We start from the raw sequence: 72089 nt of genomic DNA, 5'->3' as shown, positions 1-72089 counted from the left end.
TTACTGTTTTGTTTGCTTGTTTTTTTCCTCCTTTGTTTTTGGATGTTTTCAACAACTGCTCGTCACCATTTGGAGGCGACTCAATAGCAAAATACTTTCCCCAGATCATAACTGACCCAGGTACTCCACAACTCAGAAGTTTTGTTGAATCAAGCCTGGATCCCTCACCTTCTAGTCCAACGCTCAACCACTCGTACTGGGCTACTACTGAGAATTTGTATTCGGACTTTTCACTAACGCACAATACTCTTACTGTATAAGGATTATGGTTAGATTTCTACTATGCCTTAATATGGTCATGCTGTTTATCCGAATGGCCAATCCTGTGTTGAAAGAAAACAGCATACCGTCATTGTAAGAAAGAATTCAATCTAAACAAAATGAATAAATGAATAAATACATTTTTAATTTTTCAATTACAAAACTGGATTTACAAATATGAATTACAAGAATGAATACATAAGCTTTATAAAGTAACATTTTTCATGAGTATGTACAGCAATATTATAGTTAATAAACGCAATGCTGCGATTTACATTACAGTGAGAATGCTCATAGTCTGGTAGGATGGGTAATATCACCACAAACTCGAGCTTCTTGTTGCTTGACTCTGTAAAAAGAAAAGAAAAGAAAAAAGACGGAGCAGTGATTCAACCCTCAAAAGCAATAAAAACAGGGGAATATTTGACTATAATATCTTCAATTTCAGCCAAAAATGGCAGTCAATCGTAAACAGTTTGATACAATTAGATAATCTGCTGATGAAGTGAATAAGTGGATTATGTATTGCAACAAAGCGGAGAGTATGAAAGTTTGGTGATTGCCATCCCATTTATTTCTCTCTGAGCAAGAATCTTAGCCCTATTACTTACTGCGTGGCTCTGCTCCGCAGCTAACGCCGGTTTTCAGAAGGAGAGTTAGATGAAAGATTAGATATTCTTATGGAATAAACAATGGTAATTTCATTTATTTTTTGAAACTGTATTCACTTATTCAAAAGACTCAACTACAAATCTCGGAGTGATCCAGGAGCAGTAATGGAAAATTACCAACAACAAAAAATACCCAGCAAATCCGACAAGGATTTACCTCCCATATTTGGCAAAGGGCGATAATCATGGGATTAGGGCACCAGCAGCAGGTTGTCAAGATTGGCGCGGGGATAGATAATACACACAAGGGCTGGATTAGCCTTGCGATAAGCTGTGGATAGGTGTGACTGCGTCCGTGTGTGTGTTTGGTGTGTGTGTGTGTGTGTGTGTGTGTGTGGTGTGGAAAGGGGGGGGGGGGGGGGAGAGTCTTTCCATTATCAACACATGTGTTTTATGAAAATTGATAAATCACTATCAATAATATGTTCAACAATGCCTGCCCTACCCGCGAGGTAATAGAAACACAGACACAGCAAATTATTCAAATACAAACATACACACAAACGTGTTTCTATATTTGTATTACCACCGGTAAGATAGACAGCAGAGTCACAGTTTTAATAAGCAGGTTTTGACTGCGCAAATAAACTCATCATGTCCGTTTCTAATGCATCAAAATCGATTACTATTTACTATCATAATATCCTAGATATGACCTAACTGACAGGCACATATCTGCGGGTCTGATAACCAAAAACAATTATAAGCTTGCTTTAATATTAATATAAAGCAGAATATTTTGCGTTGATTTGAGATAATTTCGATTAAAACAATGAGCCCATAACAATAGGGTTCAACTGTCGTGGTGTCACTTCCCTCGTAATGACGCATAGCAACTGGTTCTAAACTATCGGAACAATGGCGGACGCCAGTATTTCCATCACTGCCCTTATGAAATACTTCTAGACAAGCAAAAAAGTGTATCCAGAGGAGAAAATCATTATAAATCTAATCATGTTTTGACTTTTATACATTCTGATCACATGACATGTGAAAAAGTCCAAGCCAGCATGAAGAATAAAAAGTACAGATTTTCTTTGTTTAGAACCAAGCTGCTGGTTGCTGGGCGGACGTGACATCAGACTATTGAACCCTATTCGGGTTATCAGACTTGCAAATAAATACACGTCGGACCTTACCCAATGTGTGAGCATAAAACAGCACCTGACCACGAGAGGTGATCAAAGATGTCTTTTGCCTGACTGTGAAGGAATCAAGACAGAATTTTGTATCTTAGCAAACATACTCTGACAATTCTGACTAGCGACATTTATTTGCAGGTCTGATAACCCAAATTGTTTTCGGCTCATTGTTGCAATGGAAATATTTCCAAACCAACGATGTCAAATCAGTCGCATAGCTGTGTTCGGTTATCAGACCTGCAAATACGTGAACGTAGTTCCCCAGTAATCCTGCTAAGCAACACATTCCATCAACCTCTCTTTCATCTTCAAAAGTTCTTGTGAGATATTTTAATATGACCCCAAATTTGTTAAAAGCCCATAAAAATTCTACAACAGCTTCAAAGACGTGCTCTGCGTCATAGAAAATATGTCTTTTACTTTTTCAGTGATTCATAAGACAAGACAACAGATTGAAGTCTAAGTCTGTTGAATACGCTGGCTCTGACAGGAGGGGCTGCGTGGCCCAGCGGTCTGGTCTTTGCTTCATATCCGAAAGGTACCGAGTTCGACTAATTGTGGCCTTGAGCAAGTCACCTGGCCCCTAACTCACTTTGTGGCGCTGCACTGCCGTTGACACCTAGGTTATTCCAGTCTTCTTTGGAATTGACCCTAAAGACAAATTCCCCATTGGGGATGAATGTAAAAAAAAAAAACTAGTTCCAATTCATTGGAAGTGTAAAACCACTCTTCCAGAGGACTAGATATATAATAGAGCTTGTGTAATTGATCTTCTGGTTTCAGAGTGATGGCATTTTATTTTCTAATCTAAATATAAAAAAGACCATCCAACCTCGTTCTTGTACGTCCGGTAATCCTAAAAATCTGCCTAAGGATCCTACTACTATAATTATAATAGTTATGCCACCTTATGATCCAATAACACCTTCGTTATTAGCCCTTCGAGGAACAGGTTACATACACACTTCCATTGAGTTTGGAACTGGAAGACTATAATGTGTGATGTCACGACTTCTCTGCCCAATTGCGTTCGGTTTTATCAGTTCCTCCTATTAAATAAATGTAAACCTTGATAGAAAGGGATTTCTTCTGAACGATTTGGTCACTCTGTGTTGTAAGGGACGTAATTCAATATTTTAGATTCTACAGTGGGTCGATAAAATTTACGCCCCTTTCATTTATAAAGATAGGAAAGTGAAAGGGAATAGAGGACATGGAATCATGAAGGTGATGACGGTGATGATGATGATGATGATGATGATGATGATGATGATGATGACGACGACTACGACGATGATGATGATGATGATGATGATGATGATGATGATGATGATGACGACGACGACGACGATGGTGATGATGATGATGATGATGATTGTCATGGTCTCAAGTGAGTAAAGAGCTACTCGACTATGCATAAAGATCTATGTAGAATGAGGCCCCAGAATTTACTAGTTACTATAAATGAAAAACAATTAACGATTTGTTTACAATGAAATAAAAATAATGATGAAATTTAATTAAAAGAGATAAACAGTGATCGTGGCAGTTACAAATAGAGATATGAATATTTTACGTAACTTATGATAATATGTCAGGTTCATAAGTTTACGTTTCCAGGCAGTTGATGGGCTTGGATGATCTATTCCTCTGATAACAGGATTGGACTCGTAAAATTTCACTTCCAGGCAATTGGTAAGAAGTTATTGTGTAGTCCTTGACAGCGGGCTTGGGTTTGATCCTTGAAGATTATACAATCAAAGTTAAAAGCTCCGGCGTCTTAATGGTGTAGATATAATATCTACAAAGTCCCAAAAGATAAAAATCTTCCAGTATATATATAGGAATAGAGCGACTGGCCGTCCGGCATAGATTGTGGAGAGAAAGTGAGTGTCAAATGTTAGACCTATCAGCTTTTATAATAAGTCGCTACGTGACAGAATGTAGAACGAAAAGTATTCACTAATTAGAAATTAATTCGAGGGAAGCTATAAAAGGAAAGACGATCTAATATTAGAAGGTAAAGTTTATCTAAGCCTACCGAAATATAACTGGAGTGAGATGAATTCAGTTCTTAATAAAATAAAATTTAATAAGATAATTGTGAACAACCTTTACTGTGACACCCCCCACCCACGTTTAAAATATACTCTTTAACCATTATGGGAAAGATAGATTTTACAAACGGAAGTAAATTTACTATCATGATACTCTAGCATTAATCCATTGTTATGATTTGTGCTACAATTAAATTATTTATTAACTAGACATGGAAATGTTTATATTAACGTAGGTATATGAATGGGTGACAATAACAATGAAAGATTGTGATTACAAATCATTGTGATGAACAACATGATGGCAATGTGATTACAAATCATTGTGATAAACAATAGTGATGGCAATGAAGCATGATTTAAGTCGATGATATGAAGGTAATTTACTAAATGAAATGAATGAAAATGTAAATGAAATATTGACATTTCAATTATTAATCATAAATGAGTGAAAATTCATAACAATAATAGATAAAGAGAAGATTTCCCAAATCATGAATGGGTATGGTATATATATCCAAACAATACTCAATGTTACATTAAGTTGGGTCATCATGTTTACAAATAAAATTATCGAAATTGTGCGTTCTGATTTGGCATAGTTTGCGAGGTAACTAACAGTATGCATGGGAGGTTAAGTTATACCCTTCTCACGTGTTTATACTAATCGAGAAAGTAGGTCGGCGTGAATATTTTCACAGCCTGGTATGTGAGAGATACTGAAAGTGTAATTTTGCAAAAATAGACTCCACCTTAGTACTCTACTATTATTCATTTTGTTATTTCTTATGTACGTGAGTGGTTTATGGTCCGTTTCGACCACAAACTCTTTTAGCAGTAGATATCTGCTGAATGTCTTTAAAGCAAAGACGATGGCCAGTCCTTCACGCTCTATTACAGAGTATCGTGATTCTCTGTCCAATAATTTTCTGCTTGCATATAAGCAAGGCATTAGAGTCCCCTCATGTTCCTGTAATAGTACACCTGCGATGCCCTTATCAGACGCGTCAGTTCTTACAACAATTCTTTTGATATGTCGGGTAATTTAAGAATTGGTTCTGAACAGAGTAATGCCTTTAATTGGTTAAAGCTATTCTGACACGCTTCTGTCCAAACAATTTTGTTCGGTGACCCATTCTTTGTCAGATTTGTTAGCGGTGTCGCAATGTGCGCGAAGTTGTAAATGTATTTCCTGTAAAAATTTAGGAGCCCAAGTACTTTGCGTACTTCTTTTTTTGTCTTAGGTGGTTGCAATTGTGCGATTTTTGTTTGTTTTTCTGTCTCGGTTGTCTGTGTCCCATGACCAACGGTATGACCGAGAAAATCAATTTTGTAAAATGCAATGCTTGTTTTTGACGGTTTTGTTGTTAAAGAATTACGTTTTAATGCTTCAAGCACTAATTCTAAGGTTGTCATGTGATCAGTCCATGAGTTTGAGAAAATACATGCGTCGTCGAAGTATGAGAGTGTAGACGGGATGTCTTTTAATAACATACGCATCATTCTTTGGAATGTCGATGCGGCTGTCGATAATCCAAATGGCATATAGTTAAATTCTAACAATCCTAATGGTGATTGAAATGCTGTGTATTTCTTACATGATTCTTTCAGTGGAATCTGCCAGTAACCTCTAGAAAGATCACATTTTGTCATGTATTTTGCTTGAGATAAGGCAGCAAATAAATTCTCTTGATTTGGTATTGGTTCTGCATCAAACACTGTTGCTTCATTTAATTTGCGAAAGTCGATACATAGCCTTATCGATCCGTCTTTCTTTTTCACTACTACTATTGGTGATGAGTATGGGCTTGAAGAATATCTAACTATTCCTGTATCTAGCATATCCTTAACTTCCTTTTCAACTTGTTCTCGTGCGTGAAATGGAATAGGATAGTTTTTCACGTTGATAGGGGTAGATGTGGTTAACTTTATGTCGTGTTCCACTAATGTTGTATGTCCGGGTGCGTCTGTAAAGACTGACTGGTACTTTTCTAATAATGACCTGATTTCTCGTTTCTGACATTCGTTTAGTTGAGGATTGATTGTGACGTCATTAATTGTACTATTTTTAGAGTTACCGTGTTGGGGGTGTGTTGTAGTTCGACATCATCGCTGTGAGTTTCGATGATTAATCCTACATTTGCAGCTTCCACATGGTTAAATATTGGTTGTGATAATCCGTCTCTATCGAAATATTTTTTTAGCATGTTTGCATGGAATGTCTTTGTTGTGTTGTTAATTTGAATCTCGTAATTAACACCAGATCGTACTGCTAATACCTTGAATGGTCCTTTCCATGTAGCTAAAAGTTTACTCGAGTCATCGGGTAAGAGTATTAGTACTTTGTCACCAATCTCAAATTTTCTTGACTTGCTTTTTCGATCGGAGTATTCCTTGTATTTCTCTGCTTTTTTAGTGACGGATTCCTGTGCTAGCTTACATGTGTCCTCTATTCTGTCTTTCAGGTTTCTTACATATTCGTAAGCAAACATAATTTCGTTATTGTCCTCCTCATTCCCTTTACAAATGTCGGCTACTATATTGATCGGGCCGCGAGGTGATCGTCCATACATCAACTCAAATGGGGAGTAGCCTGTAGATTCTTGGGGTATTTCTCTATATGCAAATAAGATTGCTGGTAAGTATCTGTCCCAATCATCTGGTTTTTCTGCTGACACTTTTCTTAACATATTCTTTAGAGTGCCATTAAATCTTTCACAAAGACCATTTGCTTGGGGGTGGTAGGGGGTTGTGAATGAGTGTTGGATTCCCATGAGTTTCATGGTTTCATGCATCATATGTGATGTAAATTGGGGTCCATTGTCCGACAGTATCTCATTTGGTATGCCTATTCTAGTAAAAATTGTCATCAATGCTTCAGCTATGTGATCCGATGTAGTTGATTTCAATGCTATCGCTTCTGGCCACCTGGTTGCGTAATCGACTAGTGTTAGTATGTGTGTATGGTTTCTATCTGATTTTGTTAAAGGGCCTATAATGTCGATTGCAACTTTTTGAAAAACTTTTTCAATAACTGGGGTTGTCTCTAATGGCAATCTCGGTATTCTGCCTTTTGCGACTCTTCTTTGGCATGTGTCACACGATTTCACATATTCTCGGACGTCTTTAGTAATTCCAGGCCATGTGAAATTCTCGGATATTCTCTTCAATGTGGAAGAGCTCCCAAGATGTCCAGAAGTTATTGAATCGTGCGCTATTCCAAGGATTTTGTTTCTGTAAATACCCGGCGTGACCAGTTGTTTAGCTATTTTGTTTCTTTTCCTATGTAACCTGAACAGAATATCTTTTTCAATGATGTATTCAACTTTTGATTTCGTCCCTTTGTTTGCGATATTGAAATATGAAGTTAAAGTCGGGTCCTTTTTCTGTTCTTCAATGAACGTGTTCCTGTCAAATTGTTGTGGTTCTAGAGAAATAGTCATTGGCTTCTCTGTTGTCTTAGTCATCTTTCTTGTTTCTGCTAGACAAGCTGTTTCTTGGGTTAATGACCATTCTTTTACATATGTTGGGTTGTCTTTAAGACTTTTTATATTGCCAACAATAACATCAGCGACGGGGTTGGGAAGTATACAGCATTCCACTATTCCTGTATAGTATGGGGTTTCTATGTACACGTTAGCTGTTTCAAAGGTTTCGACTGTGCCACTGAATGTGATGCATTGTACCGTTTTTCCAGTTTTGTCTTCGTCATTGATCAAAGATGCTTTTATTCCTACTGTACTGCATCCTGTGTCTCTCAATATTTTGCAATCAGTTCCATTAGCTTTGCCTTCACAAAAAAATAGCGATCCTGACTTGTGAGTTTGTGTTAAAAGTGACATACCTTTCACGCAATACACATTTATATTTTCTCCTGACATTACTCGTGTCTGATTATTTACACTGGTTTGGAGTGATGCATTTGCAGTTTCTTTCGGATATCCGACGATTTTGTAACATTTGTCTGCTGTGTGGCCTTTCATTCCACAATATTGACATTTAATTATAGGTTTGTTGGTTTTCTTATACTCAGTATTATTGTCAGTGCTATTTCTTGTTTTGTTTTGATAGGGTCGGCTATGGTCTCTATTGAACTGTTTGTTCCATGGTTTGTTACTATGGTCATCCTGTTTCACTTGCGTGTTCCGAGTGATTGATCGGCTCGTTCTATTTGAGTACTGAACTTTAGGTGTACCTGGACTCTGAGCAGCAGCAGCGTAGTATGGTTCCTTCAATGTTCTGCTAAGGGGTGTCAATGGATGTGCGCTGTTAAAGTTTTCTGCGTAGATTTTTAATTTGTCCAAGTTTTCTGGCTTTCTCTCTTTAAAGAATGCGACTAAATCTGGGTTGCAAGCTTGATAGATTCGATTCTTCAGCGTGAGATAGTAAAGGCCTGCAAAGTCGTCTTGTTTTACGTTTGCCAACTCAAGCCACCGATTTAGAAATTGAGTAATTCGGTTCACGAATGTATTAAAGTCTTCTCCACTTTCCGGTTTTGCAGTGTGAAACCTTTCCTGGTAACCATCTTCCGTTAATCTAAATCTTTTTAGTAGAGCGTCTTTAATTTTTCCATAGTCATCTGCATCTTCAGTTGTTAAGGTATAGAAAACTTTTAGCGGTTCTCCAGATAAGCAGTTAATCAAGGCTGTGGCCCATTTGCTTTCTGGCCAACGATAACCTTTAGCCTGAACTTCGAATCGGTGTAAGAAGGATTCTAAACAGTCTGAGCGTTCATCGTATGTTGGCATGCGTGGAAGTTTCACGAAAAATTCATCACTATTATTATGTTTTCTTTCATGACCGGTTTTTGTTTTTTTCAATTTCCAGCATCATTTGGGTCCTTTTGGTTTCTTCTTCTGCTAAAGCTATTTGTCTTTTTAGTTCCCTTTCTTGGACTCTTTCTTCTCGTTTCTTCTCTACGTATTCTTTCTTCATTTTCTTCTCTACGAATTCTTTCTTCTTTTTCTTCTTTACGAATTCTTTCTTCATTTTCTTCTCTACGAATTCTTTCTTCTTTTTCTTCTTTTATTTTCTCTTCGCACCATGAAAATATTCTTTCCTGGGGTATTTCTAAGTCCTTTGCGAGACTTAAGTATCTTTTATATGCTTCCATGTTGCACTAAATTAGTTACGATATATATTATATTGACAGGATACTGTTACTGACTGTTTTATTTATTTACACTTACTGGAATGAACTGTTCTATTTTTAGAAATCTCTCTCTCTTATTTCAACTTATGATGTATGTTGAATTTGATGCCTTTTATCGTTATATCTTATAAAGCAATGTGTCAATACAATGCGGAGTTATTATGACTTGTGTCAATAACAATGTGTCAATCGCGTGTACTCTAAACTATGTTACTACGAAAAATGTATCACCAATGTGTGTGACTCGTCGTTAGTTTGTGTACAATTATTCGCAATGACGCTAATATACTAGAGTGTGATAACAATAATAGGATGCCAAAATAATCCCAAGTTATCTATCACTAAATATAACACGACGGCTAGTAGACTCCTTTTATTATTATTTAGTTTTTAAAGACTCACTTTTCAGAACATAATATATAAGTGGTTTTCGGTAACAGTAATATGCCAAAAATGCATTTAAAACAAATCACTATGCAAAACAAATCACGATGTCTATAGTTACTATGTGATGCCCAACTCATGTAAAAGAGAATAATGAAGGATATATCTACCAACTCAGTTCGTGGCTGGGACCTCTCTCTTGTTCAATGGTTGTTCAACAATTGTAATTAGGCATTGAAGAGTGTTTAACAGTGATGTCTGAAATACAAAACAATAAAATATCGTAAGATTTACAATAGTTACAAAATGTGTTCACAACACTGAGTGATTGGATGATAGGTGAATGAATCGTTATGGAATGTAAACATATTGAAAACAATTCATGAATGAGGCAAACAACAAAATGAAATGAGTGATGTAATAACAAAGTGGACAAGGAATGAATGAATGAATGAAAAACTGAGTGAATAGATGAATGAATGAATGGATAATGTATGAATGAAAGAATGAAGGGAGGAATTAATGTATGAATGATTGGATAAATGAGTGAATAAACGAATGAATGGATGAATGAAAGAATGAATAAATAAATGAATGAACAATGAATGAATGAATAAATAAATGAATGAACAATGAATGAATGAATAATTTATAAATGAATGAAGGAATGAATCAATAAAATGCTATTCAATTTGAATGAAAGAATGAATGGATAAATTGCTATTCCATTTAAATGAAGAAATGAAAAAGAAAAAAAAAATAATCCTGTAAATAGGGAGTTCAATTAAAATATGATCAAGTGGGGCAATTAAGAGTTTTACAATTTAAACTTTAAAGTTAGATGAAATAGATATAAGTAACTAAATAAATTCAATTCTTTATATGTGTCCCCTCCAAAATGTCATGGTCTCAAGTGAGTAAAGAGCTACTCGACTATGCATAAAGATCTATGTAGAATGAGGCCCCAGAATTTACTAGTTACTATAAATGAAAAACAATTAACGATTTGTTTACAATGAAATAAAAATAATGATGAAATTTAATTAAAAGAGATAAACAGTGATCGTGGCAGTTACAAATAGAGATATGAATATTTTACGTAACTTATGATAATATGTCAGGTTCATAAGTTTACGTTTCCAGGCAGTTGATGGGCTTGGATGATCTATTCCTCTGATAACAGGATTGGACTCGTAAAATTTCACTTCCAGGCAATTGGTAAGAAGTTATTGTGTAGTCCTTGACAGCGGGCTTGGGTTTGATCCTTGAAGATTATACAATCAAAGTTAAAAGCTCCGGCGTCTTAATGGTGTAGATATAATATCTACAAAGTCCCAAAAGATAAAAATCTTCCAGTATATATATAGGAATAGAGCGACTGGCCGTCCGGCATAGATTGTGGAGAGAAAGTGAGTGTCAAATGTTAGACCTATCAGCTTTTATAATAAGTGGCTACGTGACAGAATGTAGAACGAAAAGTATTCACTAATTAGAAATTAATTCGAGGGAAGGCTATAAAAGGAAAGACGATCTAATATTAGAAGGTAAAGTTTATCTAAGCCTACCGAAATATAACTGGAGTGAGATGAATTCAGTTCTTAATAAAATAAAATTTAATAAGATAATTGTGAACAACCTTTACTGTGACAATGATGATGATGATGATGATGATGATGATGATGATGATGATGATGATGATGATGATGATGATGATGATGATGATGATGATGATCTTTGTCGGATCCTCAAAAGCATGGAACACATTAGAAAAAGAAATCAAAAACGCCAGACGATCAGTACTTTTAGGAAACTTCCGAAAACATTTCTTTTCAGGCGGGCTTTTGAGTATTACGTTACATCTTTCAGACATGCCTAATATTACGAAAAGTTCGTAATTGACGAATTTTTGGCTTCGGCTGCAGAGCTTTAAATGTGCCTTTGACTCATTATATCTTGCTGAAAAAGGAAAGTGTCATTCTGGAGAAACTATATTTAGGACTTTGTAGCATTTGTTTTTTATCATGCTGAGGGCAAATTATGATTTAAAGCTGTTTGAGGGGGGGGGGGGGGGGGGGGGGGGGGTGATTTTAAAAAAAAATTTTTAATTTTTTTTTTATTGTGGAGGGGGTGGACTATGGAATTTCTGAAATTTCAAGTAGACAGCTCTGCGTCTTTGTATTTATGTGTAGCGCATTTGAGCACAGTGGGATTTTCGCGCTTTATAATTTAATTAATACATCGCATATTACATTAGACACTCTACAAAAATCACAATAAGGCAATGTCATAGCTGTTAGTTTTAGATGACACAATCAAACTTACAACACATATTAATATTAATATTAGACTTAAAAATAACCCCTCCCCCCCCCCCCCCCCCCCCCCAAAAAAAATTAAAATTAAAATTTAAAAAAAAATTAATAATAATAATAATAATAATAATAATAATGATATGATAATAATAATAATAATAATAATAATAATAATAATAATAATAATAATAATAATAATAATAATAATAATAATAATAATAATAATAATAATAATAATAATAATGAAGAAGGAGAAGAAAAAGAATATTCAAGTGAAAACAAAGAAAAAAAAAATTGGTCGCCCAATAAGGGACTCGAACCCTTGACCCTCAGATTAAAAGTCTGATGCTCTACCGACTGAGCTAACCGGGCGCTCTGTAACTTGTGACAATATTGTGTATATATATAAAATAACATTTCTTATTTCATAGCATGGTGATCGTTGTTTTCATAGGAATAACTTATGGACGAAATTTTTCATTATTTGTTTTTGAATGGTTTTTACAAATGTTGGTAGCATTGTTGTAGTAATTCCTTTGCCTTTTGCCAATGTTCGGTGAATGTCGGTTGGCTTTCCAAGATTCAGGTAATGTATTCAATGTCGGCTTATCATCCTATCTATATTATTGTTTTAAAAAAAAAAAGCTATGGATCTGGACTTGGGTCTGCAATCTTTTTTTTTTTTTGGTAAATGTTGTTAACCTTTTAATGCGCTACATAACAGTATCTGTCATTCTTTTCTTCTTTTTTTTTTTTAACGTTTGCTAGATTTTGTTATTATGCTTAGATTAGAACGAACAGCTGACACGGTTTCCGTTGTTATCGATGATCGGGAATTTTGCTAAAACGAAAGCGAAAGTAAGGAAATAGATGAAATCATAGCACTACACGAGATTATGATTATGGATTGGAGCAAAAGCAACAACTTTAGGATATTCTCATTGCAGCTTAAACCTTTTTAAAGTTTGGAGTCAACATTTGTAAGACTTTTTTCGTCATTGTCTTTACAACCTTAAACGATATTGATGAGAAAACGTATAAAAAAAGTTAGGAAGTGTCAATTGCCAAGGAGTGAGTCCTTGGTAGGTAGTTGCATGAAAATTTGAGATTGCAGCAATTGTTTTCAAAATAGTCTCATGCTATTCTGCAAGAAATACACTTTTCAATGGTACCAAAATTATGACAATGTGACAATTAGAACCAAAGTTACGGGATTATTAGTCCGCAAAAGTGGACCAAAATACTTAATATAATTTAAGAGGAAAAAAGAAACTAAAACTGTGACCAGAGAGCAACCGAAAAGCGGGGGAAATGGAAAATCACGGTTATTTGGGATGGAATACATATAAAACCATATATCAAAATGATCGCAAAGGAAAGACGAAGCAAATTAAAAAAAATTAAATGATTATTATGCAATATTATGCAACGTCATGCAATTACATAACCCTAGAAAATGAAAAAAAAGACGCGAGGAACGGATAATAACTTTAAAAACAGATTTGAGGGTGGTCTTCTTCCAGAGCATGCTTACAATACTATGGCTATGATTAATTTTGAACACAAAAATTGTTAAAACAAGAGGAAAGGAGCGTAAACGTATGAATTTAGACACTAAAGTTGTGTCCTTGGGGAAGGCACTTAATATTTGGCATTGGCAAATGAGCAACAGACGAAAGATGACTGGTATTCGGAGAGAAGAAAAAAAAAACAAAAAAACAATGAACAGGGCTAGAAATAAAGTTGAACAAGTGTCAGTAAATGCAACTTGCAAATGTACTGCCCAATGTTTTTGCATCCTTGGACAAGACATTTGGGCACCAACAGTACTCGGGAGAAACAAGCTTGCCGCTTTATATATGCAAACATGGTCAGTGATAAAAATGCAAAATTAAAAACAAGAACTACATAAGAGTGGTAGAGAAAACTTAACCTGAAAATGCAAAATTGAATATTACGTAACATATTACATAACAAACAATAAGCCGATAAATACCGACACTTTGCAAACTTTCTGCAACATAGGCATGTCATATATCAAACTGAACATCTCGAAGAGATGTATCATATGACTAACTATTAAACTACATTAAAATTGAAATGAACTTTAGAAAATTTGATAATTGCTTTGCATTCAACATCACTAAGAGAACAGATTAAAGGGTACTCACGTACTGACTCGCTTAAATCCATAAGATGGCTGATATGTGGCAAAAGACAGAAGACAACAAAATCTAGGCACTCTGGGTTGTTGGCTGCATGGAATGTAGACACAGGCAATATCCAGGTAATGATACTGAATAAATACATCGAAGTCCAAGCAATGATACAGAAGTAGTTGGGGGAGACTGACGATCGAATTCATGTTGTTACTTCAATTTCATATTTAAAATACAAGGCAGATTATTGGAGCTGGAGGAGGCAGTCGACGGGAGTTGGAGGTGGCAGACAATCAAATTCATGTCGTTATTTCAGTCTCATATTTAAAAATACAAGACAGACGACTGGAGTTAGAGGCGGCAGACGACTGGAGTTGGAGGTGGCAGACAATCAAATTCATGTTGTTATTTCAATTTCATATTTAAAAATACAAGGCGGATTATTGGAGCTGGAGGAGGCAGATGACGGGAGTTGGAGGTAGCAGACAATCAAATTCATGTTGTTATTTCAATCTCATATTTAGAAATACAAGGCAGATTATTGGAGCTGGAGGCGGCAGACGACGGGAGTTGGAGGTGGCAGACAATCAAATTCATGTTGTTATTACAATTTCATATATTCAAAAATACAAGGCAGATTATAGGAGCTGGAGGTGGTAGACAATCAAATTCATGTTGTTATTTCAATCTCATATTTAGAAATACAAGACAGACGACTGGAGTTCGAGACGGCAGACGACTGGAGTTGGAGGTGGCAGACAATCAAATTCATGTTGTTATTTCAATCTCATATTTAAAAATACAAGACAGACGACTGGAGTTCGAGGCGGCAGACGACTGGAGTTGGAGGTGGCAGACAATCAAATTCATGTTGTTATGTCAATTTCATATTTAAAAATACAAGGCAGATTATTGGAGCTGGAGGAGGCAGACAATCAAATTCATGTTGTTATTTCAATCTCATATTTAAAAATACAAGACAGACGACAGGAGTTAGAGGCGGCAGACGACTGGAGTTGGAGGTGGCAGACAATCAAATTCATGTTGTTATTTCAATTTCATATATAAAAATACAAGGCAGATTATTGGAGCTGGAGGAGGCAGACGACTGGAGTTGGAGGTGGCAGACAATCAAATTCATGTTGTTATTTCAATCTCATATTTAAAAATACAAGACAGACGACTGGAGTTCGAGGCGGCAGACGACGGGAGTTGGAGGTGGCAGACAATCAAATTCATATTGTTATTTCAATTTCATATTTAAAAATACAAGGCAGGAAATGAAACATGAAAATGTGGTGTCATAATGAACGTCTGACTCTGAAAACAAAAAAAGTACTTCGATTATGATTAAATCAACAAAATTATAAGTTATATAATAATTTTTGTTGTGGTAAAGAGTAAAGTAATGAGTAATGAATGAAATATACTTGAATTGGCTCTATCATGCTATTCTGTATTATTTGTATTGAAATTAACCACATTAAATTAAACCAACACACTTAACCTGCAGAACAAACAAAAATAAAAGATAAAAAATAATATCAGTGGAACATAATTTTTAGTTGTCCGGTATCATCCCAGTTAAAAAGTCATTTCAGTTTCAACATTCATTCATAAAATAAAACTAAAATTATGGATGGGACTATTTTCAGTCTTTTTACAGCAATTATTTAGCTTGAAATTATTTATACAAGTCACAAAAGCAAACACAGTCGATAGTTTACAGACTGCACTGTACACAGGAGACTCGGGGATACATCGAGAGGCAATCCTGGTTGGCCGTCGCCAACTTCATGAACACGCATCGTATTTAAAGTCACTAAAAGACGCTTTCGCCAGCATCAATCACCACCAAAATTCACACAAATAGAGAAAAATGGTTGGCGAATAATATAACATTAATTAAAAATAGGTAATATAATGAAAAATGTATTTAAAATGAAGTTAAAACTTACCAAATTTTCAAACAGCTGGCATCTGAACAAAGAATGAACGGATTAAAAATCTGAAAACGCCGCCTGATGCGCTGGCTTCTCCTCTTTAAAATGAGACCGGAAGTGACGAAATTAGTGCACAGGAAGCGATTCCACGGCAATGGAAGTAAAACTATGTTCACCGGTAAACACAATTTTCACTCCAGAGCCGTAACATCGATATCGGGGCTCGATCAGCGGCTCAGCCACGGGCGATGCGACTACCTACCTTGGTAGTTGACTGTTCATCAATTGCCAAGGAGTCAAATTGGAACTCTTCAGCCGCATGTGGTGATTTCAGTCGGGCCTCAATCAGCTGCATGTGGTGATTTCAGTCGAGCCTCGATTTGCGCGCATACGAATCTCGAACCCTGTCACAGTCACTGTCACTTTCTTTTCTTCCATTCGCCATTCACTTTCACTCATCCCTTGTCAATCGTTGGCATTTGTTTTTAATTTTTCTGTCCTTTCACGAATTCCAAGATGAGTTAAGATTATATCAAACAAAAATTACTGTTGATTTCGGATTAGGGGGGGGGGGGGGGAAACGAAGTGGCAAATCTCTGCCTTTATTTTAAAGGAAATATACTGCACATCGTCTTAATACGGAATAATTAACGTAAAACATTTGTGCAACAAGATCAATCCGTGGCATTAATAGTAAATAGTTGACGATTTACCAACTGGCAAGGTCCGTAACAAAAAGAGGAAATATGGGAGAGAGAGAGAGAGAGAGGAAATGACAGAGACATACATACACAGAGGAAAAAATGGCAGAGAGGGAAATGAGGAAAATGACAGAGAGAGAGAAAGAAGAGTAAAAGAGAGTATTATTAATTAATATTAATACATAACATCACTCTGTGGCAATACATCACTTCATGACACTAAAGGTACTCCGTGGCAGTTAAAAGTACACATGCGTAGTTGATGAACTGACACGGTCCTTGGCAATTGACGATTTGACAATTGTCAAGGTCCTTGGCAATTGACGCTACCAAAAAGTTAAGTCTCAGACAGGGACAGGAGGCCAGTCGTCAGAGTCAGCAGTCAGAGCACTCATTTTATTTTCATTTGGGCTTGGGTACATGGACATGGATCTGGGAATGGTCGGGCATTGGTTAGGTCAACATAACTACTACCACTATAACATCGTCATCATCACTACCACCATTGTTACAACCACCACTACCATTCAATCAATATCATCATCATCACTACCGACCAAACAACATCCCCATCATCATCAGCATTGGGCATTGGGAGAGATTCCGTAAGCTCCTCCGCCGGAGTAGCATCTCTTTCACAGACGGGTCTATGTATAATCACAGCATTTGTTACAAACATCACCACCACAACAATATAATCGCCACCACTACCACTGTATACAACGGGAGTGGGAGTGACTATTCTCATCCTGGGTGAGAATAAAAAATTGATCGAGCTCTCACTCTCACCCCCGGGATGAGAATATAGATAGTGGCCCCTTCTCGCTATTCTCACCCAGGATGAGAATAGAGGCAGCCTAATACAACCTCCACCACATTATCATCACACTACCACCACCACTTTACCATCACCAAATCGTCATTATCATCACTACCACCACTGCTGCAAATGCACACACCATCACTTCATCATCCTTACCACCACTACTATGACCACCAACACCACATTATCATCGTTTATGTGAATACCTGTGGAAGTGAGAGGGGTTCAGAGATTATTTTTGCATCAAAGATGTATCAGGTTTTCTTATACTGAGGTAATAATAAGTAATTTTTATGAAGGAAATTAGAAAAAAAAATCCAGAGACAAGCTGAAAGTTTCTCGATAGATTGTAGATCCAGAGGGACGTGTCACAAAAAGTTTGTCAAAAGCCCAGCTGGAAGCAGTTAAGCAATCACAGGAAATTGTTCACCTTACTCCCTTTTTTAAGACTATCTCTGTCTCTGCAGAGTAATGCACTTTCAGGTTTTACAAATCGTGTAAATTCATGCCACCACACAAAAACAGACATAGTGCAGTTTTTGTTTTATGATCTTCAGGGCCTTTAGAGTGCTTGCACAGAAAGTGGGAGACAACGCAAGTTTATATTTAATTATTAAATTATTCAAAACTTCATTAGACATATGTTAGGTCTATATATAGTAAATGGGTTTTGGGGTGGGGTTTTTTCTGTTCTTTTGTCTGGATATGTGAGTTGGAATTGTGCTGAATTATGTGTGCCTATTATTGTATTTTACAGATTTAGAAACAAGACATTATTCTTCTATAAGAAATTTATAATGGTAAAAAGTCTTGAAATTTATTTTAATGTTTATTCACAGAGTAGATTTGACCTACTGTTTTACTAATGGGTGCCAAAGTAAAGGGGAAAGGTTTCTATCACTTAAGCATGAGCTCACCTGTGAAATTACTTTCAATGCTAGACTCAGGCACAATTATAGTTATAGAAAGGAGAATATCACAAAATATACTCTTTGAAGAAAATGTTAAAATCCATATACTTTTTTTGACATGTAACAGTTCTCAGATATCAACGTTTCCTATTACAATAGATTTATTTTAGGAATTAAATTTTTTTATTTTTTTTACGTGTTGGTTCTGTTTTTTTGCTATTTAAAAAAAAGTGTTTCGTTTTTGTTTTTTGTTTGTTTGGTTGGGTTTTTTTTTTTGTTTTGTTTTTTTTAGGGGGGGGGGGGGGGGGGTTATAACTCTTTTTAATATGATTTTCATATTCATATTCATATTCTACCATATTTAAAAGGCACGATATTAGTCTTAAATGTGCATAATAGAAAATGAAAGATGACGAAAACCCATTCTCCTTTGAAAATTGTTTTTCAACTGTTTTGGATCCTACAGATTTATGCTTCTTACTATCAATTTAACAGCCAAAGCAGTGGAAATACATTTGTCACATTAACAGCAAAATTTATGACAATATAAAATATGAATGAATTGAAAGAATCTACATCTCTGATTTGATTATCTGCTTTCCTTTTGATCAATCTTTAATTTTATTGTTACCTTAATATTTCAGGCGTTTTCTTACAAGGACCACTGATAACCAGGAAGCCTTGGTTGGTGTCCTTTTGCATCATTCATCATGACGGACCTTCATCTAGAGGCTGCTAGAATTATACAGAAGTTTAACTCAAAAGAGGGCTTCATAAAAAACCTTGTGTATTCCTCCACGTTTAGGGTAAATCTTATCTTTGATAATATTTCATGTCTCGCATCAAAAAGTTGACCTTTAATGTTAAGAAAAACTGTACGATAATCAGATTTATGTGATTAAGGTAACACTTTTCAAATTCTGACCTCAAACAGTGTTGCTGATGTGGATATTAAACGTTTCTCACTACACTCTACCTGCAATGCATCTATCATTTTAAATGTCCACCTTCACCGAATGAGATTATCTAACATGAATTTTTCTCTTACATTGTGTTGGATAGTACCAATGTTGGTATAAAAGCTGATCAGAAGGGAATCATATCATTTCTGCATATGAATTTGAATAGGGGACGAAATAATGACTTTACAGTACTCGCTGAACTCTAGCATGCTGAATTCCGGCATGATCTGAAATACCGCGGTCGGATCGGAAGGTCCTGGGTTCGATCACATAGCTGAGTCCTTGGGAAAAGCTCTTTGCTCTCATTGGTTACATCCCATGAGCATCGGATTTCAGCATGCTCAGATTCTAGCACACTTTTGGCTCCTCCCCAAGATTGCGTGTTAGAATATATGGAAGTTTTATCATAGCGCATGTGATGACTAACATAGACCTGAAATATTTCATTGCTTATAATATACTACTTTGATTCTTTTTAATCATTTATTTGTTTATTCTCTGGTAAGAATAAGACTTTGCAATTGTGATTGATTTGTGACCCACCATCTTAAAACAGTAACAGTAACATGTTGAGATGATTTCAATGTAGAGAATTAAATTAAGGTTATGAGACATGGGTTAAATTTAAATGATAATGATTTATTGAGGAGAATGAGTAAAGTTTGATTCAGTTCAAGTATCTAAAATTTGATGTGTGATCATTTTAACTTAAAATTCACTTTTGGAATTGAATTGAGTTCACCAAATTGAGGCGATGGGTCACATATTTGACTATTCATGATAGGTCTGTATACTCATCAACTGAATTACTGTATAACCAATAGTTGATTCTCGTCAATGTGTACAATCAATTTAATGTCCAATTACCATGTTGAGGATTACAAGTTATTGACATATTGAGAGCAAAATTGTGACATAGTATTGAGAAAAATGAATTGATGCGATTACTTGTTGTGTTGAAAATAATTTTTTTTAAATATATAAATTGTTGGGGTTTTTTTTGTTTTTTGTTTTGTTTTTTTTTGGGGGGGGGGGGGGGGGGGGATGACATTTTTGAAAATGATTGTTATTTTTTCCCTATGGATGGGTTGCGTTCAAAGGAAAATATTTTTCTGCGATTTGTTGACATATTTTGCTGGAAGAACCATCAACTGACCTATTTCAATTGTCTCTTTGATATTTATGATGTTTGTGTTCTTTATAGATTATTTTTTTCTTCCATTGATGATGAGGACTGTCTAACAGTAATTATATCTCATAGTATGTGTTTTTGAAAAAATTGAAATTTTCTTATTTTATCTTTTTAGAATCTTCGTCAGTTGTTTGCCCTGGTCAGTGAAACTATCAAATATCAGTCAATCTTAAAAGAAATTCTTAAGAAAAGTGGCTCTTCATTGTTGACTGAGGAACTTGTAAACAATAATAATGAATTAGCCATTGTCCTTCTATATGAAGAATTGATTGGAGCTGGCTTTGGGCGTGCTGGGCATGTCAGGGTAAGAGTGATTTCTACCATCATGATGTAGCACAGTTAAAGATAAATGCACATTTTGTCTTTTGAGCAGATGAGGGTTTGTTTTTTGTTGGTTTCTTTTCCCTTTTTTTTTCTTTTTTTACATTATTTGTATGTTTGTTATAATAAAATTTTATATTTTAGTTGAGATGAAATAAAATTACTCTGATTCTTGGCCCCGTGAAAATAAGCTCATGATATACATATAGTTTGGATTATGGATGTAAAGCAATTTTTGATTGAAAAACTAAGGACAACAAATATGAAAACCCAATGATGTGCAATTTATATATTACCAGTTTCTTCCCTTGACAATTACTCTAGCAGCAAACTCATACTGAATCAAGTACTGAATCTTTTAGGTAGCAGACAAGATGTACATTGTATTATATCTGACACACGGTGCGAAAGAGAATAATGCATGTATTGTAACGTCTTTTTTTCTTTTTTTTTTTTGTCTTCTTATTTAACCTATATATTGACTGTCTTGTTTTGAAAGAAGTCATTTTGTTTAAAAGTAAAATAAAAGGGAAGATTTGAGTTCATTATCAGTTAGTTTGAATGTACTTTAAATATTTATACATTTTAGATGTTTGAAAATTACAGAAAATGATGAGGAAGCACAAGGCTGAGATCAAAGTTGCCCATGAAGCATTTTTGAAGGAGAATAATGCAACATCTCTTGCCAATGTCCTGAGTGGAAATTCATTAAATAGAAAGGGTACCTACGATTTTAAGGTCTTTTATATGATCATGAGATTCTTATGCAGATTGGTTACTGTTAGAAATGCATTTACATAATTAAGACTTTAACACACTTGAAATATAATGAAATGTTATATGTTATCTCTTGTCCTATATGTTATATCTTATAATTTATTTACTTACTTAAATTCATCTCTCATCGTGGAGATAGGGTTATATAATTTATTTAAAGGATGCATTTTTTCTAGTCAGTAGAAACATTTTTTGTGTCAATGGAATAAAGAACTTATTATAATTATAATTCCGTTTTTTGGTTGTTTGATTTTAATCATTCATTATTAGCAGTATTTGCCATCATCATTGTTTGATAGATAATTTGTATAAGGTTCTTGTTTGTTTGAATTTCTCAAATTAATTACCTATATGTTTTATTTAATTGCATTTGTTTTATGTTATATAGTTTAAATGTCTTTAAAATAAACCCGAACTTTAAAAATTTATTCATACTCATATCCATGTAGATTTTCCAGTTTTGCCACGCTATGCAAGAGTGAACCTGATAAAATGCCCTGTCCAAGAAGGAATTGGCAAATTGTGTGAGGATGGATGGGAATATGTTGGAAGGCTTCATGTTGATAGGTATGCAGGGAATTGTGACCAGGGGGTCAAAAGAAAAGGAGATACAAGAGCTTTACTTTTCTTTTATCAATATAGGAAGGGGATTGCAAAAGCTGAATGGTAGAGCATTTGCCTTATAAAAAAAGGGAATAGGCATTGATTCCAAATGCAGTTGAAATGTCTTTTCCTGTCTCTCCTTTGACACTCAGACTAAGTAGCAGGGTCAGATCTGATAGGAAGCACTTTGTAATTGAAAAGCTCCCTAGACAAAGGGTGGCAAGTAATTGCAGTCGTCGTTATAATAATCCTACAGAAACCTTGAACTCTGGCTCCATGGGCCTTTTGACCCCGAAGTAATATTTTTGTATTCCACTTGAAGCAAAGCATGTTTGATAAAATAATGAGAGAAAAGGTTAACTAAGTTTCATCATAAATTTTGTGTAGTCCTCCTCATTAAGGTAGCCTTATTTTGAATTAGCAGTATAGCCAGGGTTAGTTACAGCAAGATATTACTGAAGCCTCTGAAAATAAAGTGATGTATAAATAATTATTTATTATTTCTGGCAGATTCAAAGAAGATGTTTCATCTTTAACTGAATATCAGTTTGGTCTGGATCCCTTGTTGGATGACGTTCTAGTTTTCCCAATAAACACAGACTTACATAAGGACAAATTGGTGATGGATGGAACCCTTGTCTTACAAGAAAGGGTAAACTGATGTTCTTCCTGTCTTTATGCTGGTTTAGTTTAAAAAATAAAATAGATTAATAAATATGAAGAAGTTACAAAAAAAAAATTGAAATAAAACGGCTGTTTCCACTCAGTGACATAACACATAACACCATAGATATGAGGTAAATTTGATATCTGCCCAAATTATCATTTTTGTTTCTCGGTCTGTCACGCTCTTATTACTTTTGATTATCATTGCAAATATATCTTCCATAACCAGAATGTTTCAGATTATCTGAAAAGATAAGAAAAAGACTGTGTTTTGGTTGTTGACTTGTAGTAGGTAAATGTGACCCACTGTTATATGTCAGGATGAATTACGTGCTGGAAATTGAATTGATGGCAACAGATAAATATGAAACTTGAAAGTCACAGTTTCAGTTTTAATTTAGGGCATGTCTTATCCCCACGATATTGTTTGATGTGACCCAATATTTTAAAAAATCCCAAACCTATAGAGGACAATAAAGATTTAATCTAAATGGTTTCTCACAAAATTTAAACTATCCAAGTACCCGCTCACAATGTCTTCTGCTTATGAACAAAGAGTGTCAAATATTTTTGGAAAACATGTACCATTTCATAGAGTATGCATTTTCCTCATTGATATTTTCTTGTTTTTATATTTTTGTGTCTTGGACTCTCTGGAGGAAAGGTGCATTATAAATGTGCTAACTAATACTATTATTATTTTTACTACTACTACTACTACTAGAGAGCCGCGCCTTTGGCGTGCCAACCTCGTTGAAAGTCCAATTCGCCTTGAGCATGCATTCACGTAAAAGAGAATTTTTTTTTTTTTTAAATCTACCTCTGTTTCAAAAACTAGCATCTTTCAACTTTCTAAAAAACATTTTGATTTTTCAGAACTTTTGTTCGTTAAATAATGCCAGACTTATTAGACTCATTGAATCGACCGGGTGCGACATGTTGTTTACACGACAAAAAGGATATGAGCTGATAAGCATTTATTGACTTCTGGTTTTGTTTTTACACTGTCACGTGACCGTTTTGAGAAATTTGTCGTCTGCTACAAACATATAGACCGGTGGAGGGAAGATATTTTCGTTGGAGCAGATAAACGTGAGTATTGTTTCTTGTAATTATATAGAGGACCGGGGTCTACAACAGACAATTTGATTGAATAAAAGGGCATATAAAAAATTTTAAAAAAAGAAAGAAGTTAGACAATGAAGTGATTTTTTAAAAGCATTATGAGTCTATTTGGAGAGTAAGATCAAATGAAAATAAGAATTTTTCAGCAATAATAATAAACGTAGCGGTCGATTTTATCATTATAATCGTCATCATCCACCACCATAGTCATCATCGTCATCTTCTTCTTCTTCAGCATCATCGTCATCATTATAACAACATCATCATTATCTTCTTATTCTTTCTCTTCATCCTATCTTCCCTTCTTCCTTTTCCTCCTCCTCCTCCTCCTCCTCCTCCTCATCATCATCATCATCATCATCTTCTTCTTCCTTCCCTCTTCCTTCTTCTTCTTCTTCTTCTTCATCCTCATCAATATCAATAAACATTTTCCATATAGTAATGACGTCAACTGTGTAAATTTTCAAATGAAATAGATAGAAGTTAATTAATCTGATGCTGGACTGCAGCCCAATTGGCTTGAGTGCAAAATATGAGTATGAGAGGGCTTTCTCATTCCATCAGTTTATACTTGTATAAATTTAAATAGGCTTTTACCCCTCCTTATTACTAACAATAAATAGATTACAGTAGACTTGAATGCGACAACTATCCCAAGAGGTTGGATACCGTCTTCATGATTGTGGAAATCAGAGAAATATGCACTATAGTCCTGGCCCTTTTTAATCATCAAACTTTTAAAACGATGTTGAACCTTGAATCATAAATTTGTGTATTTTTACAGAATTTCAATTAATAAATAACATTCATATTCATTTGTCTCTGTTTTCATTCTACATTTTTATATTTTTGTGACTGGCCAGGTGTGGTTTTGGCCGATCAAGAAAGGAATTCCTTGCAGCCACACAGGAATATTTAAACCAGCTTGAGGACCCAACAGAAAGATTCAAGAACAATATGCCAGGCAAAACCTGGTGAGTTATATGCAATGAAATTATTAATTTTGATGGAGCAATTAGCATAACATAATCTCTCTCTCTCTCTCTCTCTCTCTCTCTCTCTCTCTCTCTCTCTCTCTCTCTCTCTCTCTCTCTCTCTTCTCTCTCTTCTTCTCTCTCTCTCTTCTCTCTCTCTCTCTCTCTCTCTCCTCTCTCTCTCTCTCATTCTCTGTGTGTGTGTGTGTGTGTGTGTGACTCTCTCTTCTCTCTCTCTCTCTCTGTGTGTGTGACTCTCTTCTCTCTCTCTCTCTCTCTCTCTCTCTTTCTCTCTCTCTCTCTCTCTCTGTGTGTGTGTGTGGACAAACAAAAAAAAAAAGTCGCTGCTGATAATTAATTTATATTGTAAAAATTTATAAATATATCTTGTCCAAATTTTTACTACGATAAATAGAAAAATTCTTTGTTAACAGAATTCCAAAATATAAAAATAATTTATGAGCGGTTTATGAATAATATAAAATCTTGTAACACCGCCTAAAAATTTCAATATCGGCAAAAGATGACGCTAATTATTGTGGCTATGCATGTTGTAATTCTTTTAAGAAGACCACTGTTGCGTTTCATGGGAAACTCTATGCTGATAATTGCATAAAACTATAGGAAGAACATCTTTATTGTTGTTGTTATAATTATTATTAGCATTATCATTATTGTTGCTGTTGTAATAATTATTATAAGTGGTTGTAGTAGTGGCAGTAGTAGTAGTAGTGGTTTCAATGTCATTATTTACTATTTTACTCCATGAACAGGTACAGTCGTTTTCTCCAACAGCGTCCTGAACTAAGAGACAGAAAAGCGTGTGCCATTGGTATAGAGAGGGTGCTAGTAACCCCCCAATGCATTGAATTATGGTTTAACGACCTGGAGAGATACATTGCTGAAAGTGATGATCCTGATATCCTACAGGTATTAGAATTTTCATACTAATGTGTTTCTCAATACAATGGCTTTTTTGAACATTAAATCTGATTTGTACACAAGAATATAGTCTATTAGGGGAAAATAAAATGATGATCTTGAAGACAATAACTGTAAAATATATGTATTATTAGATTTTGAACATAAATATGAAATTGTTTAAGGAGCACTAATTATATAAAATTTAAATTGCAATGCAAGTCTTAATGAGACAAGGAAATGAATAAAAGTACGCAATCGGTACAACACCTTAACCATGGTTTCAAACTGCTCAACCACATTCACAAAAATAGGACGCAAACAACCAAATTTCTTCAAGATATAAGCATATTTTTATTTCTTACTTACACACGAACAATTTTCAAAGAAACCTACTACAGTGATTCGCATAATAAAAAGCATTGACAAAATCTTTTATACTTTATCTTTCATTATGTTTGAATCTTTATTGTTTATAAGCCTTGATGCGTTATGTTATCTAATCTAAAAATACTTTTCTGTTACAGGTTCCAAGTCGCATATTTAACGCAGACGAGACAGGTTTTCCTCTCTGCATTAAAACAAAGGAGGTTCTGACCCTTGAGGCATGCAAAAGCGATCAGCACCTATATATTACTAGATCAAGTTCAAAGAAACAAATAACGACAATGTGTTGTGCATCTGCAGACGGGGACTATAATGCCTGGAGTCCGGACAACGGTGTCCGTAGAAGAACAATGTAGTGGTTGTAAGGGTGCCATGAGTGAAAACGGATGGATGACAGCAGAGTTATTTTTTAAATGATTAAAGGACGTATTTGCCCAAATGTTGTCTTTGAAAAAGGTAAAACGTCCCGTTTTATTATTTGTTGACGGATCCAGTACACACAAATAAAAACAGGCTTTTTTATAGGGCTATAAAAACAGCAGTAAACGTGCCATCTGTGGCAAATGGCATTATACTGTATTGCCTTCAACCAAATGCTACACATTTAATCCAGCGATTAGATTTAAAAATTTTCTCTGCGATGAAGCGAAACTGAGAAGATGCTGTCTCTGAATTTCAAACCATAAAAACAGGATTATCCGTGGAAAAGTTCTGCATACACAAAAACATGCATGCCAGAACTGGCCAGAGCAGGTTTTAAAAACGCTGTTCTCTTTCCATTTGATAAAGAAGCAGTGGTTAGCACCAAGAAGATGCAGTCTGCACGTCTTCTTGCCACTACAAACCCACCATGTGAAGTAGGTACCACAAGTTGTCCGCCGCGCACGGTGGAAACTCGCCGGCCGCGGGCAAGAAAAATTAAATTTTCCTATTTTCAACAGGCCACTACTCGAAAGCCTTGTAACCGATACCAATAAAAGTTGCACACATGAAAACTCTACCCTTTGGACGCTGAAATATATAAATATGAAGTATGTAGTTCTTCTCTAAGTGTTTCAATTCTCGTGTCAAAAAGGTATACCTTTTCACAGATTGTGCGGCAGGCTGCCGTAAGTGAGACGAGCGTTATTTCGGTTCATTTCATTCAAAATAACATCGCTCGACCAGGAATTGAGATATCGATATAATTTTTTCAATACCGTGCAGGGGAGATTACTGCCGTCACTCTCATGCCACTTTCTTCTATGGCGGCTGAGTGGAAGGTTGTGAAATCGTTGAATGAACACTTTCATGACTTCGTAGACGGCATTTCCCAAGTTTTTCAAAATACAAAGTGGTATACTTATAAAGCTCATTAATTGCTCTTTTTAAATGAGCATGATTTATAAACATATTTGTTTCCCTGCTCGAGCGGTTCTTTGTTAAACCCGCCTTCCCATGCAAACAATCTCCCTGCCGAGAGTCGACCATCGCTGTACCGAGTGACTGGAGTGGGTCACGGCTTTTCCAATGGCCGACGCATCCCCCGTAATGGCTGGCCCGGAGATGGAAAATCACCACAGCTTGTAGAAACTGTCTTAAATCCTTCAATCCGTGAGTATTTTGTTATTTTTTATTATGTGGCCTTTTATTGTAGCTAGTGATTTTATTTTGATCCAAACTGAAATTAAAATAACTGCGTTGTCCCAACTACCGCAGGTGGGGTGGTAAAATTACTGGTAACAGCCAAGCAAAGGAAGAGATCGCTTTGGCCCTTGGCCTAGTTAGAGAAGTCGAAGAGAACTGAACAGTGTTATTATAAATTACAAGTTAATATTTTATCTAGCCAGGTGATGGAAAGAATTGATTAGAAATACCCAAAAAACAAAAAAAAAAAAAAACGATTGAAAAATTACCCTTAGGTCTAGGTATCTAGATCTGTAACTCTAGTACTAGTAGTGACTAGGTTCTAATTCAGTAACACCCCCCCCCCCCCCCCCTGAAAAATTACCCTTAGGTCTAGGTATCTAGATCTGTAACTCTAGTACTAGTAGTGACTAGGTTCTAATTCAGTAACACCCCCCCCCCTTTTTTTTTTTCTCTCTTTGTCTCAAATAATGGTAATTATACTAATACTAGCCTATAGTTAAAATTTGTAGAGATAAGTAGTGCTCTTAAGAATAAAAAAAAGAGGGAGAGACAGATATGATATAGATCGTTATTATTATTATTATTATCATTATATTATTATTCTTACTATTATTATTTTTTAAATTATATTTATTATCATTTTTTAAATTATTATTATTATTCTTATTATTATTATTATTATTATTATTATTATTATTATTATTATTATTATTATTATTATTATTATCATCATCATCATCATCACAGTACCAAAATAACTTCTGTAATTGTTATGTAGCATCATTCTTTTTATTTGTTTGGTTTCTTTTTTTACTGTCTTTTTTTATAGTGTTTCTCCTTTTTTTCCCCGTTTGGTTTTAAAACTACTATTGGTAGTGTATTTAGTATTATATTTGTTCTTATATTTCTTATCATTATAAATATTTTTAGATTAAAAACAAAAAAGTTGTACTTTATCATGATTCATATTACTACTAATTATAGAGATACAATGTGTTAACACATATTATAGTTGTATTCACATGCACACAGACTGACACACACACACACACACATTTTTAAAAGTTTTTAAATGGGGACTTCTATGTTTTTTCTTTGTTTTCTCCAGGTGATGACACGTATGCTGCCCTCAGAGCTTATTGTTTTGCCAAAGGCAAGGGACGTCGGCCAACTCTACCTTCTCTCGATGCACCATCCTACCGCACATTTGCGCAACTGAATTTCCTCAGGGAGGACGGAGGGGCAACTTGGGATTCAGTAAGTTAGAAAAACGAAGAATAGGATTAAAGAATTTTACTTTTCATGTTTGTTTTTTTATCAATGGTGGATGCAATGAACAAAGGTGTAAGTGGTGTAAGTAAAATGTCATGCTTCATTCCTGCTTCATCCTTTTTAAATTAAAAATTCTTTCATACCAAATCATGGCAAATATGAAACACCATGACAATGTGTGATAACAAACCACTCTACGTTGAATAATGGCTCTTTTCTCTTGGTATATTACTATTGTTATAATCAGTATCCTGGTTTCTTTAATGAAGGGGATTTTGTGGGGAAAAATAGCTACAAAATGCTATTTGACTTAACATTTACCAGATATAAAAGTGATAATAAACGTCATTTTATTACATATTGCTTTATGAGAGAGAGACATGATATGTATACATGATGTCCTTATGCACTAATAATAATATTCTGATATTTATTCTCCATTGTTTTAGGTGACTGTATGGTACCAAAAGCTCTTTCCAGCAGCGACCATCACTAGAGGACAACTTGAACACAAGGTCAAAATGGTTATGGCATCACTGCACTTAAAACTGGATGATAAAGAGGAGATGGAAGCTGCTCTCAGTACGGTCGTGGACATCAACTTACATGATATTCCGAAAGCCCTATCTCGCATTGGTTTGAATAGATCAATTTTGTTAAGTAACAATTATGACTTTGTTTTACCTACCAATTTTGTCATGAGCAATGATATAGTTTATTCCCTTGAATTGTTTAGATGTCAAGAAAAACAAATCAAAACTTTTTTTTGTGAATGGGTAAAGAAATTATTTCCAGCAGGAGATGCTGAAACGCCTTTGAAAGACACTCAAATACAATATCGCCTCCAGAAAATTGTCAAAGTAATCAAAGAATATAAAAAGAACAAATCAACAGATGCTTTAAATGATTTTCTCTTAAGACCATTCTCAGATTCTACTCCCATTGCAAACACAAAACATAGACCATCAGGAGAAACTGAAGCCCTTTCCAAGTTGAGGAAACAGAAGCTGACCACCGAAGCCTAGCTCAAGCCCTTTGTAACAAGGATGAGAGAATTGAAGAGCTCAATTTAAAAGTTAAAGTTGTAAGAGAAGAAAACAAGAGACTTCAGACAATGAAAGAATCACTCCAGCATCAAGAAGAGCTGACAAAGTCCATACTGGCAGAGAAAAATGCCCTCGAGAAGTTAAGTAAAAGCTTAAAGATTGAGCGAGATCGCTTAAAGAAATCAAAGTCAAAGTCCTGTCAAAGAATTCACTTGCTACAGAAGCAGAATAAACAGCAAAAGCATGAACAGGATCTTTTGAAGATGGAAGTGCAGCGAAAAAATCTTGAATTAAATGATATGAATAGAAAGATTCAAGATGTAACCAATACAAGACATGAAGAAGTAGAAACGGAGATTCAAATGTTAAAGAAAAAATTGAAGTCTGAGCAGACTTTAAAATCAAAATATAAACAAAAGCTTTTGAGAGCCCAAGCGTTATCTGCAAATCTGCTTGAGGAAGTCACCAATAAAAATGAAAAGCATGTCCAGTTGAAAGTTTCTGCACCAACAAGTACTCAGACAACATCAGACTTGCATACATGTCACTTCAAGGAGAAGCTAATGTCGCTGCAGAAAATGTAAGAAAGGCTGTGCAAATAGTGGCCAGGTACCTGTTTTCTACAGAACTTCGTGATGAAGATTTGCCCTCCCCTTCATCTGCCCTCAACTTCATGAGTGAAGCTTTAGTGATATCAAATCATCACATTACTGATTCTCTTCTCTCTAGCAGCCACTTCACCTATGCTACGGATGGAACAAGCAGGCAGAAAAAACGCTACCTGGAGAAACATGTTCAGTTGGACAATGGGAAAACTTTATTCCTTGGATACAGTGAAATCCCAAGTGACGACTCACAAACTCTGTTGGAGACAACCATTCAGGCCTTCAAGAATTTGGCAGAGACAGCCCTCGACTGTTCAGAAGAGCCACATTTGGAAGAAGACATCATTTACAAGGAAATGATTAGCAAATTGAAATGTCTTATGTCAGATAGGGCTGCAGTGATGAAGTGTTTCGACAATAAGATGGCAGCTTATAAGAGTGATCTGTTAGGAGAAGAAACGTCAACACATTTTCTCTTCTGCAATGCTCACTTCCTTCTAGGGCTGAGTTCTGCTGCTACTGATGCTGCCAACAACATGGAGTTTGAAGTGAAAGGAAGTGGTACCAGATTGGGACGCGATAACAGTGTGAAATTTTCATCATTTGCTCAAAATAATGAGCCTGCAGTAAACCGCGCTCTCCGCACTACTGCAGAGGTTTTAGGCCCAAGGGGAGATGAAAAGAGTGGCTGTCGCGAAGAATGGTTGACTTTCCTGACATCACGGCAAAAGACGTCTCTATTCACCAGCTATCGTAGCAACAGGTTCAACAACCTCTTTGAAAATGCAACCGCTCTCCTCTACCACCAAGAGGACATCCAGGCATTCTTGACAGAATTCTGTTCAAATTCAAATCAAAAACTAGAAAGCATTCTGTTGGACATTTCTGACCACAATATTTTAGAGTTTATAGCAGCTCTGGCATTTTACAATGAAATGCTCTCCACACCTTACTGGAACTTGATGAAGAGCTCAAAACCGTACGGCCAGTTTCCAAAGTACGTTAGACTCATGAACCACACCTTTCAATCATGGATGTCAGATGATTTTGACTTATTTTTATCTTCACCTGTGTTTGAAGACTTTGCATCACAATCTTTTATCCTCCAGCACTTAAGATCAGGCTCATATGACATCAACAAAGTCACAATCTTCATCCAGCAGATCACACAGCAATGTTTTATTGTCTACGAACGACAGCTGCATGACTTTTTGGAGGGGGGTGTTTTTGGAGGGGAGATTGATGAAGAAGTACAGCAAATTCTAGACACCTGCCCACTGACCAACTTAACAGGGGAGCGTCTCTTTGGGGACTTAGATTTTGACATGTACAAGAGAAGGCATGCCTCCCTCCACTTACGTAGCAGTCTCAATATGTGGAAGCGTAACAAAACCTCATCCTACATAAGACGTCAAAGTGACATTATGAGACAGAAGCTGATTGCAAAAGCCATAAGACTCGCTCCAAAATGGAAAAAGAGAAGCAAAGAAGAACACAAAGCAGTAATTGAAAAGATAAAGCTGCGACTGAAAGAAAACAAGAGAAGAAAAGATGAAAAGCTAGTCAAGGCTTCCGAGAAGAAGATTGTCATAATGGATGACTTGATTAGTAGCGGTGGAGTCTGCAGAACAAAGGAGGATCTAGATGCATTAATGGAAAGACCAAACCCTCTTGAATGTTTACGCTCCCAAATAAGATATAGGAAGTTTTGTCTGGGGGAGAAAATTCAAGTAACAGGGAATATGAAGACCCTTTACTCCCGTTTATTGCAGCTTCTAGAGCTTTCTCCAAGTTCGTCTAGTGTTAACTAAGTACCGTGACAAAAGTAACGAGTAATTTTTAAAATCTGGTTTCAGTCTCAAAATAAATCAATGAATTTAACTTTAATAAGTCATGATACAGTACTGTTCATGATTTAAATGCACAGAGCATAAAATTCATGTTAATTTGATATATTATACAGCTTTGTAGCTTAATTGGTTATCATTTTATGACGATTTGGATTCAAATATTCAACATTTCTCGCGAATTTTTCTTTCATTTTCAGAATAAAATAACTCATGTCAATTAACAAGTCCAATATACAGTATTGTTAAATACTTTAATGAACAGAGCGTAAAATGCCTTTAATTTGATATATTATTCAGCTTTGTAGCTTCAGTCGTTATGATTTTTCGACAATTTGTATATCAATTTTTAACATTTCCTCTCGTTTTCTCGAGAAATAGGCAATTTTGCTTGTCATACCCCTTTCGACACAGTATAAAATTGAAATTCAATGAACAAATTGTTTTAAAAAAATTGGGTATTATCTACACAGCAATGTTTGTAGATTCCTTGAATTTTGACCTTCTGGTTCATCTAAAAGTTACACTATGACTTCGAGAAAACATGCTTTTGAGCTCTGGCGGAGCAGAATTTTGCCTTTTTTATCTAAGTCCGAAGGAATTTTTGAAGTTTTGTAACTGTGATTTTCTTTTACATTTTTGATGTTACAATATTGTTTTCTTTTATCCTCAAACTGACCTATGCATAGATGTAATTTATGTAATCATATCCTATGAATCATTTTATTTTATTATTTTATTCCATGTTCAAAATGACTGAAAACTGAAGTCTGAACGGACCAAAAAAATACTAAGTCCGAATAAAACTTTAAAAATTCATATCTCATTTATTTCTTGTTCGATTTTTTTCAAATAAAGTTTGTTGTTCTTGTATTTACAATTTCTGTATGAATATGTCACTATATTCACTCTCTGAGTACTTTGAAAAATTGGCTTGTGGTACCTATGTGAAGTATCATCATCATCATCATCATTACCACAATCATATTTTCCATTTTCATCTTCACCATCACCACCACCACATGTATCATATGTCACTGTAGTGATGAATCCTGCAACCCCATCACAACTGATTACTCTTGCAGTGATAGAGAACATCATCATCACAGAGGAAATGAAAACACACTATCGGCGTAGATTTGAGGAAGGCTACGATCTAGATGATGTTCTTTATAACAAATGGAAAGTTGGTGAATTTTTACTTGAAAAGACGCCAAGGATAGAGAAAAATAAACAAAGAAACAAAAGAAAAAGGGCTCATTTGAAGAGAATGATGCTTCAAAGGGGAAGGAAAATATAGTGGTAACCAACAAGTGTTCTGTATGTTTAAATAAATATAAATCTAAAGAAGCTGAACAATGGTTGGGGTGTGATAATTGCCCCAGATGGTACCACAAAAAACGTATTTCAAATACTGAAATAAATTGGGATTCAGTTAATGAACATGATATTAGCTGGCCCCCCAGGAAAACGCGACCAGTGCGGCCGCATAATTTGCCACTTACCGCAATGCGGCCGCATAATTCACCTTTTACCGCATAATTATGCAAACTATGTTTTTTAGCGTGAATTTATGACCATTGTATGAAGAAACATGAAACCAAAAAAGTCCGACGATGTTCCCAAATACGTGACAGTGACTTCCATTTAACTTTAAATGGCTATTCCAATTCCAAGCAGGGTTTCCAATTTAGCAGATTTTCTGCCAAATGTCCTTTTTTGGCAGAATTTGAAGTCGTCTGGCAGAGAAAAATCAGTTTGGCAGATTTTATTTTCCGAGGCCTAGGGATGAATGTATGGGTCTACTTCACGTTTTCCATGGCAATTTTTATGTATTATTCATTTTTTTTTAACTTGGGAAATGAAAAAAAAAATTATGACATCGGCCTTGAGAATTTTTTGTTTAACAAAACTGATGAGTTTTCAAAGGGGGTACTATAAATAGTACGGTTTGGCAGTTTTTTGTGGTATTTGGCAGATTTTTAAAATCCAGTTGGCAGAATGCCTGAAATTAATCTGGCAACCCTGATTCCAAGTGTACGATTTGATTCGTCTTCTTGAGATCTACCCTGCTAAGCTGCTCCTGTCTCCACCTTGGGATCAACTTGAGAGCCTCACAAAGCTGAAAACTGTACCCGAGGAGGAGATCAAGAGGTACACCCAGCAGCTTGGGCCCCTCGCGGTGAAGAACTCCATCACCTCTTCTGTTGACGCGCCACATTTTTTGGCAGTCCATTTCTGATGAAGTGCCAGCTTCGGCTGCTTGTGCCAAGTGGTTCATATACACCACGATCAACAGCGCTGATGTTGAGCGCAGTTTTTCTGTTTACAATCTGATATTGTCAGACAGGCGCAGGAGTCTTAGCACAACGTCTCTTCGACATCTAGCTTGTCTGTGCTACAACAAAAAATTAAGTTTTGAATTTGCGTTGTAGTTCTTTAATTTTGAATTGGTTAAATAATGTAAATAAAGCAATGGAAAAATTTAGACAGTTATTTATTACTTTTTTCTTGTTTTGCATAATTTGTAATTTCCCTTGCATAATTTGCCTTTTTCCCCCCGCATAATTTGCAATTTCTCCCGCATAATTTGGGATATTTTTTTGCATATATCCGTGGGGGCCAGTATTAGGTACCACAAGAGACTATTTAAAATTGACTTTTCTGACTATATTCATAAAGCATTCTGATAGTCAGGGAAAACACTTTAAATTTTGAAAATCCATACATAAATAAGAAATTGAGAGCAAATTCATTTTCCAAGAACTTAGAATTTTTTTGCGTGCCAATTGATTTAAGAAAATATTCCAACTTTGACGTCATGTAACTAACCACTGAATGGATTTATCATACTTGTGATACACAATTTTAAAGCAGAATGACTAGGTAAATAAAATATAACAAGATTTGAACCAGACACAAATTTTTTCCTAAATCTACTGTCTGTTGAAAATTCCCCAAAACACTCGCGAAAGTAAATGTTTTGGCCTCCAGCATGACGAAATAGCATATATTTCATATACTATATTAACATAATGATCATACAAAATGACATGTAATTCACGTCAACAGGTAGTGAGTACTCCAGGGAAGAGATCCAATTTTTTTCAGACATTTTCTTCAAATGGTCTTTGAAAAATAAAGAAGTGAACATCAGGAACCACGCAATTTTGCATGTTGGCAGAAAAAAAGCTATAATCACGAGCAAAATGTATTAAAGATTAAATATCTCTCAAAATAATGAAGATAGAAGAAAATTATTACAAGCTATAGGAAACTGGACCTGCTGAATTCAAAAATCATCTTAACTTTTTGGTAAAGTCAATATTTCCTTCTCAAAATTCAACATTAAATCATGAAAGATAAGCACACTGTTCGAACCAGCAGCATAAAATAATTAATCAGCCTCTTAAGAAACCCCTATAATCTCAATACATAATGTTTTTACTTCCGCAACGTCTGTTTTCACTTCTATTCTACTTTATGGACTTGTCTGGTAATTATATTGCTTGGTTTTGCCTTGGTCCTCTCTGGGATCCTTAACGGAAAGGGTGCATTAAAATGTATTATTCCTATAATGAGGGATGAATTTTTCCACTGTAAATCATCTCTTTGTATGTTATTAGGAGGGTATCGAATCGATATATACGTTGGCAGGAGAGTGTTCTCCTCTCATACAGAATCATGCGCTTGTGCCCAACAGGTGTGTCTTTTGCGCCCTCAAACCCCTGCCACCACAAAGTCTTTTAGCTCCTTAAGGTCTATGACGCGTGACTGTATCGTGATTTATGTGTTACCGAATGAACTGCTACCCTTTAGATAGGACGCAAGTCTGAAATAAAGTATTTTCAACCACACACAACCTAAAGACCTAGCCACAGGATTATTTATGACTAACGTCCCTTTGCTTGAGAGGCAAGTATTGTACGAATTGAGGTATCGCAAATCTCACCAAAACCAAAACTGAATAAAAGATCTCTTTATTTGCTTCTTTTCTCGTCTTAAATTTACATCTTTTCCCGATTTAAAACAAAAACATACCAAAAAAAAGAATCCATTAGTAACTCTTATTGTTCCTATACATAGTCTATCACTATCATGAAAGCATCAGAAAAAAAAACTGTTAGAAAACGAAGTGGCACTTCGAAGTCTTATTTTTCCAATCTTATAACCATTACAAGTACCACTTTTCCCAAATAAAATAAACAATAGCAATGCTTTTTCAATTTTCTAACACATTGGGATGAATCATTGTGTGTCTTTTTTCTATTTATAAACTACAAGTAGTGGGTATTCATATGCAATTGTTTTAAAAACGACATTACACCTTCAACCGTAAAAATCTACTTCAGTTCTAACAAGGTCAAACAATCATTTTGTCATAGCAACAACATGGCCGCCATGAGTGGAGAGTGTGTGTATAAATTAGCCCTGTGTTTTTTGTTTAGCAACAAATAAATAAACATTGAGAGACAAACCAGATAGAAACAAAACGTCGATCAATGAAAATCAAGGCTAGAAAGTCATCCAAAAAAGATTACACATGTTAATATAGTTAATATAAACCGGAAAAATGAGGGGTTTATTTAGGCTGTTCCATCGTTAAAACATACCCACTTACCGACCCGAATTATCAATTGAAATAACAACATTTATTGTATTCATTTTGTTTTAAACTATCTAAAACATAAACTATGAAGGTACTTTAATAAAATATTCATGTGGTTGTCGTGAACTCTTTTCTTTTTGTCAATAATTTGAGATCTCATTCTCACAGTATTTTGAGTGCTGTTACAAGCTACAATGGGTGTAAAATAATCCGATAACACCCAAAGTTGAAAACAATGATTTGGTGGGCTTTTTAAAAATGCGATACCTCGGCCATTAAACAACCTTCAATAAAACAAATTGGTAGAAATAGAGATAAGATGTTTGTCTTTTAGATAGACTCGGTTCAAAATTTATATCAATAATATTCGGGATTTTAAGCTGTTGTAAAGTTTTAAAACGGGATTTTTGAACCTTTAATGTCCATTTTTTATTTTTGATGTGGTATAGGAATAAAGCTGAAACCTTCCACTTTAAGATTATACCAAATTTAGCTTTGTACTTTTTTTAATGGCCAAGGTATGAATGGTTGAATGACCCTATTTAAAAAGTCCTTTTCTCGACGCGTGATGCAAAATATATAGGTTTTTTTCTGCCACAAAAATGACGTCTATTGTGGTACCTAATGATATAGACAATACTGATTTTTTTTTTTTAATATTGTATTTAGATTACTTGAATGTTATCAACTGAAAAAAAAAAAAAAATTAATAAAAAAAAAAAAATGAAGTTTGTTGTTAGGGTTAACAAATTTTACACCATATTCTTTGATCAAGTGGTCACAACTGGTCACCACTGCAACTAGACTAGAGGCCTTTCCTTTTAGAAAATGAATTTATTAGCATCGTTTTGGGCCACTTGAAGAGCCTTTACTTTAATTTGTATTTGTTTATATTGGCTAACAGTAAATTACAGGATTGTTCTTTAGTATTTTCTAACGTTAATTCTTACAGTACAATGTTGTTTCTTCCATTTCCTGTTTTTATTCCATATTTTTTATCTTGTAAACTGAATAAAGATGTAATCAATGAATTCGTTGATCAGTAATCTTGTTTAACATCAAACTTATGGGTGTGTTTGTAAAATAATCAGTTTGTTTTTTTCTTCAAATTACAAATGGTTTAAAAATGTTACTCTGGCCACACACACTAACTGCGGGTAGAGAGACACTTAATGTGTCTTCTATCCCCTTATATGTTTTCAAACATGCTTTCTGGCTTTGTCTTGGAATGGGATTACTTGGTTTTGTCCTGGCCCTGGCCGGAAGGGAAACAGTCAAATGCATAGTTCTTGTTTTGGAAGATGATGTTTTTTCCTTGTAAATCATCTCTCTGTTGTGTATGTTAATTATTAAATATATGTGCTTTTTTTCAATGTATAATGTAAGTATTTGAGTGTATTCCTCTTTGTTGGATCTTGTGCTTGTGTCCGGATTTCAAACTAAGTACATTGGTGGTATGCTCTTGGAATCTACATCTGATCCCTATATGTTCCCAGTTCCCCTTTGACTTACTTTCTCTTGGGTGTTTCAATTGTAATTCTAGAACTTTTTACAATCCCATTTTCTTCCTTTTTACTGGCGCTGATAATGCCTTCATGTGTCGCAAGCGCTGTAAAAATCTTAAAAACAAATAAACAAACACAAAAACTAAAATCCATTAGCGACATGGTTATTTAGCTCTCAACAAGCATGTTTCAGGTGATAAAGGAATTATTAAAGAGTATAAATTAGCTGATTGATTGTTGGATTTACACGGTACAATTTCAATATCAGCCAAAAAGTTCGAAAGTAAAAATATCAGACTATGTGATGTTCTTTAAGTATGGACAGTGTGAGACCTTTTTGGGAACTTTGCCTAATGTGGTATAAAACTTCATATTATTATAGTATGTTGTACGAATGTGCCTCTTATATGGGATATATTTTTTTTCATTTCTCCTTGTGGGCCAGACCTGTCATGTCTTACAGCTGGTCTATCCTGTTCCACTTTTTAATAATTTGCCCTTGTGTCTTTGAAATAAAATAAAACCAATTTGGTTTTACTAAGCACCTGTTTTTTGTAAGGCAAAAGTACTTTACAATACTGTAAACTATCTAAAGGATAGCAAGCAATTGCGGAAAAGTATAGTATAACGATTGTATAAATTCGCTCAATTATATAACTGCTCATGGTTCTATTCCTGTTCCCAACTTTGAAGGGCTTATGGCTACATGTGTGCAAAGGACATTAAATAGAGAGAGAGGGGGGGGGGGGAGAGAAGAGGGTAAAAGAGAGAGAAAGAGGAGAGAGAGAGGGAGGGGAGAACGTAGGGAGAGAAAGAAAGAAAGAAGGAAAGAGGGCATAAAGAAATATAAGCAAATAGAGAGAGAGAGTATTCCACCCGCTTCAAAAACAAATTTTGCGCCGCAATTTTTATGGCCATTTTTAATGCACTTATCACGCTAATAAATCATTTCATGCACCAGATTGCATATCTAGTGACACTTCTTTTCGCAAACTTTTTCCAAAGTAACTTTTTTAAAAACCTGTCTTTTTGGCAGCGGCTTCATGGAAACAGACGTAAGCCCCCACGATTTCGCGGGGAATGAATCATGAAAAATTTGCGAAATAATTTCAAACACAACTTTTGAAAATCATCAAGGATTGTCTTGTACCGAATGTTTTTTTATAGAAAACAAATGCATCTTCAAATCTAAACTGCTTTTGACGGTAAGCGTTAAGTTTTTTTTCTTTTTCTGTCCAACCGAATGAACAGTTTAAGAAGCTAAGTATGGGTTCCACCAGCGCAGCTCTCTACTATAACTACAACTACTACTACTACTACTACTACTACTACTACTACTAATAATACTACTACTAGTACTACTAGTACTACTACTAATACTACTACTACTACACTACTACTTATACTACTATTACTACATATATACATATATTATTATTATTATATTACTATCATATTATTATTATTATTATCATTATTCATCATCTCATTCATCATCATCATCTATCATCAATCTATCATCATCATTATCATATCATCATCATCATCATCATCATCATCATCATCATCATCATCATCATCATCATCATCATCATATTATTATATTTATTATTATTATTATTATTATTATTATTATTATTATTATTATTATTATTATTTTACATAATTAGTACTTATTCTTATATATTACTCGTTGACAATATATTTCTTTTATTTATAAAAATGAGATCCTACTTAAATGTCTCTTTCACTTCAGGCCAGCTGCGTCCCTGCCCATGTTTTGAATCCCCAACCAGGTTCAGTGGTACTTGATTGTTGTGCTGCCCCTGGTAATAAGACCAGTCATCTTGCTTCTTTAATGGGAGATCAAGGGTATGTATTAGAAAGCAAGAAAACAAAACTAACATTAAGAATGGACGTAAAGGCAAACCTAATTCCTTACTTCTCATTATATTTATATGTTACCCTTTAATCGAACCTTCAGATAAACTTTTGATGTTATTTACTGCTTTACAAAACTTTTAGAATGAGCTACTGAGAGATATGCTAGTGTTTACAGATTGCATGCACCCACTTCCATCACCCTCTCTTTCTACCTCTATACATTTTATTAAATAATGACTTGCTGTTTTTCACAAAACCCTGATGCCTTGGACACAGTCATTTGTGAATTGGAAATGTTGTTCAACATTCACAATATATCTATCACTATTATTTTATGGCCATTTGTTGACTATCAGCACTTGTCCTCTCCAGCTTAATCTATATATTTACCCTAGGCTTTATGTCGACTTTCTGATCGACAGACCAGATAACAAAATTTATTTGATATAATAGATCTTCCGTCAGAAAATTTGACTTTGTAATAAAAGACACTTTTAGTTGGCTAGTACTCTTGGATATTTATGTACCATTTTTGTTACAGTTAGAGCAGGACCATGCTACCAAGTATGTCTCAAGATCTGAAATCCGTATCATTTTATAACCCCTAAAAATTTATGGTTTAAAAAATCGTACTGGCTCGTAATAAGATTGAAAGGTGAGGGATTTCAGACATAGGAGGGATGTGAATAAATTATCTGCATAAATTTAATTCCTATATGTTCAATATAACAGTCAAAGTCTTGTACATCTGTGGTCATCTTTTTGTTATTTAAAGAAAATTGCAACAAACAAGCCAAGAATTAAAAAGACAATACTCAATCTGTAAAAATCACACCAGGAACGATTTTTTTAAAGGTTCAGATTGTTTGCATTCTCGTGTCTGCACTATGTTTAATTCAAGTGCTCTAAATTCCTGCATCTAATGCTCAATACTGTGGCCTTAAGTAGGTATTTTGATAACTTTAACTTAACGTTTTTTTAAAATCTGATTTTCAAGCCTATAAAAAGGGTTAGAGATGCAAAGTTTGACTGTCATTAAATCAAAGCTCATAAAATATTTTTATTATATTCTTCCTCAGGCGTGTGATAGCTTTGGATCGTGATGCCAAACGTGTGTCCACAATGAACTCCCTCCTTCAGAGGACTGGCACTACTTGTGTAGAGACTTTTGCACAAGATTTCTTGACACTTTCAGCAGACAGTGATGAAGTGTCAGACATAACCATGATTCTTTTGGATCCTTCCTGCAGTTGTACAGGTATAAACCTCAACAATTTTCAAATTACGTCAAGACCTGTAGATTACGAACAAAATTAGAATGACAATGAGTCATAGCAAAATTCCTTAACTCATTGCTGGCCGGGCATAATCTGAAAAAATGTCTCTCACAGACCATGCGAGGGGAGATAACTCTTCCAAATGTCATAGTACACTTCATTAAAAAATTAATTGCAAGAATGTGAGGCATGCTAGAAACAAAATAAAAGCTGTTTTGGAAAGAAGAATGAATGGCCTTTAATTTGATGTATTGTTTTGGACTATTGATTCATATTTTGATTTGAAAAAAAATATTAAAGTTGAAAAATATGTAATAATATTAAAACACATGAAACCTATTGTCAATGTCATCAAAATACGCATCCAACTCAACCTCAATGTCTGATTCAGTGTCTGAATGAGCACTATCATCATCACTATCCATTAAAAAACGTTGATCAAGCCCGAGAATTGAGGAATTCAAACGCTATTCCAGCAAAAAAAAAAAAAAGAAAAAAAAAAGGACGTTACCACAAGCGATTTGGTCGACAAACTTCAAAAAATCACAGCAGACAAACGAATTGAGATAAAAACGATCAGGAAATTTCTAGTTTCACTTTCACTCTTTCTCTGCTTTCGTTTTCTAAATAAAAAGAAGTGGTTCTACACACGTTTTTAGTTTATGGGTTCAAAGATGCTGGGTACCTGGTGGGCGATATCGGGCGATTTGGACTGTTTGAGATGTTTTTTGAGCGGGCGATTACGGGCGATTTGGGCCGCAATGGGTTAAGAAAAAAATGTTATAGGACAGTTTTTTTAATGCACTATGAAATTGACTGAACCTCAATAGTTAAAATTGTAATGGATGTTCCAGGCACACCTTTTCCTACAGAACACTCTGAATTTTTGCTTAAAGTTCAGATCTGTCCATACATTTCTTGTATATTTAATAAAACTAGTTGGAAATGAAATTTTGTTGTCAGAGGGCACATATTTAACATAACATAACATATGGTATAGGGCAAAATAGGATAAAATCCCTTGAATGCCCTTAATATTAATAGTAATGCCATAAATCTATTGATTAAAGATTAAAATAATGATACACGTGGTAAAGATAGTATTTCAACTTAAATGTACTCATGTATATGTGGTGTACAAGCATATATCTTTAACTGTGACATGCAAAGCATACACACACATACACACACACACACACACACACACACGCACGCATATAGAAGATAACCATAATAATAATATATCAATGCATAATATATACATACAAGATTGAAAGCCAGTGCAAACAAGTATTATTCGTCATATATAAATCTCCTATCATATAATTCCCTGTCTACTAACACCTTGAAATAATCCATAGATTTTGCATTCTTTGTTCCATTTCTGGACAATATGAATACCAAACCAGTTTTGTCTTATGTTTGTTTTGCATCTTGAGACAAAAATCTTAAACTTGTCCCCTCTAGTAAAAGTAATATTAGAATATGAAAAAAAATCAGAAAAGTCTATCCTATCCAGACCATGTACCAATCTATAAACCTGAATTAAATCCCTACGAATTCTTCTATATTTCAAACTTGGTAAGTCAAGAAATTCTAACCTTTCAAGATAAATACTGTATTGCATAAATCTTTTTTGGTCGCTCTCCTCTGTACACTTTCAATACAAATAGATTGTCTTTTATATATGGGCTCCAGATGCAATTTCCGTATTCTAGAATTGGTCGAATGAGCGATTTATACAAATATAAAAATGTGGTTTTATCAAGACTTAAAAAGGTTCTACAGTTCACTCCGCTTAACCGCACATCGGTTAATCGCACACTCCGCTTATACGCTACACATTCCCGAAAAACGGAATTTTTTCTATATACAAACGCTGTCATGGTCTCAAGTGAGTAAAGAGCTACTCGACTATGCATAAAGATATATGTAGAATGAGGCCCCAGAATTTACTAGTTACTATAAATGAAAAACAATTAACGATTTGTTTACAATGAAATAAAAATAATGATGAAATTTAATTAAAAGAGATAAACAGTGATCGTGGCAGTTACAAATAGAGATATGAATATTTTACGTAACTTATGATAATATGTCAGGTTCATAAGTTTACGTTTCCAGGCAGTTGATGGGCTTGGATGATCTATTCCTCTGATAACAGGATCGGACTCGTAAAATTCCACTTCCAGGCAATTGGTAAGAGGTTATTGTGTAGTCCTTTGACAGCGGGCTCGGGTTTGATCCTTGAAGATTATACAATCAAAGTTAAAAGCTCCGGCGTCTTAATGGTGTAGATATAATATCCACAAAGTCCCAAAAGATAAAAATCTTCCAATATATATAAGGAATAGAGCGACTGGCCGTCCGGCATAGATTGTGGAGAGAAAGTGAGTGTCAAATGTTAGACCTATCAGCTTTTATAATAAGTGGCTACGTGACAGAATGTAGAACGAAAAGTATTCACTAATTAGAAATTAATTCGAGGGAAGGCTATAAAAGGAAAGACGATCTAATATTAGAAGGTAAAGTTTATCTAAGCCTACCGAAATATAACTGGAGTGAGATGAATTCAGTTCTTAATAAAATAAAATTTAGTAAGTTAATTGTGAACAATCTTTACTGTGACAAACGCTACATCTTGATTCCATCTTGATTTGAGAAAAATATCTTTAAAAAATACAATTAAAAAAGGTAATGAAATTCTGTTTCATATTGAACAAGTTCAGCATGTTAATATCGTATCACTCGCGAAAAAAGCTTTCCCGTCAACGCAATTCCACTGTCCCTCTGACCCCCGACTAGGTCAGACGTGCAATGCTTGTTAACTGACATCAAAGGATTACCTGACACGACGGACTAATTGACTAAGAACTCGCTGTCTGCATCACAAGGTGTGAAACAAGATCGCAGTCCACCCAATGCCGTGTGTTTGTTTACATTGTCTGACAACTCGATTGCAATTCTCTACCTGTGCATTGTTTGCCTCTACTGAGCCGTGAACAATAAGAAAGAATTACAGGGAGTACTCGGGTCTCATCTTTTGATTGATCTACATTGATACACTCAAAAGTCGACTGAACTGGCATAAAATTAAGGCAAGTCTTTCTCCCCATTAGAAAGCCGGCTCTCAAGATGGAAAGATGGACAGAATATCTTGCTTGAAAAAGAACATGACGAAAAACATGATGCTGATGTCTGTTCTGCCAGCCAATAGAGTGACAAGTTTTGAAACTTCTTCAGCAGTACGAATTTAATGACATTTACACTGCAGACGAGACGGGGCTGTACTACAATCGACACTTCACGATTACCATTCCTACAAAGAATGATCTCACTCTTTGTGGTCGATGAAGCATGAATAAAAAGAGAAATTTTAAAAGAAAAAGCCCCCCCGCCCCTGAACTCCCGAGGGTGTGCGATTAAGCGGAGAGTCGACTGTATATATTATTTCCATCATTCTGTTTGCACGGCTTACACAATTATCAATATGTACATCAAAATTAAAAAATGAATCAAAAGTAACTTCCACATCCTTTTCATAAGGCACAACGGAAAGTAGATTTGACATAGAAGTATCGGTAAAATAATTATGACATGGATTATTTTTTCCTGTATGTAATACTTTACATTCCGAAACATTAAAATCCAAATGCCATGTTGTAGACCATTTGAAAATTGAAAATATATCATTTTGTAGAATGTTATGGTGTTCAGTTGTACTATAGATCTTCGTATCATCTGCAAACAGTTTGCAGGCTGAATTTATGCCACATGGTAAATCATTTATATATAAAAGAAATAAAAGTGGTCCCAATACGCTTCCTTGGGGTACACCGCTAATTACATTCTTAAAATCCGACTCCACCCCATTGACAATGATTCTTTGTATTCGATTATTAAGAAAGTCTTTAAGTATTTTTTTACTTAAAAACATTATTCCTTAATGGGATGAATTGTTTCTTTCTAAAAGTTAGTTAAAGTGTCTGTATTCTTTTCCTCTTATGACAATGAATTTTTAAAAGTTCAAGTTGGCAGATCTGATGGTATGATGGGGGTACTTATTCCGGCCATGTATAGTCGGAAAAATGTCAGGGGTCGACCTTATTTCTTGGTTATATATTTATCAAACCTGTCTTTTAACCACTGACTATTCGTGTATCCTAAAATAGAACAAATATTTTTTTTTCTGATTTATTCATTTAAACGCAGGCTTGCCAACCAGTATGATTTCTCATATTTTGATACGCTTTGAGGTCCAAAATATGATCATATGAGAATGTTGACTAAAATATGCTAAATGCAACAAAAATGGTAAATAATGATAAATAGTTGAAGGTCATTAAATATTGTCTCCACCTGGATGAGAATCTGAGTTGACAGACAGATGATTGCCATAGGAAATGCAGGCTTTTCCTTGCTTCTACTAGCTTGATAAGTCTCCATAAATTCAGCAAATGTTACATTTGAAATTTTGGGTGGTTGCACATCTTGAAAATATGATTTTTGGGGGGAAAATATAAGAAAATTAGTATAAATTTTGGGGAAAATATGATAAATCTTTTCAAATGGTTGACAAGCATTTCTGATATTGCTGCCATGTCCCTTGAATTTACTTTTACTTTTAAATTTATTTTTTTTTCATAATTAGACATTATATTTTACTTAAAAGAAGAAAACATCAAATCATATTGGATTTGCTTGATTAATTTCTGCTTTTGAGTAATTTTTTTTCCACCCAATTTTTTTTCTTTATTCAGGCATGCCCACAGGAACATCATATAGACAAGAAGTCCCTCTTGAGCGATTACATGCTTTGAAACGGTACCAGATATCACTACTCAAACATGCTTTACGGTTTCCAAATGTTCAACGAGTCGTTTACTCCACCTGTTCTACCTCTCATCAGGAAAATGAGGAAGTTGTAGAAGAGGTCATGTATAATGTAAAACACCTCTTTCAATTTCTGCCAGTTCTACCAAGCTGGCCAAATAGTCGTGGTATGAAGAGTTTTTTGCATCACTCAAGTTTTTTACGAGTCTCACCAGAGGATCACCTTTCCGCAGGATTTTTTGTGGCATGTTTTGAAAGAATTAAGAAAGCTGTGAAGTCTGACTGTGAAAATGATATAAGTGAGAATGTAGTTGATAAGTCCAATGAAAGTTTTGTTGAAGTTGAAAAGATCGAAACATGTAGTGCAAATGGATCAAAAGTAGGACAGAGTTGTCATTACACTACTAAAAAGAAGAAAAAGAAAAGGCATCTTTCTGAGGATGAAAATGAAACTTCTTGTCCAGAATCAAATTGCGAGGAAATAAAAGACAGAAAGAAAGAACTGGATAAGGAAGATGATGATGCAGACGATGTGTCAGAAAATATAAGAAAAAGAAAAAAGAAGGCAGAGGAAGATGAAGACTTTAAAGATATGGCTAAAAGAAAGAAAAAGAAAAGAAATAAGAAAGATGAAGATGTTTCGGAGGGTGCAAATGCATTATCAGACAATACGCCTCTCCCTACTGAGAAGAAAAGGAAAAAGAAAAAACACAGCAAAGATGTTGATGAGAAATTAACCGAAAATATTGAATATGAAAATATTGTGGACAATGCAGAAGGTAGAAGAAAGAAAAAGAAGAAAAAGAAAAAGGAAAAAGATGATGGTGATGAAACAATGTAAATTGTTAGAAAACTGGCTTACTGGCTATGAAAATTGGGAGGCTCATTAGCTCAATAAGTAAAGTACTTGACTATAAGAAAATAAAAAAATTGTTTTTAATCCATAAGAGTCAGTTTGGATTTTTTTTTTTCTGCTCACTTTGTCCACTACTATTTTAGCAGTGATTAGATAATTGGCTTTTAAATCTGTCAGAGTGTCCTATCAAAGAGGGAAACAAACAATTATTACCATCCGTACAACATAATAATAACTGGTATAAATTCCAACTCCATGTGCATTATGCTTCTGAAGGACTACAATTGAGTAAATTCGTGAACAGCAAAGAAAGGAAAAGCACAAAATGAGTAAAATATTTTATTGAATACACTCCAGCGGTTTTCCTAACTGCTCAGGACTTGCAAAAAAGTTCAAGGAAACCGTGCCTTGCCATATCAACTTGAGGGGAATGGGAGAGGGAGAACTGGTTGGGGAGGCAGTGTGGCTCAGCAGTATGGTCTTTGCTTCCTACCCAAAAGATACCTAGTTGGAATATCCACTGCATTATGTGGCCCTCAGCAAACCACCTTACCATTACCATAGCTCAATTCGCTGCTCTTTGGCTAACACCTGGGTTATTCCATTTTTCCCTTGGAATATCCCCTAGGACAAATTTATACTCGAGGATGATTAAAGGGAACTTCAATATTTATTTACTTCATTGATGTATTGAAAGAGATAACTTTATACATGAAATATTACAAGGGGTTGGTTTGTGTGTGCTAGGGTTGGGGGCAGGGAGGGGGGGGGCAGTGTTGCTGTATTACAACATTCAGGTACCCAGGTACCCTCTTAGCTAACCATTAACAAATCATGGCACGTGGCATTGAAAAGGCATAAGTATAAGAATAAGCAGAGAGGTGTCGGTTATGAGAAACGGCAATGTAGTGTGTGTGTGTGTGCACAAATATACTGTATGCACACACCCGCGTAACTGTAAATCTCCCAATTTATCCCATTGGGATAGTTTTGTTTTTTTTAAAGATTATAATAATCTTTCCCATCAGATTTGTCTGACACTGTTTCATACACACTTTTTTCAGATCCTTATCTCATCAGTGTATATGATAAACTTAAAAGTAAAAATTCAGGTTAATTACAGGAGACTGTTCTAAATGATAATAATAATGCTGACAAACATTCAATTCGAACCAATTTATTAATAAAACAGATGAAATTCTATACAATAAAGTATTACTTTCTTTTAAATATTATCACATTGAAACCATTGATTTACAATTAATATCACAAAGCTGTATTATTTAAATAATGTTACTGTATCACAGACTGACAGTATCACAAACAAAGAGCAACAAATTATACAATAGTATTAAACTAGAAGTCACGCCGGTACTGATTGTTGATAGTCATGGAAACTTTCCAGGATTGTGTTAACAAAATCCTCTATATCCTCCATTGGGATTTTACTGACTTTATTTAGATGATATATCACCTGCAAAAAAAAAAAAAAGTACAGCTGTTGGAACTGGCAAACTGTTGTTTTCATGTTTGTGTTTGTGCGGCTATGTGGTCTAATGGTGTGACACTCGCTTTCAGATCGGAAGGTCCTGGGTTCGAGCCTCGCTAGGCGCATAGTTGAGTCCTTGGAAAAGGCTCTTTACGCACATTCTCTCACCGTACTCAGGTGTAAAATGAGTACCTGGTCGTTAACAGCATTGTTTCTGTCCCCAAAAAAAAATTGTAATAGTGCCTAACAGGCGTCATGTCCAGTCCTAAATGTTGCCGTTGGCCAGGGCCCCCTTGTAAAGAGCCTTGAGCACATTAAGTGGATATTGCGCTATATAAAAGCTCAATTTTTTTTTTTTTTAAATAAAGAAATGTAAACTATTAAATCAATATGGCGCAGTCCAAGAGAAAACAAGTCATATGTAACCTCTCACATGAAATCAAATTGTAATCTACCACCTTAAAACAGTATTATTATGTCAGGGTGATTTAGATGCTAAAATTTGAATTCATTGTCAACAATATGAAACTGGTTAAGTTCATATGTACTTTATTGAAGAGAATGAATAAATGAATATAATTCTTAAAGTGACAAAAACCAAAATTTCACATTTCTGGTTATTTCAACTTTCATTTTCAGATCTCTTTTTAACATCTGTATCACCTCAACATTATACCGTTTTGGGGCAATTGATCACAATTTTGATAATGATATGTTTTCTTTTTTTTTTTTTTTATTACGTTAATTTAATTTAATAAATATTATGAGAACATAAACACAGCGGGCAGTTGGTGGGGATTAATGGCAGGGTATTCTATTCCCTAATCCTTTGCTCTCTCTGTGGTTTTCAGTCCTTTTTGAATGAGAAAACTTTGTTTTTGCCAGGGCCCTGAATGGGGTCCTTTTCCTTGAAAGTCATTCATTTGTGACCATAATATGTGTTTAACTTAAAAATATGGCATTTTCCCCCTGTTAATCATCTGTTAAAATGAGTTGCAACTGCAATTTGTATGTAGACTAGAAATAATCTGGGTTTGGTGCATGTCCTATTATACATCAGTGTGAAATTTTGGGAAGCATTAGAGGAGTATGGAGGTTGATGGCTGTTGCCTATGTGAACACTTCCCCTTTGGCCTTCTCTGTAGACCGTGTTGCAAGCTTTGACCTTTTACTTAATCTAACTGTTCTTTTAAGTTGTAAACCATCTTACTCTTTTTAAAAGTTGATATTACCCAAATGCATTGCAAACATGTTTTAACTTCTATTTTAAAAATCCGCCTTCCTCGTATTCCTAATCAACAGCAGCACTCAACATGAAGGACGGAACATGATGCCAGAGACAACACTGTTAACGGCCAGGTACATTTATTACGCCTGAGTATGGTGAAAGGATACGAGTAAAGAGCGTTTTCCAAGAACTTGACTATGCACTGCTCATAGTGGGACTCGAACCCTGGACCTTTCAGTCCAGAGACAAGTGTCATTATATCAGTAGACCACATAGCTGGTATCGTCTTCAACCATCATGGAAATGTTTTGACTTTATTAACAATATATCTGCAAGCCTATCTTTAAAAATGTTTACCTAAAAGTTTTTAAAAGATGAAATAGGATTAAGTAGCTCACCAAGTGTGTAAGGGATTCATCTGTGATATGAACTGCTGTAGACACAACAGCCACTGCTAGAAGCATTTTGTCAGCCTTTACATTGGCAAGCATGGATCTAGAAGGAAATCAACAATTTTTAAAATTAAATTAGAGTCATGACATATCATTATAAAATAATTTGAAATCAAAGCAATTCATTTATTTCAACCCCTCCAAAGTCTGAGTTCTGCAAAAGTAAAACCATTAAAATGAGTCGATGGATAAATAGCTGGGTGAAAAATAGAATATTTATGAACATTTCCAAGGATTTGCCCTGCTCAATGTGCTTCAGTATGTTTCATTTATTTCCCCAGCAGACCATAAAAAAACATATTTCCATTCCATACAGTACTAGTCCTCTGTTAATCATTCTCTTTGTACTGACACTCTTACAATACTCTTACTGCCTATAGCCTGGTACTCATTCACATCTGAGTCGATTGTGAAACCAATAACAAGTCTTAATCCACATTGCAACTGCACCTTGCCCATATACTCTGTCGCACAATTATGCCACCTTCAAGTGAGGCTTGTCAAAAGTTCACCAATATGGTCCTCAGACTGTTAAGATGATTATATATCAAATATATGACTCTGGTATCCAAAGACAATCTAATTCCAGTTATGACAGCATTCTGATGAATCAACTTTTTCCTTTACATTATTCCCATTGAAGCATAAAAGGTGTCGACCAACAAATGTGTGCAGTTCTTACATTAATCACATAAATTGATGTTTACTGGGATGTCCATAAATAAATTGTACATACAATTCTAATTCAAAATATGTTTTGGTTTTTTTAAAATTTGTTTTTATTGTTTTTTCCAAAAGGACTTGCTTCATAAAGTAATAAAAATTTTAATGAAAGATTTAAATTTGATAGAAAAATTTTAATTTGATAATGATTGAGTCATTTTTTGTTTAAAAAGTTGGTAAAATTTAATATGAGACTGCTAGGTCTACAAAAATCTACATCCTAATTTTTTAATTTACTTTAAATTAAAAGCAGTGGTGATCTAACCTGATTGACTCAATTAAGTACATTTATCTTGAATGGCAGAAAATCTCATGTATACATTTCTTACTTAGCACACAGTGAACAACTCGCTCTTCCCTGATTTAGTACTAGATTACTTTCTTTCCTACTTCAAATTAAAAAGCCAATTTCAGCCAAAAAATAATACAATCAATATGTACAGTCACTTCCAAATATGTGTAAAATCCACTTATTCAAATGGGCATAAAAGACTGTTGAACTCTACGATATATAATTTTCATATATGGTCTAAAAGCTGAGAAAAGTCTTCTAATGGTCATTGTTTGGAGCAATTTGATGCAAGCTTCTTAGAGAGTATAGCATTTAAAAATCATTGAAAAAAATTGGAATATTGCAAAGTGCCAATTAAAAAAAACATTTTAAATTTTAATGAAAGCTAGGTCTTTTGTATCTTACCAAAGAGTGCATGAGGCAGGAGGTAACCAAACACCATTTGAAATGCATTATTTTGATGTGACGTCACAATGAAATGTTGACTTCTGTTGTTTATTACAATTCAAAACTTTACCAAGCAAGTTACTATCAATATCAAAGCATTCGAATAAACATACTAACAATGGCAAGACTCACTGTTGAGGAGATATGCTGATTAATTGAGGCAGGAGAAACTCATCATTCAGTTGTTAAATCTTGTAATATTTCAATAAGAGCTGTATCAAAAATTTAATGAAACAGGTTCTGCTGAAGATATGCATATATCTGGTCGTCCAAGAATTACCACCGAAGATGTGGATCACGCAATCATTAACAAACCTGAACAAAGACCATTCAAAACAGCTGGTTCTTCTGCATGGCATTAGTTCAGAAACTTCACCGTTTACATAATGCTGATTTGAAAGCACGAAGGCCAGCAATATGTCCTGTTGTGGGCTTGCCACAATGAACGCTCAATGGTCCAGGGTGCTATTTATTGGCGAAGCTAAATTTGAAACTGATTCGGTCAACAGATGAATGAGATGTCATTGAAGAATAAACCACAGATTTAATGCGTTATCCAGGAAGTACAAAACAGAGATTATGGTTCTGTCATTGTGTGGGGAGCATTTGTAGCTGGATTCAAAACGCCTTTGGGTCAAATTGAAGGAAGAATGTGTGCTCAAGAGTATATAGCTCAAGTTCTTGAACAGCATGCTGTTCCTTTAATTAACAATTCTAATAAAAGGGATGTATTCGTACATGATAATGCCCCATCTCATATAGAGCACTTGTTAATAAACTGTTTTTACAAGAGCATCATATTGATACAATGAATTGGCCAGCGGTTCGTCTTGATCTAAACCCAATTGAGCATGTGTGGAGTCAACCAATAGTAATAGACCTGTAGAATGAAATGAGCAAAGACTACGTGTCCAATTTTACTGCTTCCATGGCGAAATGTATAAAGAAACTGAAAAAAAGCACAGGGTGGATACCCAAAATACTAACTCAAACCTTGTTGCAATGCCCTAAAAATTAAGCCCGCTTTTACAAGGTGCTGTATTATTGTGATTCTATTTTCTATGGTTGTAATTATGTTCATTGTCAAGGAAATTTTCTTACTCGTGATAAATTGATTCCATTTCATGTACTTGAATTTTAAAATCTTCTTGTCTAACTTACTTTTGAAAGTGACTGTATATACATATGACCAATCATCTCAAAATATTATTATGTTGGGTCGAACCTGATTATTTAGACTGAAATTTGACCTTAAATTTAAACAAATTTAGCTCAAATAAATTCATTCAGTGGGAAGAATGAGTTTCGTTTATTAAATTTAAAAAGTATCAAATTTCCTAATCATGATCATTTTGACTTTATACTAATTTTTCTTCTTTGAAATCATTCAGACATAATACCAGACTGACACCATGGGTCACATATATTTCCAATGAGATGAATACAACAATGTTATTGTAATCAAGTACCAAATCCAAAATTTTCATGTCTGCATTGACTCACTGGTGCTCTTTGGAGGTACATAGAGTGCCAGGAGGAAGTCGAGCTGTCTTGAGGAACAGTCTGTTGTAAATATCAGTGTGGTGAAGGAAGAGGAGGTGAAGAATATGAATGGCAACATGGTGGTATACCTTCACGTCAAGAATGTCTCCAGTTGTGTTATGGCCTAGATGAATTGAAAAGTTGGTATTAACCCAATGGGTATGCCATGTAAAATGATCTCAATTACATACAAGCATCGGAGGGAAAAAAAATAATAATTAGCCTTTACGCAGCGCAACATCAACTAAAATGTGCTCAAAGTGCTTTACAAGAGGTCCCAAAACAAAAGCAAAAGCAACATTTAATATGTAAGACAAAAGGGAGCAACTGGAAGGTGCTATTTCAATTTTTTAGACAAAGACAATACTCAGACCTGTAAATGGTTGGTCAAAAAATTGTCTGAACTGTTTGAACATGCGAAAATAGACCAACAGGACAAAAATATGGATTAATCAATAAATACAACACAGACCAGTCACATCATATCACTTTCCCCAACTCATTTATAATGCAATAAGCAGGTACTTATGTTATGGTACCCAAAAAAAAAAAAAATTCCAATTATTTGGTGAGTAGACACATTTCTGGTACAAGGTCTGAGTTAGTTGTAAAACGAAAGGAAGAGAACAATTCCTACCTTTTTGAAGGACGTGTAGTAGGTACTTGACACAAGAAGCTGCTTTATCTTCGCTCCTGTTTGTGTTAAATTTTTAAACTAATTCTTCCATTTATTTGGATTAATTCTTATAGAAGAAGAGGAGGAAGAGGTGCGGTCATGTGTGAAGGAGGAAAAAGAGAAACATTTTAACAATCACGGCCGTGAGGAAAGAAAACTTATGCTGAGAGCAGTCAATCAAATATTTATTTCGCATTTATCAATCCGGTTGACTTTCAAATGGAAACAAAGAAAGCGTAGGACTGGAGATAGTCAATCTGAAAAATGTGTGTGTGTCTGAGCAAAATAGAGAGAAATGGCCCGGTCCGACACCTGCTGTGTGTCAGTTGATAACTGACTACACGTGTGTCTGACGACTCATGACAAAACTAGACACTGTCACCCCTCTCTCTCGTCTGTGGCATCATAGGCAGTAGGCAGTGAATACATCCACGCACAGCAGAGCGTGCAGTAGGTGATAATCGACAAGATGGAATAATAATATATCCAACTGACTAGTTGTGTCTTTGACATGACAAATAAAAAGTTTCTTTTTTCTTTAAGTCGGCGCTCGACATGGAATAAAAACTGATTTTTTCGAGGCATGAAATAATACTCTTCTTTCTTTTTTGTTGGTTCTGTCTTTTGACATTAAGAAATAATTTTTTTACTTTTACTTTAAAAAAAATTTTTTTTTTTAAATGTCAGCATGTAACAGAATTTATCGAGCAATATCGTACTGTTGGAGATCCGACAATTGTCGGAAGATTTACAGGCCTAAACACTGTTAACAACCAGGTTCTCATTTTACACCTGAGTGCATTGAGAGTATGTGAGTAAATAGCCTTTTTCAGGGACTCAACTTTGCACTATCTAGAGCCAGACTCGAACCAGTAACCTACCAAAATCCGGTAGTGGTAGTGGAAAAGGGGTCACAGCCGAAACACATACTCTTTTCAGGAATATAAGCATTAAATGAGTACATTGAGAGAATGTGAGTAGATAGTTTTTTTCAAGGACTCATCTTTGCACCACCCAGAGCAGGACTCTACCATGAACCGCTCATCTGGATAACATTACCAATGTGTATTACATGGTTCTCAAATTTCCACTATTTAGAGGATTTCCGCTATTTCAAGTCCTCTGCTATTTTCTTCAGCTTGGGCTCCAGGCCCTCAGTATTACATCTTCAAAAATCATTGGAAATAGTCTGGTTGCAAGGGACTTATCTGTGTTTATTACTTCTTTAACATTTTTTCTTTTTATGGTATGCTTGTATTGTACGTTAATAATTCTATAACTTACTAGTATTGTCATTAATCAGGGCATATTACTCCACTTTGTTTATGATAAAATGAGCTTTCCGCAGAAGCAGCAAAATATTCCTCCTTTTTTAAAATTCTTACTTGAGACCTATGGTATGATGACATGGTAGTGAAAAAGTGGTCACATCCGAAACGCATACTCTTTTGAAAAATATAAGCATTTTAAATCGTCAAACTGTCCCAACTATCGGGTAACCTCTGTGGTGTCATGGCAGCAGTCACAGCTGACCAGTCATCAGGTCTTATCATCATCACCATTCAAAGCATGCTGATCTTTTCTTGTATTTTTCTTTCTGATTTGGCAAAGTTTCCTATATGCCTTTACATATTTTCACCCTGATTTGTCTAGATTCATTTCTTTTTTTCTTTTCCATACACATTGGCACTAATACTCTGTTTCACCATTTCATTTGATTTATTTATGGAGATAAAGAAAAATGAACTGAATTTATGATCTTGGGTAATTCATTGCTTACATTGCATTTATGACTGTTACCAAATGACTTGTCAATATCGCCTGTAAAACCAACTGCAGTGCAACCTCTGGATAATGACAACCCCTGGATAGTGACATTTACCTCTCGTACCAATTTTTTTGCTTTATGTTATTATTAATAAAATCCTCAAAATAGTGACACACATTTTCGTAAAACCCCTGTTTAGCGACATCAATATAATAATAGGCAATTGACATGAATGAAGACTTGATACAAAAACTCTAACCTAACAGACAACCTCATTCCAACCAACGTCATCTCATCCTCTTAGTCAATAAAAGCTCTTCTTTTCCTTTCAATGAGATGTCGCATTGATGAAAACAAGTTTTGTCATTAGTTTTTCAGAATGACTAAGTGTTGGAGTTGGAGTATTTTTTGTGGCAAATGTTACGAAAACAATCTTTTGGCACTGACTTCTGGCCCTATCAAGCAGGGAAAAATTATTGCTGACAAGTTTGGAGTGACAGATTTTCAAGCAAGAATGTAGGATGAATAGATTTAATGAGCGACATGGCTTTGTCTTTAAAATAAAGACCTGAAACAATGTGTATGAAACAGAGCCGGACTCATTTTTTTTTCATATTTTTATCTTAAATGAGTGCCCGCTCCTTTATTTATCACTTTCATATTGTCTTTAAAGTAGCCTGTGATGTGTCACTTAGCACTATTTACAATCAAAACAATGTCAATACACATCGGAGAGTAAAAGTGTAACTGGTATAACCTTTGTCAACAGGAAAAATACACATTCTAGCATGGTTGGGACGTGTATTATCAATGGCACTGGTCTGCACATCACATTATCACTATTCTCACATGTCTCACCAAGCCTCTTTTTTTCTCCACCATCTTGAATAGCCCAGAATAACAACAATACTGGATAACATCATAAATTCCAGTCCTGGCGATGTCGTTATCCAGGGGTTGCACTATATTTGTAGTGAAAATAAAGACACGAAATTATTTAGTAAAAGGTAAATATGGTTACAACAGCTTTTGAAATTTTTTTAGAATCTCTTAAATTTAGATAATCAATCTTGAAGCTGTGGATTCCAAGATAACTCAGGGACTGCTGAATAATTTATTATTAGTGTTTTACTACGAAGATTTCCCATTTTCACTTTTCTGCTTTCTACCTTGTCAGCGACAAAACTGAATTGTATTTTTAATATTAGCAAGTAATTTTGCCTGCACGACAATTGATGAAGGATGTACAAGACCTTGATTTAATTAGTTATAATTGCAAACATCATCACTAACCTAGAATCTCCAACAATATCTCAACATAGTCAAGAATAGAGTGACATGATATGTTGTAAGAAAGAGTCTTCAAGACACGAATCTCTGACCGTAATATAGCCTCTATTTTGTATGAGTAGCCAGCCTCCAGAAGGCAACGCCTGGCACAACGGAGAGTCATAAACTAGGGACAGAAAATAAGAATTACACAAATTAATCTGATAATCTTTGCAACATATTTATGTTGATAATTAATTATTATTTCTAGCATCTGTGTTTTTGGTGAATCAAAAAAAAAAAGAAAAAAGAAAAAGGAAAAAGAGAAAAAAAGGGGGGTGGGGGGAATGAAAAAAGGAAGGCAATTTTTTTTACTGTAACAAGTGAAACAATTGTGCAACAATTTTTCACAGTAATGTCTTTATCGAAATGAGCTCAAAATCGCCATGCTGTTTCCAACTGCTGAACTGCACAAGATTGCTCGTTTTCTAAAGAGAGGATAAAGAGGTGTGGCCCTTGTGTTGTTTCACTACAACATATCAAAGTGACTAAGCAGATTGACCCTGGGACTCTGGTAGGCAACAGTGGCGATTGAACAAGGGGCCATTTAAGATGGACACCCATAGAGATTATAACAAAGGATAATGAAAAGTTAATATCAGAGGGAGGAAATCAAGAGCTGGGAGGTGAACAGCAGTGGGGAATGAACCCGAGAATAGTGTGTGAACCAGGGACTAAGAGATGTTATAACAAGTGGAGAGTAAACCCAGGACTTTGAGATGTGAACACCACTGGGGAGTAAACCTGGGGCTATGACTTGTCGGCACCGATGGGGAACGAACTGGAGGCTGTAAGGTGTAGACAAGTAGGGAGTCAACCCTGGTTCATAGAATATGGATACAAGAGTAATGTTACTTTTTGAGATGGGCCAGTGGGAGGTGGGCACCAATGGGGAGTGAACCCAGGACTATGGGAAGTGTATACCACTGGAGAGTGAATACGGTACCATGGAATATGAACACCAGCAGGGAGTGAACTTGGGACTATAGGAGGTAGACACCAGTGGGTAATGAACTAGGGACTATGAGAGGTGGACACCAGTGGGGAGTGAATATGGGGCTGTGCGATGAAGACACCACTGGGAAGTGAATCTGGAAACGTTGGAGGTGAAAATCAGTGGGGATGGAGCCCAGGGTTGTGGGATATGGACACTGGTGGGGAATGAATCCGAGGCTATGGAATATGGACACCAGTGGAAAGTGAACCCAGGCTATGAGAGGTGGACATCACTGGGTAGTGAACACTTACAGGACCACCAGATATGGACACCAGTGGTGAATGAACCCAGGGATATGAGAGGTGGATACCAATGGGGAATGAACACAGACTATGAGAGGTGGACACCTTTGGGGAGTGAACCCGGGTACTATAGGAGGTAGACATCAGTGGAAAGTGAAAGCTGAACTATGGGATATGGTCTCTAGTGGGGAGTGAACCAGGGGCTATGAGGGGTGGACAATTAATGGCAACTTTTATCATTTGTTTGGGCAACTTTTGGGGGGGAAAAAAGGCAACAAACGCAGATGCTAGATATGAATAATGCATCCAAAAAAAAAAAAAACAATGTTTAAAATATTGTCAATTTTTTGTCTCTTTGTCATTCTTAACTGACTTTCAAAAATATGAAAACTAGCTTATCTCTACATACTCAAAAATTTTACCTAACCATTACTTGTTTACTCATTTCTGTTTTCTAGGAAAAATTCAATTGACTCTTTTCATGGTGATGATGTTCTAGTGCTGATAAAAATTATATTTCAGCATATTGTTGATGTCAAAATTTGATTTCAAACCATGCTAGTTGCACTGTCCACTGTCAATCACTGCTGGGTGGACAGGTCAGAAAAAAATCGCGACTTTGAGTATAAAGAAAGTGCTCTATCGACTGAGCTAATCTGTTCCCCTTTTTGTACAGTCAAGGTAAAAAAAAAAAGAAAGAAACCGAAAAAAGAAATCATCATGCAGTGCACATAAACAGTGATGACATCAAGTATTAACTTATATTGTTTTATCAAAACAATACAAATTATCACCTTTAAGCAAATACTTTAAACAAATGGTGACTAGTAGTATTTCAAAGAGGTATAAATCTTTACAGCTTGTATTCACATCTAAAATTTCAAAAGTCTGAGATTTACAAATTGGAGACTCTGAATCAACTAGAATGACCATTTTGATTTGCACGGCCCCAAACTTTTGTTGTAGCCTTTATTGTCGTTTTTTTTTTTTTTTTTTTTTTTTTTCATTATATAATATATAAATGGGGAGTAATTACACTCTTACATTTTGGAAAGCTCTTTTTGGAAATGCATTTACTTCAATGAGCTGTGATAACACAAAAATAAACTCACTTTGTAATGAGAATGAAGCTTGCTGGCAATCTGACAACATGACAGTATACGTAGAAATGCTTGGTTTCTGACCCGTTCCATGATGGCCTCCCATTCATTCTTCTTATTCTGACTATTAGAGTTTTGGACATAACTGTAGAGGTGTTCAAGATGCTTTTGCATAAACCTGAGGAGTTAATTTGAAATGGTATATTGTATTCAAAACCATGAGAAAATGATGACATGTTTTGCATCTTCTTTTTTTTTCCAATACTATCAGGACGAAATTTAAAAAACGACAATGAATTAATAAACGTTAAACATTTGACATAATTCACTTGATTCAGGTGTGCATGGGAATTAAGCTGCAGCAACAAAAATGGATAGTCACTATTTCAATATGTGTTGGTCTAGCAATCATAATAGCATCTCGTAATGATAGTGTTCACTAAAAGAAAGGTCTGACAAGGAAAATTAAGTTGGACTATCATTCTATTCTACCTAACTTGAACATTTTTATTTGACAAACATTTCACCATTATGAAATGAGCAATTTCAAATTTCTTTCTTTAACACTTTATTGAGTATAATAAATTTTGAACTGATGATCAATTTAATTTGTGTCGTAATTTGCCAACATATATCTGAGAAAAATAATATAGATAAACCAATTTTTGAGAGATCAAAAACTTGAGTCACATAATGGATTTAAGCTGTTCTTTCAACTTTTAAATGTATAACATGAAAGAAATACTTGTCTTTTGCCTGAAAATTTGAAACAGAATTTCAAGAAACTTGCAGACATACTGACATTTGCAATGAGATGAATAAATAAATTTAATTTTGAGCGAACATACACTGCAGTCCGCTTACAATAAACTGTGGTAAGATAAACTCTCGCTTTAAATAAACTCAAAGGCTGGTCCCAATTTTTCTACTCTAAATCAATAGTAATTTAATTAAAATATTTAAGAAAAACTCCATCCATGAGCTACACTGGATAAGATAAATTCATCAATCTGGATTTGCACGACTGGGATAGCTAGGGAGTATAATGATAGTCTATCTCTCAATCATCCCCCACATCCATCTCCTAATTTTTAGTCTCCTTATCGGACAATACACATTCTCTATATTAATATATTCGAGTGTGTAGTGATGCAAAGGCTCACTTAAATATACAAGCAAGTCACCACATGACACACACTCGTGTGAACATATGTTGGTGCCACAGCCCCCATGTTTGTGCCTTTGTCTATCATTATCCTGCCCTTTCCTCCTCATGCATACATCCCCACTAGGATCAATCAGTTATCAAAATGAGACTGGCAGTCATCAAACAATTAGCCTAGACTAGGCGATGAGTGATGATAACGTTTCAACTCTGCCTTTCCGAGCATTTAGATCATTGTATGCCTGATGCATTGTAAAAGATGGCTCTAGCAACTTTTAGGGGGATAACAAATAGATTAAACAAATGTTTGTGTCATTGAAGGGTTGTTCCCCTTGACTTTTGGATAAGATAACACTCGGATTAGATAACTTTTTTTCTGGTCTCCAAGAGTTTATCTTAAACAGACTTCGGTGTATTTTGATGTTGAAGCATCCATTCCACAAGCAATCAAGTCCATAGAGGTAAAAGTAAGCATTAAAATTATTGATAACAGTGAAATTTTGCATGAGTTCCGGTTATAGATTAAACAATTTGAATAAAAATGATCTAATGATTCAATTGTTGCTTCTATTATCGTTTTTTGTTACTCAAATAAAGCAGGATTGAGAATATAGTAAATACGAGATCAAAAAGACTGCAGACACTTTATATGGCATTATCTACTTCTGAAATGGTATATAAATAAAGAAAATGTGTTAATAGAATTGATAACATTTACGTTATGACCTTGCTATTGTTTGTTCAGATAAAAATTATAATTATTGGCCTAAATAAACTCTTGAATCTTGAAACTCAATTACCTCAATGTGTAGATTATCCTGAAGGATTGTATTAAGCAGCACACACAATAATGAACAAACAACGTTACAATTTCAAAACTAACAAACGGTTTTTCTGTTAATCAAATTAGCTTATTTTAAGTCAGTGACATTTTCTGAATCCTTCAAATTATCCCATATGGGAGATAATTTTGATTCTTATGTATAAGTTTTGTCTTTGAAATATCTTTATATGAGAATTTTTTTTTTAATTTGAAAATCGAATACAGTGTAAGAGTGCATGAGAATGTTATGGAGGACTAGTTTACAAGTGTTGATATATTGTTATACCTAGATCTATGTATAAATAATTTAAATATAATTTAAATGTCGGAGAAAGATCATAAAGATCTAATATAATATTTATTCATTTATTATGTATTATCTGCTATTACTCCTCTGTATTATTGGGTAATTTGCAGAATATTCTGACAATAAAGAAATTTTGAACTGAACTGAATTGAATATAAATAGTTGACTTTTCACTGTTTTTTGAAAAGCCTGGTATTCATTTATTGGTAAATTTGAGTGATAAAAAAACAACAAATAAACAAACCTGCCAAATAACTCCAAAGCAGAAAACTTTGCTTCATCTGGTAAATCAAATCTGTCACACATTAAAATCACATATTCGGCATAATCTCCAACACAAAATAGGGTCTGGTAAGAAAAATAAATAATGTACACGATTATATATTCATATTCTTTGTCTTTCCTCATTTGTCAAAGTTTTAGCACTGTCGACATCAGACTGAAGCAAGCTTCAGGCTTAGCACCATTCTTGCTATAATATGATGTTGACCCTCAGTCCAGATTTTATTCTGACCCCTCTCCCCCCCCCCCCCCCCCCCCCCCCACCACCTGACTCTCCACCCAGCAATGATTGGGTGGCTGGGTCTGTCAGATCTGGTGGAAAGTAAATTAGGAAGACGTGTGTCCAATCCAAAGGGTAACAATCAATTGCTGTTGTCCATTCATGTTAATGAAACCAGGATAAACTCTGATTCCATAGATAGGCCTTATGGCTCTGAAGGACTAAGAGATTGATGATATTGGCAGTAAAGCAAGCAGTTGCATTGGATTCAAGCACACATATGTTCATGCAAGCATTGCACTGAGTCAAAATATGTTCTCATAGAATACGTTTCCTTACAAAGAATAATTCATCACAATAGGGGAACGTTAATCGAAATTATATGAGGGCTCTTAAAAGGTCTGATATTGAAGAAGATTTGGACATAACGGGCGTTTTGTTAATGTAATTTTTTTTTTAATCAGTGCTGGTGGTCTGTTTCTGTTTGTCAGGAATCATGCAGATAGACTATTTCCGGCTTGGGTGATGACATCTAATAGTGCCATTTTGCTTGAAGCAGGTTCTGTTGGAGGGACAGTTTCTTCATCTTCATCACCTGATCAGGCTTTCTTGTGACGTGTGATGTCAGCAGCAATTGTCAATAGAAATTCCCTCTGCAACAGAGTGGTTATTGCTCCCAACCCTCCACTCCTCTCCCATCAAAAAAAAAAAAGATAAATAACTAAAATCTACAAATGCGGAAAAGCCAAGACTGTTTGCTTGTGGAGATTGAGATCCCCAACTTCAATAAATATCACTTAAAATCAACTTTCACTGCCACAAGTGAAAGTGGTCATTCTCTTTATTGTGCTACTCTTGTATTAGGAAAATTATTAATGATTTTACTTACACTTTTGTCACTGTCACTTTTAATATCCAAAGCATTGTGAATGGCCATGTTGGTAAGACAGTCCTGTAAAATCTCTGGACTAGAACCATTTGCTTTATTGTTAAATAAAGGTTCTACAGGTGTTCCAAAAATCCTTTCTGATGATGTAGCTGGACTTCCCATATTCTAAATACAAAGCATCGATACCATAATATCATTATCTTTCTGGCTGCATTATTATTAATTTTAAACTGAAAACAAATTTCTCTTCTTGAAACAGAAATTTTCCCTCATGACATTTTATTATCAACCTTAACTTATTGCGATAGCATTCACCAAAAAATTTCTTGCTAAATTTACACTCAACATTGAATAGAGTTGAATATCTATCATTGTTTTATTTTGGTTTTCGAGGCAACCAGTTTTTTTGTTTGGTTTTTTTTTTTTTTTTTTTTTTTTTTTTTTTTTTTTTTTTTTTTTTTTTTTATCTTTTTCTTTTCTTTTGCTGGGGGGGGGGGGGGTGTTAATGTTAGATAATTAGTTCGAGTTTTAACTGATCACAACATTCCAATTCACAAAAAAAGTGATGACAGTGATGTTTTTTATCTTCAATATTTGGCTATCTTAGTCTAGAAATTACCCTGCTTTGTGAGACAATGAACCCCTGATTCAGATCGGGCCGTTCTACTCTCTAAATAGATAGTAGATATAGAGACTGGGTCAAGTCCGTAATATAAGTCATATTTTAAAAACATATCAGTATCATCTCACCCTTTTCTTACTTTACGTCTAAAATTTAGACGTCAATTAGAAAAAAAAAAAACCCCAAAAAACAACAAAATTGAAGACATGTCTAACATCCGAACACACTTATAGGCCTAGTTTAACATTGTTGTAATGGACAATAATTTCCGTTATTTTTTTTTTTTTTTTAGATTTCCATTACAACAATGAGCCCATAAGGAATTGAGTTATCAGACCGTCAAATAAATGGGGGAAATATGCACATCGGTATAAATTAATCCGAAGAATGTGGATTGAAAGAATCGTTCGTTACTTTCTTAAGGGATTTAATTTTTGTTATTTATTTGGTGTATCCACACAATCCTTACCATTTTTCGGTAATTACTTTATGAAAATATTTACAACTTGTATACATTCATTAGTTATTGGAATAATTGCTTACCCTTTTTTCTGTACTTATTCAAACGACCCCTCCACTAAACTTTAAAAGGGGCGTGGCGTCTGCTTCTGCTTTTAAACCGGATGCGCTTCGGGTCCTTTCTTTTATCTCGTAAAAACAAACGTTCATAGCACCTAAAAGTATTTTTCTGCTTCCATAACCGTCGGATCGCAATTAATTTTTCTTTTCAATCTAGATCATATATTGAGAACAAGGTGAAACTGTAGAAATGCAACATGAATGCCTCAGTTATCCGGAGTCGACTCTGAATAACCACTTCGACATGAATATATTTGCATAGGCTGAAACCATTCATTGGTGTCATCTGATGTTGTTTTGTTGTATTTTTTGTTTCTCGTTTGCTTTTTGTTTGTTGTTGTGGTTTTTTTTTGGGTTTTTTTTTTTGTTTTTTTTGTTTTTGTTTTTTTAATTATTTCTTTTTGGGTGTGGGGAGGGGGTAGGTCTTGTATCTTGTTTGTATTTTGTTTTTGTTTTTTTTTGTTGTTTTTTTTTTGTTTGTTTGTTTTTTGTTTTGTTTCTTTTTTTTTTTTTTTTTTGGGGGGGGGGGGGGGGGGGGAGGGGGTTGTGCTGTTTTGTTTGTTTGTTTTTTTTTTGTTGGGTTTTTTTTTTTGTTCTATTTCTTGCTTATATTTTGTTTTGTTTTGGATTTGTTTTTGTCTTTTGTTGTTGTTTTTTGTTTGTCTTTGTTTTTTGTGGGTTTTTTTTTTTAATTTGTCTTTTGTTGTTTTGTTGTTTTGTTTGTTGTTTTTTTATTTTGTTTTTTGTTGTTTTTTTTTTTTTTTTTTTGCTTTTTTAAGTGGCGCTATAAGGCCATTTAAGCACCCGGGCCCAGCTTTGATCACTCTTTCGGTCCAGAGATGCCTTTGTTGCTCTATCGCGGCGTCGTGTTGAAATTTTTGTAAATAGAGTAATTTATAAAACCGTATTAAGTTACAGGTTGTTTATTCTTTTCAAATGTTTATTTACAATTCCTGCAGAAGTTCACACTCCTACAGATATTTAAAAAAAATTGTCAATGGATCAACTGACTGGAACAAGGACTTCAAGACCTAATTATAGATATGACGAAATTTACGTCACTCGGTTCTTTGTTATTCTTTTTAGCCAGTCATTTTTATGAGTAGTTTTCACTAAATTGTATCAATCAGACTATAACCGTTTAAGGTTACATACAGTTTTGTGTTCCGAAACGTTATTTCCTGTTGACAAATGTTGTTGAGCTTTTTGGTAAAACGCACAGCATCGATAGTATCTCGGCTTTGTGTTCTAACTGCACATGATTAGAATATGTCGAACTGTGAAGTCAGTTACAGCAAAAATGAACGTTTGTTACAGCTCCAACGCGGGGCATTTCGCCTTCTCTATAAGGAAACTGAGTGACAGCAGTATGTCCAACCCAGAGTCGAGTGATTCTGATCTCATTTCTGTCTTTTAGGTCATAAGTTGGTTCCTGTACGGCGGTCATATTTTAGTTTGAGTTTTAGCTTAATTTGTTTCAGTTCATTGCATTTATCTCGCTGACGAAGGTTATCAGTCGAAATGTCCATTTAGATTTGGGTCCAACTGCTTGGTTATAAATAACTTTTATTTAAGTTTGCCCATTCTCGTCCGTTTTGAAAGAGATGGACACACCCATACACACACACACAGAGAGAGAGAGAGAGAGAGAGAGAGAGAGAGAGAGAGAGAGAGAGAGAGAGAGAGAGAGAGAGAGAGAGAGAGAGAGAGAGAGAGAGGGAAAGTCAATAACTCGTTTCGCCTTTTACGTTGAAAATCCAAGAAACACGCACTTGTGCATTTGGTTAAATATGTGTTAAATTTTACTCTCAGTGATCCCACCCAGACCCTGGACATTAAGTAGAATCATTTTAGGCCAAAAACGGAAGCAGCAATAAGAACGAGAGGATATCAATATCAAGAGGGCATCTCATCCTAAGATGGCCGAACCTTCCTTACAGTTACAGTTAAGTTATTAAGCATTGAGACGACTAAGGTGGACCATCACTGCCCCTCCCCCCTTCTTAACCAGTTGACTGCCGAACTCTAGAGAAGAGCACACATTAAAAAGAATTGGCCAGAAAACTCGTCCATCAAATGTCGGTGGATTGAAATGACCTGCATCTTAGCAAAAACTCTCGAACCGGGGACCTCCCGATATTTGAAGGACGGGTTTTCTTGCCAATTTCTAAATACGTGTCTTTCCAGAATACGGTAGTTAATTGGTTAATGATCCAGGAGGCCAAAGTTTCTCCACCCATGACTCCTGAGAGAGGCAGCTGTACCCAGAGTATACTAGAGCTTGTCCCCTACTATGTACTTGTCAGCCAATCAAAACCAACAGCTGTGAAAATCAATTCATTCATGCCATTATAAAAAAGACAAATACATCACAAAGTTTTCCACATAATATATTTATTAACACGCATTTCAGAGTCATAATTTAAAAGTAACAGTAACAGCATTATTGACAGAGATGATTATGTAGAAAAATGTAATGAAGGTGATCGTTTGTTTTTGTTTTGTTTGTTTTTAGGTGTTTAACGGCGCTTTCAACACTATTTAGGTCATTTAAGCGCCCGTTTCTGTCTTTCATCAATCTTTTATCGGCCCCGAGGGGCCACAGCTGATCAAAACGTGTACTGTTGTAATAAAAACTTTATAAAATCATAATAGTTACATGTTTGTTAAGTAAAAATATCTATTTACAATTTCTGCAGGAGTTCACATTCCTGCAGATACTTTAAAATTGTAAGCGGATCGACCGACTGGAACAGAGACTTCAAGTCTCTGTTATCATAATGTTGTGACCTTATCTGTTCTAATTCTGTACATTCAATTAAAATGTGTTGAACTGTCAGGTCACAGTTACATGTTCTGCAGAGGGGTTTTTCATCCCTCTCCAGAAGGAAACGGTGAGTGAGGGCAGTATGTCCGATCCGGAGTCGAGTTATTTTTACCTCGTCTCTTCTTTTTAGCCCCGAGTTGGGTCTGGGGCCGAGGTCACTTTTAATTTGTTTTAATTTGTTATGTATATCTCGACTCCAGGATAGTTCCCATTCCTTTCGGACATGTTTTTTTATATTGATCTTTAAATCCGCGTGTGGGGATTTTACTGCCCTCTTGTAATTCTTGGCTCACCGCCTCTTTTGCCAGTCGATCCGCTTCTTCGTTCCCCTGGATACCCACATGACTAGGTACCCAGAGAAAACAAACTTTCTTTTTCTTGTTTTGTTTGTTTTTAGGTGTTTAACGGCGCTTTCGACACTATTTAGGTCATTTAAGCGCCCGTTTCTGTCTTTCATCAATCCTTTATCGGCCCCGAGGGCCACAGCTGATCAAAACGTGTACTGTTGTAATAAAATCTTTATAAAATCATAATAGTTACATGTTTGTTAAGTAAAAATATCTATTTACAATTTCTGCAGGAGTTCACATTCCTGCAGATACTTTAAAATTGTAAGCGGATCGACCGACTGGAACAGAGACTTCAAGTCTCTGTTATCATAATGTTGTGACCTTATCTGTTCTAATTCTGTACATTCAATTAAAATGTGTTGAACTGTCAGGTCACAGTTACATGTTCTGCAGAGGGGTTTTTCATCCCTCTCCAGAAGGAAACGGTGAGTGAGGGCAGTATGTCCGATCCGGAGTCGAGTTATTTTTACCTCGTCTCTTCTTTTTAGCCCGAGTTGGGTCTGGGGCCGAGGTCACTTTTAATTTGTTTTAATTTGTTATGTACATCTCGACTCCAGGATCGTTCCCATTCCTTTCGGACATGTTTTTTTATATTGATCTTTAAATCCGCGTGTGGGATTTTACTGCCCTCTTGTAATTCTTGGTTCACCGCCTCTTTTGCCAGTCGATCCGCTTCTTCGTTCCCCTGGATACCCACATGACTAGGTACCCAGAGAAAACAAACTTTCTTTTTCTTAATAAATAATTTATTTGCACCTTCCAAGATACTTATGAGTCTTGGATCGGTGCAATAAAAATTTGAGATCCCTTAAGTACGGACAGCGAGTCAGACAAGATCAAGAATTTATTTTTATTCGATCTCTCAGCCAAACGGAGAGCATTTAGGATTGCTCTCGATTCCGCTGTAAAGATCGAAACATTTCTATCCAGGCGAAGTGATCCTGTGCCTTCCGATGAGTGATAGGCACATCCTACTGCATCTGCGCTCTTTGAACCATCCGTAAATATGTGAGTATGGTTTTTGTATGTTTGTAATATTGCTTTTAGTGTCTGTTTGTAAATATGTGGGTCTGTTTGTGATTTTTCCAGTTTTGTTAGGTCCAAATTTATGTTTGGTCTATGTATGGACCATGGTGGTGTCTTTGCCTGGACGTATGGATGTATCCTATCTAGACTGATGTTCATGTCTGCGATGTCTTTTTTTATTCTGCAACCTAATGGTGGTGTCATTTTTGGGTGCTTGCGAAATTTTTCTTCTAGTGTCCTATCCGTGTAGTGTACATGTTTGTGTGCTGGGTTGTCGTGCAGCGATGTGACCTTAGTAACATACTGGAGAGCCAGTTTTTTCCTCCTGAGATGGAGAGGTGGCTCATCTGCCTCAGCATAAAGGCTTGCCACTGGAGAAGTGCGGAAAGCCCGAGTGCCAAGCGCAGTCCCTGATGATGAATTGGGTCCAGCATGCCTAAGTAGGATGGTTTTGCAGAGCCGTATACAAAAGATGCGTAGTCCAGTTTTGATCGAATAAGGGTTCGGTATATCTTTAGAAGAGTGTTTGTGTCCGAACCCCATTCCATGCTCGACAGAACTCTCATTATTCTCATTGCTTTCATGCATCGCAGTCTGAGATCTTTGATATGGGCGAGGAAATTTAGTTTCCTATCAAAGATCAAACCCAGGAATCGGGCTTCGTCCTTTACCTCAATTCTGGAATTGTTGAGATAAAGGTCAGGCTGTCTAATGCAGGTGCGTTTTCGGCAGAAGTGGACAGCTACTGTTTTTGATGGGGAGAAGGAGAAACCATTGAGATTTGCCCACTCCGACAGTTTGTTTAGTTGGAGTTGTAACTGTCTCTCAATGGTGTCCATACTCGATTTACTTCGATAGCATACAAGAAAGTCATCAACATATAAGGAACAGTCAACATTCTGTCTCATTGCATTCACTATTGAGTTTATTTTAATCTCAAACAGAATGGGAGACAGAATGCTACCCTGTGGAACTCCCTCTTCCTGATCAAATGGATCAGAAAAGGTGGATCCTGCTTTGACCTGAAAGGATCTGTTGTTTAAAAATGCTCTGACAAACATTGGAAGGTTTCCTCGCAGACCAAGATTGTGCAGATCTTTGAGGATTCCGAATTTCCAAGTTGTGTCAAAGGCCTTCTCAAGGTCAAAGAAGATTGCTACCAAGTGCTCACCTTTGGCAAAGGCCTCACGAATGAAGCTCTCTAGTCGAACAAGGTGATCAACAGTTGATCTGTTCTTTCGAAAGCCACATTGGAGGTCGGAGAGGGAGTTGTTGTGTTCCAAGTAGAACATCAGACGCTTGTTGACCATTTTCTCCATCAGCTTGCATAGGCAGCTGGTGAGGGAGATTGGTCGGTAGTTTGAAGCATCCGAATGGTCTTTCCCAGGTTTTGGGATTGGAATCACGGTGGCCAGATTCCAACTAGGTGGAAAAGTCTGTGTTGTCCATATCTTGTTGTAGATATTCAAAAGGACAACCAGACTATCTTGTGGAAGATGTCGGAGTATTTCATAACTGATGTTGTCAGGACCCGGTGCTGTGACATTTGTGTCACGGAGGCAGGCACCCAACTCCTCAAGTGTAAATGGTTTGTTGTAGTCTTCAGTGTTTGTAGATGTAAAGTTTATTGGTGTGTTTTCTGCGTTTTGTTTATGGCGCAGAAATTGTGGTGTGTGGTGTGCAGACGAGGAGTTGTGCACCAGCCTCTCGGCCAGAGTGTTGGCAATTTCTTGTTCTGTTTCAGCCACGGATCCATCGGGACGTGTCAAGTGATTTAGTGAATCACTATCGGATCCCTTCAGTTTCCGTAACATCTTCCACACCCTATTCAGGGGTGTCTGGTTATTTATTTTTGAGACAAAGTTTTGGAAGGATCTCCGTTTGTTTTCTCGGAAGATCTTCCTACACTTTGCTCGTAGTTTCCTAAATGTTGCGAAATTCTCAGGGATTGGGAATCTCATGGCTTTCCTGTATGCTTTTTTCTTCTCCCGTAGGGCCGCTCGACATTCCTCTGAAAACCAGGGATTGTGTTTTCTCGGTCTACCAGAGGTTGTTGGTATTGTCGAGCTGCAGATATTTGTTAAAATAATTTTGAATTTGTCATAGCTGTCCACCTCTGTCGTAAGGAGTCTGTGACACTCCTGTGAGAAAGTTTCCCAATCTGCTCGCCGAACACTCCAACGTTTGGGCTGTGGGGCCCTTGAAGTCGGGGTGATGTCGAGGCAGACTGGAAAATGGTCAGAACCGTGATCGTCATCGATCACAGTCCAGGAGAGCTCTGGAGCTAGTGTAGGATCACAGAAAGTGAGATCAATGGCAGACGTGGTAAGATTGTGAATATTTACCCGTGTTGCCTCAAGACCGTTTGCCAAGTATACATCCATTTTCATTATGAAAGCCTCCACTGACTTTCCCCTCTGGTTTGTGTCTGTGTTTCCCCAGAGAGGACTGTGAACATTGAAATCTCCCATTATCACATAGGGAGGGGGGAGTTGGTTTAGAACTCCCTCTAGCTCGGCAGACTGGAGGCGATGATCTGGTGGGATGTACACAGAGCAGATGGTGATTGGTCTGTGCAATGTCACTCTCACTGCTATTGCCTGTAGATTTGTTTTCATTGGTATCAAGCGGTGGGGGGTGCTCTTCTTTGTGAGAGTTGAAACTCCCCCACACGCTATCTGGCCATCAGAGTGAATCAGATGATTGGCCGTATATCCTTTTGCTGTGTAGTCGTCTGCTGGTAATTTTGTTTCCTGCAGACAGACTACATCAGGATTCCTCTGGAGGAGGAGGTCCAATTCTGTTCTATTTGATCTGATCCCTCTGATGTTCCAGGAAATTAATCTTGTCTGACTAGGTATCCTAATTTTTTGTGGGAGGTTAGGCAGTATGCCTGCCTTCAACCCT

General features: G+C 35.5%; 3 protein-coding genes and 1 non-coding gene across 5 annotated transcripts; 2 read left to right on the top strand and 2 right to left on the bottom strand.

The window, feature by feature from the left end:
• Positions 1–12278: 12278 nt before the first annotated feature.
• Positions 12279–12351, bottom strand: Trnak-uuu (transfer RNA lysine (anticodon UUU)). Its single transcript has one exon. It is a non-coding gene; the product is annotated as a tRNA-Lys (tRNA).
• A 476-nt stretch (positions 12352–12827) lies between these two features.
• LOC144970236 (28S rRNA (cytosine-C(5))-methyltransferase-like) lies at positions 12828–47898 on the top strand. The gene is made up of 9 exons (XM_078909671.1): positions 12828–12959; positions 19161–19322; positions 20786–20974; positions 21598–21712; positions 22218–22335; positions 22882–23023; positions 40714–40829; positions 41921–42099; positions 46879–47898. The coding sequence occupies exons 2-9, from the start codon at positions 19227–19229 to the stop codon at positions 47790–47792; spliced, it is 1869 nt and encodes a 622-aa protein (XP_078765797.1). The 5' UTR covers positions 12828–12959; positions 19161–19226; the 3' UTR covers positions 47793–47898.
• Positions 27844–30370, top strand: LOC144970243 (uncharacterized). The gene is made up of 3 exons (XM_078909682.1): positions 27844–28037; positions 29182–29330; positions 29795–30370. Exon 3 carries the CDS (start codon positions 29867–29869, stop codon positions 30368–30370), a length of 504 nt encoding a protein of 167 aa, XP_078765808.1. The 5' UTR covers positions 27844–28037; positions 29182–29330; positions 29795–29866.
• A 1073-nt stretch (positions 47899–48971) lies between the features above and the next one.
• LOC144970239 (cyclin N-terminal domain-containing protein 1-like) lies at positions 48972–65021 on the bottom strand. Of its 2 annotated transcripts, XM_078909677.1 has the most exons (8): positions 64944–65021; positions 63779–63943; positions 62632–62735; positions 60105–60270; positions 57718–57880; positions 53942–54104; positions 50923–51019; positions 48972–49281 (listed from the first exon to the last, which is right to left on the bottom strand). In XM_078909677.1, the coding sequence occupies exons 2-8, from the start codon at positions 63938–63940 to the stop codon at positions 49171–49173; spliced, it is 966 nt and encodes a 321-aa protein (XP_078765803.1). In that variant the 5' UTR covers positions 63941–63943; positions 64944–65021; the 3' UTR covers positions 48972–49170. The 2 variants fall into 2 exon arrangements, with proteins under 2 accessions (XP_078765803.1, XP_078765802.1); XM_078909676.1 differs by lacking the exon at positions 64944–65021 and having other exon boundaries at positions 63779–64080.
• Positions 65022–72089: the final 7068 nt, after the last annotated feature.

Source organism: Berghia stephanieae, chromosome 4, assembly GCF_034508935.2.
Source record: "Berghia stephanieae isolate SIO BIC M18660-M18661 chromosome 4, UCSD_Bste_1.3, whole genome shotgun sequence".
Taxonomy (NCBI): Eukaryota; Metazoa; Mollusca; class Gastropoda; order Nudibranchia; family Aeolidiidae; genus Berghia; species Berghia stephanieae.
Note: the sequence above shows the minus strand (reverse complement) of the source record. Positions and strands in the feature narration are given on the sequence as shown.

What these genes read in the sequence shown, in the direction of transcription:
- LOC144970243 (XM_078909682.1), top strand. Translation starts at nt 29,867, where the DNA reads ATGGTTATGGCATCACTGCACTTAAAACTGGATGATAAAGAGGAGATG.
- LOC144970236 (XM_078909671.1), top strand. Translation starts at nt 19,227, where the DNA reads ATGACGGACCTTCATCTAGAGGCTGCTAGAATTATACAGAAGTTTAAC. An exon ending in TGTATTCCTCCACGTTTAGG is followed by an intron (nt 19,323 to 20,785) that starts GTAAATCTTATC and finishes TTATCTTTTTAG; the next exon opens with AATCTTCGTCAGTTGTTTGC. An exon ending in GGCGTGCTGGGCATGTCAGG is followed by an intron (nt 20,975 to 21,597) that starts GTAAGAGTGATT and finishes TGAAAATTACAG; the next exon opens with AAAATGATGAGGAAGCACAA.
- LOC144970239 (XM_078909677.1), bottom strand. Translation starts at nt 63,940, where the DNA reads ATGGGAAGTCCAGCTACATCATCAGAAAGGATTTTTGGAACACCTGTA. An exon ending in GCTTTGGAGTTATTTGGCAG is followed by an intron (nt 60,271 to 62,631) that starts GTTTGTTTATTT and finishes TTAACTCCTCAG; the next exon opens with GTTTATGCAAAAGCATCTTG. An exon ending in TGTACCTCCAAAGAGCACCA is followed by an intron (nt 51,020 to 53,941) that starts GTGAGTCAATGC and finishes ATTTCCTTCTAG; the next exon opens with ATCCATGCTTGCCAATGTAA.